General features: G+C 35.3%; 2 long non-coding RNA genes across 2 annotated transcripts; both read left to right on the forward strand.

Moving 5' to 3' along the window:
• The first annotated feature begins 12,167 nt into the window (after positions 1 to 12,167).
• Positions 12,168 to 29,090, forward strand: LOC115415454 (uncharacterized). Its single transcript, XR_003934817.1, has 3 exons — positions 12,168 to 12,180; positions 23,376 to 23,378; positions 28,881 to 29,090. It is a non-coding gene; the product is annotated as an uncharacterized LOC115415454 (long non-coding RNA).
• Positions 29,091 to 40,411: 11,321 nt separating this feature from the next.
• On the forward strand, positions 40,412 to 40,929 carry LOC115415271 (uncharacterized). The gene is made up of 3 exons (XR_003934787.1): positions 40,412 to 40,504; positions 40,644 to 40,746; positions 40,861 to 40,929. It is a non-coding gene; the product is annotated as an uncharacterized LOC115415271 (long non-coding RNA).
• Positions 40,930 to 72,089: the final 31,160 nt, after the last annotated feature.

Below are 72,089 nucleotides of genomic sequence, written 5' to 3' on the forward strand. Positions count from 1 at the left end.
ATTCTTTTATTTTTCCTGCATTTCCCCATATTTCTGCACAATAGGTTAACCCTATAAGGCCAAATGGATCATATTTGATACATGAGTTTTGAAGCCCTCTACATGATCAGTATATTTTTGTTTCTTGAAAAACCTGATGTATACAATTAGATACATGTAATACATAGATAATCCACCGGGGGGAGGAATTTGTTCACCAGAGGCCTTTCCAGTGACACTACAAGATTGTCATTGATGAGGAAGGAGGTAAACTTTGGTAATTTTGTAAAAGAATTACCAATTTGTTAGACAGGTTTGTGTCATATTTTGTTTGTTCAAAAATAATATTTGAACATTGACACCTGATGTATCAAATATGATACAAAACTGGAACTCATGCATGGAAATTGATATTTAAAAAAAAAAAAAAAAAGGGTTGTTTAGAAGGACCAATAAAAGCTCCAGTTTCAAAGAACTGGAATTTTCTGTCAATGATTTAATGGTTCAGGCTTTACAGGGTTAAGAAGGGCATAACCAAAGAACAATATATCATGTATCAGCTGATTTTGTTTTATACAGTACAGATTTTGACACTTTACTTTCATATTCCTAACATATGTGTAAATATGTGACTGAAAATATGGACAGAACTACATGTATCTATGTACCTGAAATAGGAATAAAGCAAGAACATCACACTACTAAAGGAAACGACCAGGATCGGCCGACCTGGAGCCGACCCATCTCTAAAGACTAAATTATTCTAAATCACGATGAAGAAAAATGGACTTCATTATAGCCCAGAAAAGCCAAGTGGGTTAGAAAGCACCTATCTGTCAGTCTGTTAACTCCAAATGACAGCGACTCCTACATATGAGCTACTGCCCCTCGCAGTTCGAACACACCCCTCTCTTTATCATAAAAGATGAGGGGAACTGCAGGAAGACGGAGCGCAGGATGAATAAGGACAGGAACAGAGAGCAGCTGAAACAAAGAAGTCAAATATATTTTTAGTAGACCTCACTAATGTTTTAAAAGCTATTCTTTGCTTTATGGGTTAAAATTCTACATTATACTAAGCTTTCAGTTAGAATTTAGCAACTGTCTGGACCGGTCTAACCCTTTAACCCCTGACGTGTCGTGGTGAGCGTCGTGGATGTAGGATTTCTTTTAAAAATTCATAAAAATTCAACTGTTTGTTCAATAAGAAAAATTTCAAAACATGCTGATAGAATACACCTTGCTCTTTCCATAAACATCTGAGCATGCTCAGTGCCACCTGTGCAGTGGGGGGGCAAAACACAACGCAATGAATGAGACCAAGTCGCTATAAAAATAGTCGCTTTTTTTTTTTTTTTAGCACCATTATCCTTGTTTTTTGTTTTACTGTTGTTTGCAGTGATGTCTGGATTTTTCTTTATTTTTTTTTTTTTTTTTTACTGTTTTTACTGAGTTTTGACCTGGTACCAAAAAGCAGCTGAACTGATTAATAAAAAAAAGAACCCCAAAACAAAAACTACTGTACTGAACTGAACATTCTGAGTGATTTCGGAGTGTTCAGTAGGAGTCATGTTAAGAAACTACACCTTTAATACCAGCTGGTATTATTTGTGCTGTCGTTTATGGTATTTTGTTTATGTTTTTCTTCCTCATATCTCTCCATTTAATATAAGTCTTATTTATTTTATTTCATTGTATTTCTTCCCTTGTATTTATTTTTTCTCTCTGTCTCAGTTCTCAGTCTGGTTCTAGTTATTGTTACCATTATATTATAACCATGGTTGTTAATGTTTCTGATTAATTCAGAAAAACAGCGCCAATTTTTTTTTTTTACTTATTTTTCTCGTAATGATGAGATAATAATCTTGTTAATTCAGAAAACAGAGCCAAATTAATTTTTTGTGTGTGAATGGCAATACGCTTCTGTAAAAAAAATCTTGAATTGAGCAAAAAAAATCTGCCAATGACACAAGTGAAATTATCTTTGTAAGATTTCTTGAAATAAGATTTTCAAGATCTATTGTCTAAAAAATAAGTTCTTATATCTCACTGAAAAGTTACTCATTAGGTGATTATGTCTTATTTTAAATGTGATGAGATATTTTGACTAGAAATGACAAAAAACACACTTGGTAGGATTTTGATTTTTGCCAGTGTATATCAGTACTTTCCACCATTATTTCACCAGAATCCATGTGTAGACCAATTATCGCACATTATCTAAGACAAAATAAAACCCATCTTAGTCTGTACCACACGCTTCTGTCATTATCAACATCATTCATCTTCTATATGATTTGTGCATGAGTGTGGAGTAATAATTGGTCAGTTGGTCCAAATTATTCAGAGGTTTTCACTCCATACATGGATGGAATCACAGGAAGTTTGGTCGGTTTTGATCTAAGTCCAAACCAAAGTTATAATAGTTATGGATTTTTCATTATAGTTTAGTTTATTTAGTTTGACTTTTTTTTTCTCAAATCATTTAGTTTTAATTGTTTTTAGAGCAGGTTTGCTAGTTTTTATTAGTTTTGTTTTTTCTAAATGCTAGTTTTAGTTTAGTTTAGTTTTTTCCATTATCTTTTCTCTTCTTCACTGTCATATTCAAATAATCCCAACAGGACTCTGCTGCTTTCTCACAATTTAATTTTCAAGGTTTCCAGTTACAGTTTGGATGAGAAGACGACTCTAAACGACAAGTGACGAGAAGTGTCGGACCGTGAAGTGCCGTATGGTGCAAACAGCTAAAATTGCTCAAGCGAAATAAATCGATTTCATATCAATCTGACATTGACAAAGACGAAAACAAAGGGAATTTTATCCAGAACTTTAATAAGTTTTAGTTAGTTTTGTGGGCACACAATACAGTTTCAGTTAGTTATCGTTTTTCTTTTAATTATAGTTTTTATTTATTTCAGTTAACAAAAATGATTTTTCAATTCTAGTTTTCGTCATTTCATTAGTTTCCGATAATAACCTTGGTCCGAACCAACTCTTTTGGTTGGACTGAAGACCAGAGGGAGGTTTCATTACACTGTGAAAAAAAAAAAAAAAACGCCATAAAAAAATGGTATTATTCCAGCAGCAGGGGTGCCAAAAAAATACTGTTAAATAACGGAAAAATACCATCTCATAAAATACGGTAATTTTCCATAATTACAATATAGTTTTTTTGCCCTAACTGTACATGAGATTTGTCTCTTTTTTTTTTTTTTTTTACTTTTTGACTTTTTAATGTTTAATAAAGAGTATTTACATGTATTAAAACTATCAAATTACCTACATATATATCTATATATATTATATAATATACACACACACACACACACATATATATATATATATATATATATATATATATATATATATGTATATATATAATATATATAATATATAGATATAGATATAGATATATAGATATATATATAGTATATATATAGATAGATATATAGATATATATAGATATAGACTATAGATATAGATATAGATATAGGGTGGGGAAGCAAAATTTACAATGAACATTAGTTGTTTTTTCTCAGCAGGCACTACATCAGTTGTTTTGAAACCAAACATATATTGATGTCATAATCATACCTAACACTATTATCCATACCTTTTCAGAAACTTTTGCCCATATGAGTAATCAGGAAAGCAAACGTCAAAGAGTGTGTGATTTGCTGAATGCACTCGTCACACCAAAGGAGATTTCAAAAGTAGTTGGAGTGTCCATAAAGACTGTTTATAATGGAAAGAAGAGAATGACTATGAGCAAAACTATTACGAGAAAGTCTGGAAGATACTATTAAAGAAGAATGGGAGAAGTTGTCACCCCAGTATTTGAGGAACACATGCGCAAGTTTCAGGAAGCGTGTGAAGGCAGTTATTGAGAAGGAAGGAGGACACATAGAATAAAAACATTTTCTATTTTGTAAATTTTCTTGTGGCAAATAAATTCTCATGACTTTCAATAAACTAATTGGTCATACACTGTCTTTCAATCCCTGCCTCAAAATATTGTAAATTTTACTTCCCCACCCTGTATATATAAAATAATTTTCAATGACACTAACTCATACAATCTATTGATAAAAACTGTATTTGGACAGTTTATCAGTGCTTATACATGTTATACATTCACAAAAATACATTTATTCAACATTTTTGTTGTGAAACCTTGTGAAATTACACAAGATATTTGTCACTTAACAAACAAGTCTTGTTAAACTTACAGAACAAATACTTCTTTTACGGTTGATTGTCAGCGATTTTATCTCATTCATTTTTTTTTTTCTTTTTTACAGTATTAAACTTTAAATTAACAGTTTAATCTCATAAATAGAAAAGAAATATTTATGAAATTACCAAACATTTTCAAATGTATTTTAACTGCATTTGTCTGTGAAAAAAGAAAACATTTCTTTTTAAAAAATGTAATTTGTAGTTATTCACTGTTAGTTTTTTCGTGTTATTTTACATTTGACGTGTAAAATCACAGTCTTTTTTTGTCATGTCATTGATATTTTCCCTGTTGTCTTAAAAATACAGGAAAAATCTGTAAAATAAACAGTGAAAATTCTGATAAATTACAGATTTTTTTACAGTGCAGTTTCTAACTCAAAGTCCTGTTCATTGGAGGTAGATGTGAACATGCTGTTATTTGAGGTTATTACTCACTGATGAAAACAAAGTTCGGAATATTATATTACACTGGAAATAGATCCTGCTAAATCATACACACCGGACCTTCAGAGAGTATTCATATTTTCAGTGTATTGTTCATGACTTATCTCTGCTGCTCCAATAATTGGTTATTAAAAAAATTGGTAACTGCAGGATAAGGTTTTATTGCTTATCCAACCAAAAAAGCCCCGCGTTATTGTCGTTACCAGAGTGCACGAGGCGTCATATATGCCTTTCATAGTTTCTGGGAGGTTTACAGCAACGTTACTAGAAGGAGGGTTCATCCTTTTTATGACAGACATCAAAATTTCATCCAACCCTCCGCTGATGGCTAATTAAAGAACAACATGACGTTTTTAACACCTCATAATTTCCTTCTTTACACTTTTGGTAGTCATTCGGAATATGCCATCAAAACAGCCCTACCAATTAGTTTTTAATTGCAGCTGAGAGGATCAATGCGAGACTATACGCACAGTAAGCTTCCTCCCTTTTAATGTTAATAAGACTGCTGTTCTTGATATATGTGTCAGGGAGAGCTGCCAGCTCTCTGCAAAGTCACTTTAATGATTCTCTTAGGTGGCAGCCACAGCAGAAAACCAAACCACAGCAAAATCAGTTTATACCCACAAGGTCACACAGCGAGGAACCTGACTGTTCTTTATTGATAAATATTGCCTTCATTCCTTGGCTGCTTCTCCCTCACTCACTTATGATTCCATTTTCTTTCCCTCACCCTATTTTTTCCTGTTTCTTTCAGGCTGTGTGAAAGGCTCGGCTTAGAGGTGCGTGGGGGCAGTTGATGTCTGACCGACGTGGCTTTTGTTGCGCCGAGGGAGACAAAGATGCAAACCCACACAGTTACGTTGTGAACCAGGAGAGTGTGTAATTTCTATCACTCACTGCTCTTTTTTTTTTTTTTTTCTCCCTTCGCTCCTCAATCCATCCCTTGCCCTGTGCCCCTCCCACACACGCTAGGAAATGTATCCTCAAAGCGTCACCGCCCACAAAAGCTAAGAGATCACAGTCTTCCCGTGAAAAATACTCCCCCGTAGGATGACTCCAATTCCTTCACTTCCATGTGGATGTACAGGGTGGGGAAGTAAAATTACAATATTTGAGGTAGGATTGAAGACAGTGTATGACCAATTAGTTTATTTGAAAGTCATGAGAATTTATTTGCCACAAGAAAATTGACATAATAGAAATGTTTTTTATTCTATGTGTCCTCCTTCTTTCTCAATAACTGCCTTCACACGCTTCCCGAAACTTGCGCAAGTGTTCCTCAAATATTCGGGGTGACAACTTCTCCCATTCTTCTTTAACCCTTTCATGCATAGTGGTCACTACAGTGGACAGTTATTCTACAGCAGTTCTCTTGTATATTCATGGGTTTTGCTGTTCTTTTCGTTTTTTTTTTTTTTTACCTCCGCCAAGGAGGTTATGTTTTTGCCAAGGTTTGTTTGTTTGTTTGTTTGTTTGTCTGTCCGTTAGTGTGCAACATAACTCAAAAAGTTATGGACAGATTTTGATGAAATTTTCAGGGTTTGTTGGAAATGGGATAAGGAAGAAATGATTAAATTTTGGTGGTGATCAGGGGTGGGGGGGGCCCACGGGGGGGGGGGCGCTGACCAGAAAATTTCATCAAAATCTGTCCATAACTTTTTGAGTTATGTTGCAAACTAACAGACAGACAAAAGACAGACAGACAAACAAACCCTGGCAAAAACATAACCTCCTTGGCGTGGGGGGGCCCAGGGGGGGGGGGGGGGGGGGGGGGGCTGATCAGCCTTGGCGGAGGTCTGCGCTCTCCGAGTGCTTCTAGTTTTGTTTTGTTTTTTACACATATCATTATTAAAGTTTTAAGACACTACATATCTTTCTGACATGAATTGGTAACATTATGTAGATCTCTCCTAAGCATAAACCCCCAGAATCACAAGCCCTCCCCATAGTTTTCACACAATTTATCACTAAATTCATGTTTGTGTGCGTCAAAAATTAACTGTGTGGCGTCCAGCTGAGTGGAAATTTTTGCAACTTCATGAAAAATAGGTTCATAAGATTTTTTTTTTTTCATTGTTATTTTTTTTATGTATTTTTTTTTTATTTTTTTTTATTATTTTTATTTTATTTATTTATTTTTATTTGTTTTTCAGAAGAAAATTGTCCAATCGCATTATTTTTTTCGTGCCTAAAGAGGAATAAAAACATTCAGGAAAAAAATTTTGATTAAGGTTCTCATAATTCGTGCATGAAAGGGTTAATAGTATCTTTAAGAAAGTCGACATTGCTGTGTGATGTTCTATCGGTAGCATGTTCTAAAACGCCCCAAATAGCAGAATCCAGAGGGTTTAGATCTGGGCTAGAAGGCGGCCATAAACATGATTCCCAAAAATTGCTAAAGTTGGATTTGTTGCTGTTGTCAACAAGTGTTTTGGTGTTCTTGTGTAAGATTTTAATTTCAAATCATATTTTACTGCATTTTCTAACGGTCTTGTTGTCTACCTCAAGTTCAATTGCCATTTTTTCTCATGGATTTGGTTGGATCTTTTAGGATTTTGGATTTGAGAGCTTTAATAAAAGCTTTGGTATGTTTTTTGTTGCTTCCTCCACTTCCAGACTTTCTCGTAATAGTTTGCTCATAGTCATTCTCTTCTTTCCATTATAAACAGTCTTTATGGACACTCCAACTATTTTTGAAATCTCCTTTGTGTGACGAGTGCATTCAGCAAATCACACACTCCTTTTGACGTTTGCTTTCCTGATTATCATATGGGCAAAAGTTTCTGCAAAGGTATGGATAATAGTGTTAGGTATGATTATGACATCAGTATATGTTTTGGTTTCAAAACACTGACGTAGTGCCTGCTGAGAAAAAAACAAACTAAATGTTCATTGTAAATTTTGCTTCCCCACCCTGTACATGCAACTGGTTGAATCTGATTCATTCCATTCGTACGATGCGTTTCATGTTACTGTCACTGCAAATCCCAACGCTCCAAGCGTTGTGGTATGCAAATGATTCGCCATTTAAACGCCACATGCGCTCACAGATACACATGCCGTACACATGTACATGCTTTATAGAACCAGATATGAGAGGTAGTGTCACCAGCGGTCCTTCGACAGGCCCGTGGCGGTTCCCTTTCAAAGACCCGTCTAGAGGGACGTCGCTGTAGTGCCACAATAGCGTCTGAGACAAAGAGACATCGGTTTGAACAAAAGAGCTTCCAACAGTAAAAAGAATGTATGTCGGTGCTTGGAAAAATTTGGGGATTACAATCACATGTTATCTATGATTCATGAAGGGTGTTGATAAATTTATGGAAGTCTGATGGAGCTGATTTTTTTCTCCAGCCGCAACAGCAGATGTGCGTAATGCAAAGCAGTCTTTCCGATTTCTCTTTGTGCAATAATTCTGCATCCTCGCTGCGTTGGTATCACAGAATGCACTACATCGTAATTTAAAGTAATAGAAAAATCAACACATTCCAATGGAATATAACAGCGGTTCCCAAACAGTTTCAGCATAAACACTCAAAATTGTGTTTGCATGGGTTCTCTCCAAGTACTCCAACTTCCTCCCACCATCCAAAGACAAACACTGATAGGTTGAACGGGTCAACCTAAAATTACCCATGGGTGATTTGGTTGTTTGTCTCTGTATGGTGGTGTTTTTCAACTGTGGGGTCACCTGGAATTTAAATGAGGTTGTCTGAAATTTCTAGTAATTGATAAAAATAAAAAACTTATTAATAAAAAATATATAGTGAGTTTAGAGAGACAATGACAATATAACAAAGATATGATAAACTCTGAAGCTGAAACTGAAGCACTGTGGTACTGTTTATCTTTCAAATGTTCACGTTGTGGTTGATTTAAGATGCTGCAGCTCTTTCATTTCTAGTCAAAATATCTCATCACACTTAAAAAAAGACATAATCACCTAAAGAGTAACTTTTCAGTGAGATATAAGAACTTATTTTTTAGACAATAGGTCTTGAAAATCTTATTTCAAGAAATCTTACCAAGATAATTTTCACTTGTTCCATTGGCAGATTTTTTTTTGCTTGAATTACCAAAAAAAAAAAAAAAATCTTGAATTAAGCAAAAAAAAATCTTGAATTAAGCAAAAAAAACAAACAAAACAAAAAAACAAAACAAAACTTGAATTAAGCAAAAAAAAAAAAAAAAAAATCATGAATTAAGCTAAAAAAAAAAAAAAAAATCTTCAATTAAGCAAAAATAAAAAAACTTACTAATAAAAAATGTATAGTGAGTTGACAGAGGACAATCCCTATCCATAAAAGACCTGACAAACTCTGAAGCTGAAACTGAAGCACTGTGGTTCTGTTTATCTTTCAAATGTTCACTGTGGTCAGTTTCAGATGCTGCAGCTCTTTCATAATTCATAGTTGTAGTTCTTGTTTGTTCAGTATGAATTATCAGCCTTGTAAACACAGGCTGGACCGACTGTACATATCCTGACCAAGGAAAATAAAATCCTCACTTTTTGCGGTAATCTACACCTCAAATTATAATATAATAATATACAAACAATGTCAACTCTAAACTTTTCTCTATGTTTTAGTGTGAAAAAAGTAAAATGACATTATGAAAATGTTTACATCTACAAACTATCCTTTCAAACAATGTGAATAACATGAAGAAACTGAAAAAAAGTGTAATTTTAACAATATTCTGCTTCAGTTTATCATTTACTTATGTACATTATAACTTGCAGATCACAGTGGATCTACAGATACACAAAATATTTAATAACAGGCAGAATCTTGTTAAATTGTACTTACTTCTCTTAAGACATTTCCAGGTTGTTCATATTTGTTCAGGTTATTCACATTTTTTGCAAAATTATACTTTGTTTTAGTGTAAATACATGAAAATATTTACATTTACAAAGAAACATTTGGAGTTGTGAGCATTTACATGTGATTATGATAGTATTTTACTGAATCCTGGCCACTTCAGATTGAATTGTTCTGAATGTGGAACCTGAACTAAAAGGATTGCTAATATCTTAGTGTAATTTTTGCATTTCACAAATTCATCCCAAGGGCCGGACTGGACCCTTTGGCGGGCCGGATTTGGCCCCCGGGCCACATGTTTGACACCTGTGGTCTACAGGAAACCAATGGTGGACACATGAGATATGGAGTTATGATTTTTTTCAACTGGCCCCCACCGTCTCCACATGAACGTCCCTGAATACCAGACGCCACCATCATGTTCTAACGGACATTAATCTGTACCACACTGATCAACAGAATAAACTGTGTGTGATTTAATATATTGTGCAAACGCCTATTGCTATTAAAAAGTTAAAGTGTCACATGGTGCGTTTATATTTTTGCTCAGTGTACATTATATAGCCTAAATGTCATCTAAAATTAACGTTTATTTGCAACATAGTATAGCAAACTATTACATGATCAAAAACATTAACCCTTTCATGCATAGGTCACTACAGTGGACAGTTCTTCTCCAGCTGTTCTCTTGTATATTAATGGGTTTTGTTGTTTTAGTTCCATATCAGCCAACACAATGATGCTTATGCACCATCCCATACACTGACATTCATACAATTACTGTAACTTTGCTGTTCTTGATAAAACTGGTCTGCAGTAACATGTTTGAGTGTCAATCAATTGTTATTTGTTAGACAAAAAGAGTTTTTTTTGCATATTATCTCCATGAAGTGAGTAATTACTAGCCTTAGAATATGTTAAAATGAGAGAAGACATCAGATTTGCAGCATTAAAAATGTTTTTATTGCATTGTTTTCATATCACTTTCTGATATTGGGTTTTAAACATGTTTCTTTACTTCAAAAATTAAAAACATGAACATTTTTTCTAATTCCACAGAAAAAATAACTCAATTACATTATTCTTTTCATGCCTAAGGAGGAATTAAAAACACTCAGGAAAAAAAATCTTGACTAAGGTTCTCATAATTCATGCATGAAAGGGTTAATTTTAGCAAAACAAAAGTCTCTGTCTAGATAGCTACAATTCATTTGTGAGTCTCAAAGTGACATGACCACTTTTAGCCCATTCTATATCAGACAATTTCAAAGCAATCATCCTATCAGATTGTGTCACACATACAGAAGAATCTTCTCAGATATTTTTTTTTCAATCTTTAACATGCACAAACAAGATGATATGACACTAATGGCATGTAACGTTCTACAACAGGGGTGTCAAACTCATTTTCATTCAGGGGCCGCATTTAGCCAAATCTGATTTGAAGTGGGCCAGACCAGTGAAATAATAACACAATAATATATAAATAATGTCAACTCCAAACGTTCTTCTATGTTTTAGAGCATAAAAAGTAAAATTATGTGATGAAAATGTTTACATCTACCAACTATCCTTCAAAACAATGTGAATAACTTGAACAAACTGAAATTTCTGAAGAAAATTAAGTGTAATTTTAACAATATTATGTCTCAGTTTATCATTCAAACATGTAAAATTATACCGCACAGATCACAGTGGATCATTAAATAACAGGCAGAATATTGTTAAAATTACACTTCAGACATTTCAAAATGTTTATATTTGTTGAGGTTATTCGTGTTTTTGTGAAATGTTATTTTGTTTTAGTGTAAATACAGTAAAATGACATGAAAATTTTAACATTTACAAAGAGAAAATTTTGGAGTTGTGAGTATTTATGGGTTATTATGATAGTATTTTACTGATCCGACCACTTGAGATTAAACTGATCTGTATGAGGGAATCTGAACTAAAATGATTAATATCTTCAGTGTAATTTTTGCATTTCACAAATTCATCCCAGGGGCCAGACTGGACCCTTTGGCAGGGCCGGATTTGGCCCCTGGGCCGCATGTTTGACACCTGTGGTCTAGAATATGTATTAATATGTTTCTTGTGCAGCTGTGTGTGAAAACTTGCTGAAGATGATTTATGGTGAAAAATCAAACTGAATGAATATGTTTGCAGAAACAAATTAGGGAGCCATGGACTAAATAGAGGTGAGATGTTTAGTTTCTTTTTTAATCTTTCAGAAGTAGTATGTCTAGTCTTGTTAGTCTCACGTCTCTCATTGGCTGTTGTGACCCTGTACAGATGTAATTATTCAGATTTTAACTCAAGCATCAAACATGTTCAGTCATGAATACGAGAAGACTGAACTTGGCCCAAAACCTGCAATATTATCTTTTAGTGCAGTGAAAGCATAGACATAGTTTATATTTTTAGAAGGGAAAACCAAAACACTGTTATATTTGGCTGCCTGACACCAAATACATCAGTGAATATAATCTAAATACTGTATATCTTACATTTAAACTAACTGTATTTTTTCTGTTTCCCATCACGGGCCCAAAAATGTAACACTGTGCAGACATGCATGTAACATTGTGTATACAGTGGAAGTCAGAGGGCTGCAGACCCTGAAGCTACATCTGCTGGGCCTGGCACCAGACAGGGGAGTGGACAGCTGATTTAGAACCAACAGCTGCTCAAAGTTTGCCTGCACTGATTCAAGGCTTTTCCACGGCAGGGAAGTGACACAAAAATGACACAAAATATTGTGTGCATGCAAAATATTGGTGAACCATACTCCCTTTCACTCAGATGGGGCAGTGGGGGCCATCACCTGGACCATCTGATATACAGTGGTACTTTGACTTACTAGTAGTGATGTGACGTTCACAGACGAATCAAATCTTTTGAACGACTCTTTGAAATGAACGATGGGAACCGAGTCTTTGTAAAGAGCCGTTCGTTTTTGTTTTTTTTGTTTTGTTTTTTTTTTAAAGAGGGAGTGTCCGATTACCTGTCAATTTAGCGTCACTGGGGAGGCATAGGGCAGGAGGAGAATGTTCGAGCAGAAAAATAAAGAGTGCTTGCGTACTGCGCATGTCTCATGGCAAGAAGTTAGCAAAAAAACAACCGTTTGAAGCGTGAGGTGAGCATACTCAAGGAGGTGGAGCTGGAAGACTGGTCGAAAACGGAGAAAAGTTTGAGAGTGAGTGAGTAATGAGCCAAAGAAAAAGGAGTAGTAGTTGGATGCACGTTTCAGAAAGAAAAGATGGGCATGCAACTTGAGAATTACACTTATAGTTCAGGTATTTAAGTAACTGCAGTGATTAATCACTGTTGTTTTGAGCAATATTTTCCGTATGTTTACACACATTTATTGTTCTTGTTTTGAGGAGAATAAAATGTTATTTCATAAGAAAATGTTTTATTTTCTTCTTCATTTTTAAGCTACAGACTGGTCCACATAATGTACCGTGATGTTTTTTTGTCAAATTCCAGCATTTGTCTAATGTCACCTCTCGTGTCATGTATTTAGCCCACACATTTTAACTAGGGATGCACCGATACCACTTTTTTCCAGACCGAGTACGAGTACTTACATTTGAGTACTTGCCAATACCGAGTACCGATACGAGTACTTAATAATCCCATTCCAGTTCTTAGTTCCTTTTGTAAATGTGCTTTATTGTCATTGTCATTAGTCTGACTGGAAAAAAAGTGCTACTACTGACATTTAATGTGTTGGAATGAGCATTTCTTAATTAATCCACCAGGGGGCGCCGCTCTTAATTAACCAAACTGGACAAATACCACAAAGAAGAGTAAAGTTTTTTGAGAAGAAGAAGAAAGTCAGTAATAACAAACATGGAGATGACAGAGGTAACACTAATGTGATACTAATATTGCAGCGTTTTCACTGGTAAGGTTTAAAAGCTTGGCTTCAGCAGGAAGAGAAAAGAGAAATGAGTGATAAGTTTGGTTTTCACTTCCGCTGGCGGCGGTCTGCACCGCTCCGTACTCCCTGTGGTATTCTCCATCTGGGTACGCATCTGCCAGCACCTGGAAAACGGATGGAATGTACGCAGAGGACGGACAGAACGCTCCGTCCGTATCTGTCTGTGTCTGTAACGTTACTTGCAGTCAGCGTTACTTTAATTACCGTCATTTATTTTGAAAAATCTCCACACTCTTCACACTCCACACACATTATTCCTCCTCCTCGTACCTGCTGCACTGAACTGTGAATGTCACACAGCTGTAAGTGGTATCGGTGCATTTGTATCGGATATTTTTTACGAGTATGAATACGAGTACACACACTGAGCATCAGAGCCGATGCCCAATACTCGTATCGGAATCGGTGCATCCCTAACTTTAACTAACTATTCTTTTTTACGGTAAGATAATATTTACTGACGTGCCAATTAAACACCTTTAAAATGTAATGTCAATCATCACATGTAGCCTATTTAGCCATTAAAACATTGGTGTTTCAAAATAATGCAAAAAACATAAAAGAGCCAGTCTTTTGAACAACTCTTTTCAATGAACGGCTCCTGATTGAACGGCTCCCTTCAAAGAGCCAAAAGTCCCATCACTACTTACTAGTGCACCAACTTACGAGTTTTCCGAGTTACAAGCCACTACATGTCAGATAGATGCGGCAGTGTGACGTGTGACTTCAGTTCTGTGTCAGTTGAGTGCGGTGGTGCTGTGGAATTCTACACTCTGAACCTTGTCCCAGTGGCTGATTTATATCAATTAAGGGTGTTTATTGGCAAGAATCTGGTGATACAATACAAATCACAATACTAGGATCGCAATACGATATATCATGATACTGTTAAAAGGGGAATTTTTTGTTTGTTTCTTTTAATTAAATGATTATTTCCTTGAAGAACTGAATTACACCAGAAATATGCACAAATACTAAACACATTTTTATTTGATCACAGCAGGATCTAATGTTATATCAAAAAATTTTCCTGTGTTAAAACTTAAATTATGTCACAGGTGTCAAACATGCGGCCAAATCTGGACCGCCAAAGGTTCCATTCCGGCCCGTGGGATGAAAGTGCAAAAATTAACCTGAACAGTCAAGGTTGTCAAAATCATTTTGGTTCAGGTTCCACATACAGACCAATGTGATCTACAGTAAAAATAGCAACACAATAAACCCATAAATAATGACAACTACAAATGTTCTTTGTGGAAAATTATGTAGAAAAAATGTAAGTGAAAAAAATAACATTACACTGTGAAAATATTAACATTTACAAAACTATTCTTTCACAATAAAATACAAATAAATACATAAATAAAAACAAAGATGAACCTGAAATGGGCAATTTTAACAATATTCTTCCTGTTAATAAATGTTTTGTGCATTTATGGATCCACTGTGATCTGTAGTTTTGTTAATAATAACAGATGTAATATTGTAGAAATTGTTCAAATTTTAGTTCCAAACTCCAAAATTTTAACAATATTCTGCCTGTTACCAAATGTTTATGTGACATTGTGTGTAATGTACATGTATAAATAATAAGACGAGGCATAATATTGTTAAAATTGCACTGATTTTTCAAATGAAATTCCTGTTTTTTCAGGTTATTCACATCTTTTTGTAAAATGTAAGTATTTCATAATTTAATTGGGGTTTTTTTGTACTAAAACAAAAAGAAAAACTTGGATTTGTCATTATTTATAGGTTATTAAGTCATTATTTTACTGGTCTGGCCCGCTTGAGATCAAATTGGGCTGAATATGGCCCCTGAACCAAAATGAGTTTGACAGCCCTGAAATCCTGTTCAAATGTTCATATTCTATTAGTTCATAACTAACCTCATAACATTATTTTTGTGCAATCCCAACAAAGGAACTAATACTATTTAATAAAAGACTGTTAAATAATAATAAATAAAATATAAACAAAAAAGAAAAACAAAAATGAACCTCCACAATATCTGCATTTGAATAAATACCTAAAAATATCGATACAGTACTTTTTAATATCGATACAGTATTGTGAAATGAAATATCGCAATATATTGCAGACCCGATATTTTCTTCCACCCCTAATATCAATGTCAGATTTACCTACCAGCGCCATGCAGCCCCGACCACCCCACATTTGAAAATCTTTAGGGGAAAGAAAGAAACAAAAACAGTTTAACTGGGCATTGAACCTAAGATTTCTGCAGTTCAGTACATTACTGAGTGAGCTAAAGGTCTACTGTATCTGAATGTGACCTATTTGCCACATGATTTTCTTGGTACTTTTCTGGACGCAAGTTACCAGTCTAGACATGATATAAGGAGGGTGCTGATTGGCTCTGTGGTAACAGACAAACCAATATTTTGTGCCATAGTACTGTGTCAGTAACCACTTCGTTTTCTTTTTCATTCTGAACTAAATGTTTGTAGGAATCTGCAGGTCTGACCCCATCATTGTTGGTGTGGTTACCACAAATGATTGGTTTATAGATTTATTTGTGCAGTGAAACAATTCAACTTCAAACAATTGACCTTGTAAAAAAAATAAAACTGTACTTTTTCTCAGTAACATGTTTGCAGCCTGTGTGAAAGCAGTCATGACTTCAACCGCTGTTGGAAAAATATTGACTGACTTGATAGCACAAAAATGAAAGTCCCCAGTGTGTTAAAGCCGTACACAGTGTGACAGTGTATTGTATCTTGGACAACCAACCAATCAATTTTTTTTTTTTTTAAATGCACCTTGATACACTTACTCTTTGCACAGAGTACTTGCTTCATTTTATTGTGCCTATTCATTTTTCCTTGCTCAGTGTACAGTTTATTTCCTTTATTGTGTTTTAGTTTAGCTTAAGGGAACTCGTAAAGTAAGAATTTCACTGCTCAGTACTGCTGTGTATATGACGATAAACTCCTTCAATCTTGAACTGGCTAAATGTAAAAAAAAAAACAAAAAAAAACCAACTTATAAACAGGGTGTGATTTGTGTGTGTGGGGGGGGGGGATCAACCCCCCCCTCTGGTTTTTAAATCCCTACTTCTGCTCAATGAATTTCATCCTCTGGGGGGACAACCAACCAACAGAAATAACAGGCAGGCTGTGACAGTTTTCTTACACGTATATCCTACATTACTGGCACTAACGTTTACCTGAACCCAACTGTCGGCAGACTCAGAATGCACTGGGGTGCCATAAAAGGGGGGGTAAATGTGACAAATTCATGGGGCTCAGCATTTGTGGGGGGCCCACAGAGCAGTGGAGGGGGTCCAGTGGATACAGGTTAGAAGGTGGGAAAATTTTGTGTAAGATCTGCTGTATACGAAAAGAACCCAGGATTTGGACATTGAAAATATGTAAAGGTTCACATTCATTTCACCACAGGTGTCAAACATGTGGCCCGGGGGCCAAATCTGGCCCGCCAAAGGGTCCATTCCGGCCCATGGGATGAAGATGCAAAAATTAACCTGAACAGTCAAGGTTGTCAAAATCGTTTTGGTTCAGGTTCCACATACAGACCAATGTGATCTCCAGTAAAAATAACAACACAATAACCCATAAATAATGACAACTACAAATGTTCGTTATGAAAAATTATGTGGAAAAAATTTAAGTGAAAAAAATAACATTACACTGTGAAAATATTAACATTTACAAAACTATTCTTTCACAATAAAATACAAATAAATACATAAATAAAAACAAAGATGAACCTGAAATGGGCAATTTTAACAATATTCTTCCTGTTAATAAATGTTTTGTGCATTTATGGATCCACTGTGATCTGTAGTTTTGTTAATAATAACAGATGTAATATTGTAGAAATTGTTCAAATTTTAGTTCCAAACTCCAAAATTTTAACAATATTCTGCCTGTTACCAAATGTTTATGTGACATTGTGTGTAATGTACATGTATAAATAATAAGACGAGGCATAATATTGTTAAAATTGCACTGATTTTTCAAATGAAATTCCTGTTTTTTTCAGGTTATTCACATCTTTTTGTAAAATGTAAGTATTTCATAATTTAATTGGGGTTTTTTTGTACTAAAACAAAAAGAAAAACTTGGATTTGTCATTATTTATAGGTTATTAAGTCATTATTTTACTGGTCTGGCCCGCTTGAGATCAAATTGGGCTGAATATGGCCCCTGAACCAAAATGAGTTTGACAGCCCTGAAATCCTGTTCAAATGTTCATATTCTATTAGTTCATAACTAACCTCATAACATTATTTTTGTGCAATCCCAACAAAGGAACTAATACTATTTAATAAAAGACTGTTAAATAATAATAAATAAAATATAAACAAAAAAGAAAAACAAAAATGAACCTCCACAATATCTGCATTTGAATAAATACCTAAAAATATCGATACAGTACTTTTTAATATCGATACAGTATTGTGAAATGAAATATCGCAATATATTGCAGACCCGATATTTTCTTCCACCCCTAATATCAATGTCAGATTTACCTACCAGCGCCATGCAGCCCCGACCACCCCACATTTGAAAATCTTTAGGGGAAAGAAAGAAACAAAAACAGTTTAACTGGGCATTGAACCTAAGATTTCTGCAGTTCAGTACATTACTGAGTGAGCTAAAGGTCTACTGTATCTGAATGTGACCTATTTGCCACATGATTTTCTTGGTACTTTTCTGGACGCAAGTTACCAGTCTAGACATGATATAAGGAGGGTGCTGATTGGCTCTGTGGTAACAGACAAACCAATATTTTGTGCCATAGTACTGTGTCAGTAACCACTTCGTTTTCTTTTCATTCTGAACTAAATGTTTGTAGGAATCTGCAGGTCTGACCCCATCATTGTTGGTGTGGTTACCACAAATGATTGGTTTATAGATTTATTTGTGCAGTGAAACAATTCAACTTCAAACAATTGACCTTGTAAAAAAAATAAAACTGTACTTTTTCTCAGTAACATGTTTGCAGCCTGTGTGAAAGCAGTCATGACTTCAACCGCTGTTGGAAAAATATTGACTGACTTGATAGCACAAAAATGAAAGTCCCCAGTGTGTTAAAGCCGTACACAGTGTGACAGTGTATTGTATCTTGGACAACCAACCAATCAATTTTTTTTTTTTTAAATGCACCTTGATACACTTACTCTTTGCACAGAGTACTTGCTTCATTTTATTGTGCCTATTCATTTTTCCTTGCTCAGTGTACAGTTTATTTCCTTTATTGTGTTTTAGTTTAGCTTAAGGGAACTCGTAAAGTAAGAATTTCACTGCTCAGTACTGCTGTGTATATGACGATAAACTCCTTCAATCTTGAACTGGCTAAATGTAAAAAAAAAACAAAAAAAAAACAACTTATAAACAGGGTGTGATTTGTGTGTGGGGGGGGGGATCAACCCCCCCCCTCTGGTTTTTAAATCCCTACTTCTGCTCAATGAATTTCATCCTCTGGGGGGACAACCAACCAACAGAAATAACAGGCAGGCTGTGACAGTTTTCTTACACGTATATCCTACATTACTGGCACTAACGTTTACCTGAACCCAACTGTCGGCAGACTCAGAATGCACTGGGGTGCCATAAAAGGGGGGGTAAATGTGACAAATTCACGGGGCTCAGCATTTGTGGGGGGCCCACAGAGCAGTGGAGGGGGTCCAGTGGATACAGGTTAGAAGGTGGGAAAATTTTGTGTAAGATCTGCTGTATACGAAAAGAACCCAGGATTTGGACATTGAAAATATGTAAAGGTTCACATTCATTTCACCACAGGTGTCAAACATGTGGCCCGGGGGCCAAATCTGGCCCGCCAAAGGGTCCATTCCGGCCCATGGGATGAAGATGCAAAAATTAACCTGAACAGTCAAGGTTGTCAAAATCGTTTTGGTTCAGGTTCCACATACAGACCAATGTGATCTCCAGTAAAAATAACAACACAATAACCCATAAATAATGACAACTACAAATGTTCGTTATGAAAAATTATGTGGAAAAAATTTAAGTGAAAAAAATAACATTACACTGTGAAAATATTAACATTTACAAAACTATTCTTTCACAATAAATATATAAATAAAAACAAAAAGGAATAACTTGAAATGTGCAATTTGAACAATATTCTTCCTGTTATTAAATGTTTTGTGCATTTATGGATCCACTGTGATCTGTAGTTGTGTTAATAATAAGAGATTGAATATTGTAGAAATTGTTCACATTTTAGTTCCAAACTCCAAAATTTTAACAATATTCTGCCTGTTACCAAATGATAATGTAACATTGTGTGTAATGTACAAGTATAAATAATAAGTTGAGGCATAATATTGTTAAAATTGCACTAATTTTTCAAATGAAATTTCTGTTTTTCAGGTTATTCACATCTTTTTTGTAAAATGTAAATATTTTCATAATTTAACTGGGGGGGTTGTACCAAAACAAAAAGAAAAACTTGGATTTGTCATTATTTATAAGTTATTAAGTCATTATTTTACTGGTCTGGCCCACTTAAGATCAAATTGGGCTAAATATGGCCCCTGAACCAAAATGAGTTTGACAGCCCTGAATGATGTTTTACAGACATTACAGTTTAAGATCCTGTTCAAATGTTCATATTCTATTAGTTCATAACTAACCTCATAACATTATTTTTGTGCAATCCCAACAAAGGAACTAATACTATTTAATAAAAGACTGTTAAATAATAATAAATAAAACATAAAAAAAAAAAAGAAAAACAAAAATGAACCACCACAATATCTGCATTTGAATAAATACCTAAAAATATCGATACAGTACTTTTTAATATTGATACAGTATTGTGAAATGAAATATCGCAATATATTGCAGACCCGATATTTTCTTCCACCCCTGACATCAATGTCAGATTTACCTACCAGTGCCATGCACCCCCGGCCACCCCGGGCCAGGGGTGCATAATTTAATTGGGTTTTTTTGTACCAAAACAAAAAGAAAAACTTGGATTTGTCATTATTTATAAGTTATTAAGTCATTATTTTACTGGTCTGGCCCGCTTGAGATCAAATTGGGCAAAATATGGAACTGGACCAAAATGAGTTTGACACCCCTGAATTTCACATTAGTTATGGACTACACCATCCCTCCTCTCTGTTTTTTGGACAAATCGTACCCTGCCTATAAATACTTACTAATAAATACTTTGAAATACATGGTGATATATTAGGTGATGTTCAAGCTAGAAAGTCATATCCATACAAATCATACACACTGAAATGTTTCTATTAATAATTTAACAGTGAAAAAAAAAAATTATCCAGCACCCTAATAATTTTTTACACCTCATGTCAGTCGCAGCCCCCACCTCACATACAAACAAGTGGGCCTCCCTGCTTACAACCACCATAAAGCTTTGTCTTCATGTGGCAGATATGCTTGTAACAATCAATACTTGATGTGTTTTTGTGGAGTTGCTATCTTGACAGCTGAGTGCTGTCATGACTGTAAATATTCCCCGAGGAAATGAGCTACAGTGCACGCTGTGTGTTTCAAATGTGAAAACCAACAGACTCCATTCATCTCTTAAATGTGCTTCTCTTAAACTACAGTACATATAACAATCAATATGAAATGTACATAAATGTATTGATTACACGTACAGAGAATACACTAAAGGAAAAAAAAAGTCAGCGTGTAATGGCCTTTCCTGGCAGCCATTTCACATGACTTATGCTGTTATCTAGCCGCTACGCTCACACTAGAATCAAAACACATGTTAGCAGCCTGAATCAATGTTACATCATTTAGAGCAGGGATTCTCAACTGGTGGGTCGTAACACAAAAGTGGGTCGTAAACCTGTTTTCAGTGGGTCACAAGCGTTCGTCTGAGTAAAAAATAATGTTAAGAAACCAATCCTGTGCTTTCCGCATCCACTTCAAAATACTCCTAATCACTTTTAAAGCCCTGCACAACCTCACCCCCAGTTCCATTTCTGACCTCCTAGTTCCCTACTCACCCTCACGACCACTCCGTTCATCAAACCATAACCTCCTATCCATCCCCCGCTCCAACATCTCAACAAAAGGCGACCGTGCTTTTGCAATTCTGGCCCCAACCCTCTGGAATAGTCTTCCCCATCACATCAGATCATCAGATTCTCTAGACCAGGGGTCTCAAACTTGCGGCCCGGGGGCCAAATGCAGCCCGCCAAAGGTTCCAATGCGGCCCATTGGATGAATTTGCAAAGTGTAAAACTTCCATAGTCAAGTCTGTGGAACTCATTTTAGTTCAGGTTCCACATACAGACCAATATGATCTACAGTAAAACAATAACAGCATAATAACCTACAGAAAATAATGACTCCATATTTTCCTCTCAGTTTGATGTGAAAAAAATAATATTACATCATGACTATGAATAATGACAACTTCAAATTTTTGTTTTTGTTTTAGTGTAAAAAATAACATTAAATTATGAAAATATTTACATTTACAAACTATCATTTAACAATAAAATGTGAATAATCTGAAATTTTTAAAGAAAATTAAGCACAATTTTAACAGTTTTCTGCCTGTTATTAAGTGTTCAGTGTCTTTTTAGATCTGATCCATAATGCACATATAAGATTAAGTTGAGGCATAATATTGTTAAAATTGCACTTATTTTTTTCTAAGAAATTTTTGTTTTTTTTTAGGTTATTCACATCTTTTTTGTTTGGATAGTTTACAAAAGTAAGTATTTTCATAATTTAATGTTTTGTTTTGTTTTTGTTTTTTTTTTTGCACTAAAACAAAGACAAAAATTTGGAATTGTTATAATTTATAGATTATGTTATTACTTTACTGGTGCGGCCCACTTGAGATCAAATTGGGCTGAATGTGGCCCCTGAAAGAAAATGAGTTTGAGACCCCTGCTCTAGACACCTTCAAGTGACTCTTAAAAACTCACTTTTATAAACAAGCATTTCATTAAATCTCTTCTGTTTATGCCCCAGTGAATTCATGTTACTGACTTGACTTCTTCCCTGGAGTCTCTGTGCTTTATCACCTCACAGGTTTTCCCAGGATCATCACAGGTTTTCCTAAGATCATCTCTGGACCTGCTGCTGTGGTCCTGCCTCTCTCCACCTTCATCGTCATCCTTCACTTATCCATATACTAACGATAGTGTTCATGATACTGTTCTATAGATGTTCTAGTTCAGTTATCTGTGCATGTGTCTCCCCCTACCTCCCCCCTCCCCCCCTCTCCATCAGTCTCTCTCTATCTATCTCTATCGCGCTCTCTTTTCTCCTCCTTTACTTTCTCGCTTTAACCCCAACTGGCCAAGGCAGACGGCCATCCTTCAGGAGTCTGGGTCTGCTCGAGGTTTCTGCTGTTAAAGGGAAGTTTTTCCTCGCAACTGTCACCAATCATAAGTGTTTGCTCCTGGAGGATTCTGTTGGGTTTCTGTAAATTGGCTTAAAATTTGATTTGATTTGATCTTTCTCTTCTTTGTGAAGCACTTTGTAACATGTTGTTTAAAAGTGCTATATAAAAAAAGCTTTACTTACTTACTTTATTTTTTTAAATTTTTTTCACTCCCCAACAGTAGGTGGCGGTAATGCCCTGTAATGTTAATTAACACCAGATATTTCACAGCATAAAAGAAGACCCAAAAGTTTCTGTTCATTTCATGGAGAAACTCAGATATGACAACGACTACAACCAAGGTTATTGTCATTAACTAAAACTAACAAAATGACGAAAACTAGAATTGAAAAAACATTTTCGTTAACTGAAATAAATAAAAACTATAATTAAAAGAAAAAACTATAACTAAGAGAAACTGTATTGTGTGCTTACAAAACTAACAAAAACGTATAAAAATTATGGAAGAAATTCCCTTCATTTTCGTCTTTGTCACTGTCGGATTGATATGAAATCGATTTATTTCGCTCTAGCAATTTTAGCTGGTTTCACCATAAGACACTTCACGGTCCGTCACTTCTCGTCACTTGTTTAGAGTTGTCTTCTGGTCACCACTCTGCCTGGAGACTAAAGTTTGGAGAATTCAGAGTCCTGTCTGGGATTTATTTGAATACGACAGCGAAGATAAGAAAAGTTACGACAAAACTAAAATTAATACTAAAACTAAACTAAAACTACGCATTTAGAAAAAAATGAAAACTAATAAAAACTAGCAAACCTGCTCTAAAAACGAATTAAAACTAACTGAATTAGAGAAAAAAAGTCAAAATTAAATAAAACTAAACTATAATGAAAAATCCAAAACTATTATAACCTTGACTACAGCAGATGTGACTTTACTACTTTATTAAGGACAAAAGCCAGTGTGTTTCATTCTTGAATAAGTGACTGAATGTACTTTTAATTTTTAATAAAGATCCAAACATCCATCTACTGATCTAAACTGTTTAATACCTGTTGATCTACTAATCCTATCAATACATTGATGTAAAATGCAGTTTGTCATCTTTTCATGGTCATCAGATATGACCCATTTGGACGTTCAGAGGCTCCGTAGTTACCATGGAAACACTGTCATCTTCCACAACATTGATTCACCAGTAAAACCCATGGAGCTGGATCAGTGACAGTGGATGGAAACACTTGTTTTTATATTCAGTTAATGATAGCTTTTACAAAACAAGTGCCTTTTTCTTCAGTTTTTTTCTGTTTTGATACAATGACCTTTGAATTTACTCTGAGCTTTTATCAACATCTACATGATCAGTGAATTAAACACAGGAAAGTGGATGATTTTCACCGACAAAAATGCAAACTGCAGAGGATAATACTAAAGTAAATGGTGACAAATCACTTATGAAAGGTTAAATAAAGAGAAAAAATCATTTAGAAACTACCACAAAAGTCACGCTGGGTCTTTATGGGTTAAATGAGTGCACAGTTTTGGTTTTGTTTCAAATGTACCCAATTTAGTCTTAAAAGGAACATTTCCATATTTAGCATCACCACCTGCTGGTCAGTTTGGTTTGTCATTAACCCTATAACGCCGAATGTATCGTATTTGATACATGTTTTTGAAGCCCTCTTCATGATCAGTGTGATATTTTTTTCTTGAAAAATGTGACATATACAATTAGCTACATGCAATACACAGATAATCCACCAGGGGGAGGAATTCGTTCACCAGAGGCCTTTCCAGTGACACTACAAGATTATCATTAATGAGGACGGAGGCAGAACTTCGCTAATTTTGAAAAGGAATTACCAATTTGTCAGACATGTTTGTGTTATATTACGTTTTTGTTTGTTCAAAAATAATAATATTTGAGCATTGAGACCCGATGTATCAAATATGATACAAAATTGAAACTCATACATGGAAATTGATATTTGAAAAACTTTTTGGGGGGTTTTTCAGAAGGACCAATAAAGGCTCCAGTTTCAAAGAACTGAAATTTTCTGTCAATGATTAAATAGCTCAGGCTTTACAGGGTTAAACTTGTCTTTTGTGTTTTCATACTGTGATATTCTGTATTATCTCAGGTTCAACACTCACCATCTTTTTATTGAACACATTTGCAAAGTTTAACTGTTATTGGTTTGGGTTGTGTCTTGTCACTGAGGGGTGATAGTGGGTCCTGAATCCAGACCAGCTGAGAACCACTGATTTAGTGTATTGGATACAATGCAGAAAAAATAAACTGAAAGACCTGTTTTAGCTTATGATTTTTATTTATGTTGTGTTGCTCCATATTCCAAAAAAACATGACAAAACACGAAAAAAGTAAAAACACAAATCTCAACAGTCATTAAGCTAATATGTTTATTTTTATTTGCTGATAAAAACTAGACTTCTTTTCCCCGTTGTGTGAAGCCCCAGTGATATTATCTGATATGATTCCCACTGGAATATGCAAACACAGGCTGTGCTTGAAGAGGCTCGCTAATGCTGCTGACACCTCTGTCTATGTTTGCCTGTGTGTGTGTTTTTGCACAAAAGAAGTGTGTCACTACAGACAGCAGTCGGTGTCCATGGGAATAAGGATGAAGTAGGTGGATTAACATGTTTGGACAGGGAGACTGATTGTTTAAACAGTGTCACAGAGTGAAAGACTGGCTGACTGAAGAACAACATTGACTCTTATGTAGAGTGAGGAGGATCGCCTTGAGCTCTAGTCTCACCAGTGTGTGTGTGTGTGTGTGTGTGTGTGTGTGTGTGTGTGTATTTGTGTGTGGTTGTACGTCAGTATGCACATGTCAAGAGTTATCGGAGTATGTGTGCAGTCTGAAAAGTGGACAACATGACACTTCTTCTCTGAAAATGTTTTAGTGTGGACGTCCAGTTGCATCAATATGTTAAATCTGCTCGCAGCGCTCACAACAACATATAAATGAAACATGACGCCACTCAGCAGTATTTCCAATAGAGGGTTTCATTTGTAGACTGCTGTTGTTGCATCTTATGATGCAAGTAGCATGCATAATACAGTATTTACTACATGTTCGGTTAGAATTTGTAAATTACGGCAATGTTTCACAGCCAGGGGTGCATGTATCCCATAGGGTACATCTGCATTTGGTAAGGGGTCAGTCAGAATCAGAATACTTTATTAATCCCAGGGGGAAATTATTGGGTGTTACAGTTGGTTCATTCAAGTATGATAAAGAGTAGCAGGAAAACAATTATCCATACATCAGAAAAAGAAATAAAATAGGTATATACAGCTCTAAATATACAAATATATACCATTAGCCTCATGTCATAGTTCCCTAACTTACAATTCAGGTGTTCCTTTTCTAACAGGGGTCTGGGATACAAAACAATAAAGACAAATGTCTTAATCTGGTTTTATATTGTGATAAAAATCATTGCATTGATTAGTTTGGTTTAAATTGTTATCTTTGCTTCCAAAATTCCTCAGAGATGGTTTTTACTTAATTTCTCTCAACATTGATTGTTTTTTTCAATCCATGACAATGATTTTAAATGTTCTACCTTTAAATTTCTAAAATATTTTTTGTGCTCTGATTAAATAATAATTTTCTACCACAACTAACCATCTACTTTTTCACATGTCACATTGTAAGAAAATAGTAAGAAAATCTCCCATTAAACTTTAAGGAAATATTGATGTTTATAAACTATATGGACAAAAATATTGGGACACATCGTGTCTACAGCTGTAAGATGTCCTGTTCATGCTGATTTGAGACATAAACATCAATATTAATAATGAATATAATATTTATCACAATATAAAACTATATTATGACATTTGTCATTATTGTTTTGTATCCCAGTCCTGTATTCCATATGTATATATATATATATATATATATATATATATATATATATACATATATTTATGGTAAATGGACTGCACTCCTGCACTTCTGCACTTATATAGTACGTTCTACACGTTCATGGTGCCCAAAATGCTTTAGAAAGCCTCACATTCACACACACACTGTGGGCAGCTGCCAGGTGCAATTTAGGGTTTTACCCAAGGACACTTCAACAACCCAGGATTCAAACCACCAACCCTTTAGTCAATGGATGACCTGCTCTACCAACTGAGCCACAGCCGCCACAGACACAACGGAAAATAAGTGTATAAAAATATAGGTGTGTGTAAATATGCGTGTAAATCTGTATGCATTTGGTAAGAAGGAACAAACAACAAAATGTTTTTTTCCTTTCAAACTGATGCAACGCTGATCTTCAGTAAATGTTCGGTAAATGGGTTCTCCTCTTCTGGTACTCTAGCTTCTTCCCACCGTGCAAAGACATGCACCTTAATAATATAATCCCCCATAGGTAATTCAAGTAGCCTGAGAAGAAGCAAGAACTCTACCTACCCATGTCTTTTCAAGATTTAGGAAATCTACCCCATGGTGTGGACTGTTAGGTGTTTCCACACAGGTACAGAGGGTTAAATATGTGACTGACAGCTGGAATTAGTGATGGATTCAGATGGATCAGATTCAGTCCGATGTGACTCAAGACTGCGGCTTGAAAAATGTCCTCTTTTTTTTTTTTTTTTCTTTACAGAAGCACTGGAAGGAGGAAAGAGAGCTGAAAAGGGAAGGTGTGCGTGTTCAAATCGTGATGTTTTATTTTTTGTTTTTTTTCCTCTGGTTGTTCTCCTGCAGCTTTAAATTACAGTATCCTCTCTGGTAAACGTGCAATAACTGGCTGATGTCGACATGAGTCAGTTTAAACCCTTTTTAATGCCACATGTTGGATGTAAGAAAAAGTTATGAAAAATGGAATTAGGTAGCATGCAGAGAAACTGAATGTGCTAAGCTGAAAATACCATAGCAAGTACTGGGAACACCAAAAGAGTTAAGCTAATAGATGGTTCAAAGTGTAAGAAAAATAAATTCAAAAAATCAAATTGTAGGCCTGTGAGAAAAAGTCACTTTGACATTATTATTAGTATTAAAAATATTTTGGTTTTGGTGGATAAAGGTTGAAAAAGGTTAAACTAGAAGGTTTCATAAGGGGAAAGCTAACATAACATAGCATATAATAGTTATCATCCACTCTCATGCAGTACATTCATGGATATATAGATATTCTGAGAATGGATACAGTGTTGCCACTTAGAACAGTCTCCAATCCAAAAGTGACAATATTATTTTTTTTAAAAATCCCCTGAAGCCAAAAAGTATTTTTCCCATGATGAAAGAGATGCCTGTATCTCCTACGATGACACCCACAACTGGAAAAAGATACAAAAAAAAGGTCATAATGATCAGTTTTTATGACATTGAGGCATTTATGTGTTAAATTGTCCCAAATATCCACAAAAAGATCTGTTTTAAAATCTGTCATGTTGATGTAGTGTATAGTCTGAGCACCCGCTGACCCCAGAAGGAAGGCCTGGAAAGGAGCAACATGCAAAGCACTGGTCCATCTGTGCAACAGGTCACATGACATATGACCAAGTTGGAAGCCAATGAACTGCTTTCTGTTCTAAAGAATGGCTGCCATTTTTAAAACCAGGGATCAGTTTCCACTTAATGCATCCATGAGTAAACCAGGTAACATATTGTAAACATAAGTGTTTTAACTAAACTTATAACCACATAATTATAATTACACAGTGATATTTTTGCACTTATTATGTATATTTATTTAATTATCATATTGATAATATATTGTCTAGCATATATTGTACAAATTGCTGTTCTAATTTTGTGTCTTAATAAAGTGTATATTTGTATATTCAGAGCTATATATATGTTTGTATAAGTAGAGGTTTTTCTTTTTCTGTCGTATTGATAATTCCTTCCCTGCTGCTTTTTATTATACTTGAATGGAGTGACTGTAACACCCAATAATTTCCCCCTGAGATTAGTAAAGGATTCTGATTCTGATTAAGTATATCTGTGGTATGTACATCACATCACAGGGCTAAAGGGAAGCAAAGGATGGAAGGGATGAGCTGAACAACCGGAACCCAAACCCAAACCCAGACCAGCATTAACAGTATTCAGGCCCTCCTTATACTGGGGACAAAAAAAGAACACCTCAAAATGTCACGTTTCCTCAGATGTCACCATGCCACAGATGTCACAAATCATGCGGGAATGGTTCTGGATAATATCCCATAGCTCTGTGTGGTTCTCAAAGAGGAGTGGAAGAACATTCCACAGGCCACAACTGACAATACTGTCAACTTGATGAGAAGATGATGTGTTGCTCTATAGCAGGGGTGTCAAACTCATTTTAGTTCAGGGGTCACATTCAGCTAAATTTGATCTGAAGTGGGCCGGACCACTAAAACTATAATATAATAATGTAGAAATAATGTCAACTCTAAACTTTTCTCTATGTTTTAGAGTGAAAAAAGTAAAATCACATTATGAAAATGTTTGCATCCACAAACTGTCCTTTCAAACAATTTGAATAATATGAACAAACTGAAAAAAAGTGTAATTTTAACAATCTTACACTTTAGTTTATCATTACTTATGTACATTACAACTTACAGATCACAGTGGATCTACAGATACACAAAATATTTAATAACAGGCAGAATCTTGTTAAAATTGTACTTACTTCTCTTAAGACATTTCAGGTTGTTCATATTTGTTCAGGTTATTCACATTTTTTGCAAAATTATACTTTGTTTTAGTGTAAATACATGAAAATATTTACATTTAGACAGAGAAACATTTGGAGTTGTGAGCATTTATATGTTATTATGATAGTCTTTGACTGGTCCTGCCCACTTCAGATTGAATTGTTCTGAATGTGGAACCTGAACTAAAAGGATTGCTAATATCTTGGTTTAATTTTTGCATTTCACAAATTCATCCCAAGGGCCGGACTGGACCCTTTAGAGGGCCGGATTTGGCCCCTGGGCCACATGTTTGACACATGTGGTCTACAGGAAACCAATGGTGGACACATGAGATATGGAGTTGGGATTTCTTTCAGCTGGCCCCCACTGTGTTCACATGAACGTCCCTGAATACCAGACGCCACCATCATGTTCTAACGGACAGTAATCTGTACCACACTGATCAACAGAATTAACTGTGTGTGATTTAATATATTGTGCAAACACCTATTGCTATTAAAAAGTTAAAGTGTCACATGGTGTGTTTGTATTTTTGCTCAGTGTACATCACATCACAGGACTAAAGGGAAGCAAAGGATGGAAGGGATGAGCTGAACAACTGGAACCCAAACCCAAACCCAGACCCACATACATCTGTTAATGTACATTAGCTGTTTCCAAAAGCACACACTGCTGTCTAACCTTTGAGGCTGTTTTTGGACTCTTAAAAAGTGCTGAGTTATGCATTTCACAATACTTTAAAAACCAGCTGGAAATTTTGTAAAAAGAAAAAAATAATGATAATAAAAAATTAAATCATAGCAAATGATGATAAATTACAGTAAGAGCTTTGGGACCAGAGTTATTTGGCCAACATGGATATCGCTGAAAAGTACAATGTTCAGGCTGTACCTTAAGCCGTGCCAAGCTCACTCCTTTGACCTCATTTGCAAAGCTTAACTCTGTTTGGCCGTGCACATGCAGCCGACAGCAGGAGGTCCACTCCTGGCACCGGAGGCCACGGGACCAGATGGAGAACTAGATAATTATAGTTCTGTTCAGTGGGACCACTGACCACTTCAAGTCCGCTTTGGCCTCACTACTTTTTTAAAAATTGATTTTAAATCTTACATAGCCGTGTCGTATGCTAAATATGACAGAAAAAATCATATCGAAGACCAGAGCCAGTGTAAAGCGAGGGGGAATTTTCCCTTTTTTCTATTTGTTTTCTCATCTGATTAAAACCTGACTACTCTGTCAAAGGTTTTTATCCGACAGCAATGCACGATGAGCTGTAGCGGCCTCAGTCTGTGCAGGCCTTGGCTTGGAGCGACCACATATGTCTGGAACATCAGCGGATGAGTACTTCCAGCCAGTCTTCTCAGATGTTGGAAACAATCTCTGTCCTAATTGGGGGGATGCGGTTCTCCATCATTTTTTAATCATAACTTATTGCCATTTCCTCTGAATCATATTTGCGGCCAAATTTAGTCAGTCCGCCGATGAGATATTGTTTAGCGGTCCAAATGGAGAGTCCTGGGCAGTGTATGTGTGTGTTATTTTGTGTGTCCGGCTGTAGTCATGACTTAATTTGTATCTATTATAACAGCTCTTTCTAAGCCACAACCGAATGGCAAGGATACAAATTTCTTCAAAGCCCATTAAGCACAACGTAATGAGTGTTGATGCATTTTTAAGAGACACCCTTGGCGGAAACACAGCACTGCCTTTCTCATAAGTCCAATTTAATCTTTTTTCCATTATAAATTATGGTACAGAGCTAGAGGTGTGTGTGTGTGTGTGTGTGTGTGTGTGTGTGTGTGTGTGTGTGTGTGTGAGGAGAGAGGACCAAACACACAGGGGTTCTACTGCTGGGTGTTGCATGGAGTTGGTTCAGTTTAGGTTTTCCAGTGAAATGTGTTCTAAAAGGGGGAGGACAGAAGGAGAGAGTGGAGGGGGGAGAAAAGGGGAGAAGAAAGTGGTGAAGACCCCCACAGGAGAACACCAACAGTATCACTAACAGCAACCATGGTGATAAACTACAATGGAAACAACGACCAAAACAAGAACCAAACAAACCGGGCATGGATCACCTCTCTTTATGTAGCTTTGGCTATTACTCCAAGCATTTTCAAGCACTTAAACTAAAATTCAAGCACTTTTCAGACCTTGAAAACACAACATTGAAATTCGCACACTTTCAAGAATTTCAAGCCCCTGTATGAACCCTGTATCTAACGACAGACTGAAATATACTAAAAAAAAAAAATAAAATGTGGCTGGAAAATAAACCAGTTGTTGCTGCTATTTTTTGTATTTGAGGTTCATGCTTATTTGGTCTTAGATTGGACTAACCAGCTCTGCAAAAGTGTCTCCGGATTCCCCAGAAATCAAGGTTGGCAGCTCAAACACATTCAGCTTCAGACTCTCACATTCGACTGCCTTCACATGCAGTCACACCAATACTTCTGATTTTTTACACCAAAGCAAAAAAAGGAGAAAAAAAAAAGAAAACTGATTTAGGTGATCTGCTGGAGGAATTATGAATCCTATTACGGTCACGTCAAGACCCACCCTTCTCTGTCTCTGATTGGCTGGACTATGCGCAGTGTGTTATGCTCTCTTTGGAGAAGTTTCAGGGGTGCTTCAGAGCGTGAGTGTTGTGATGGATGGATGGATGGATGGATGGATGGATGGATGGATGGATGGATGGATGGATGGATGGATGGATGGATGGATGGATGGATGGATGGATGGATGGATGGATGGATGGATGGATATATTGTATGTATGTATGTATGTATGTATGTATGTATGGATGGATGTATGGATGGATGGATGGATGTACTTTATTTACCCCAAACTGGGAAATTACAGTGTAGCAGCAGCATGACCCACATTCAGTTATAATATAATATAATATAATATAATATAATATAATATAATATAATATAATATAATATCACAGCAAACATGAGTAAAGACAAATATAACATTAGAGTAAACATTATACACTGTACACTATACATTTAAAGTATAGTAGAATCAGGATAATAAATGTAATGCGCTGAAATAGAACTGTAAGGATAGATAGATAGATAGATAGATAGATAGATAGATAGATAGATAGATAGATAGATAGATAGATAGATAGATAGATAGATAGATAGATAGATAGATAGATAGATAGATAGATAGATAGATAGATAGATAGATAGATAGATAGAGAGATGGATGGATGGATGGATGGATGGATGGATGGATGGATGGATGGATGGATGTACTTTATTTACCCCAAACTGGGAAATTACAGTGTAGCAGCAGCATGACCCACATTCGGTAATAATATAATATAATATAATATAATATAATATAATATAATATAATATAATATAATACAATACAATATAATATAATATAATATCACAGCAAACATGAGTAAAGACAAATATACACTGTACACTATAAATTTAAAGTATAGTAGAATCAGGATAATAAATGTAATGCGCTGAAATAGAACTCTAAGGATAGATAGATAGATAGATAGATAGATAGATAGATAGATAGATAGATAGATAGATAGATAGATAGATAGATAGATAGATAGATAGATAGATAGATAGATAGATAGATAGATAGATAGATAGATAGATAGATAGATAGATAGATAGATAGAAATCGTGAATAACAATGCTTTTTTTCCATCAAGTGAATTAAATTTTTGGATGTCTCTGGACATGAAATTTAATGCGTTTTAATGCCATTTAAGGCCTTCCTTTTCACAAAATCTATTTAATGACTTTTAATGCTTTTTAATGACCTGCAGAAACCCTGTTACCACACTTCCTTTGACAGGTGGAGAACCCCTATTGGTGGAATACTTGTATATGCTCACATGGTACATTTGAATCTTGTTTGTCCCCCTGATGAAGGCCAGCACGCTGAAACATGATGGGGCTCTGAGGTCTATTAATACATGCTGTAATTAACAGTTTCATGCATAGTGGTCACAACAGTGGACAGTTACTCTACAGCTTTAATGTTGTATATTCATAGGTTTTGTTTTTTAGTTCCATATCAACCAACACAGTGGACACTTATGCATCATCCCATAAACTGTAATTCATACCATTATTGTAACTTTGCTGTTCTTGATTGGTTCTTGAGTGGAAATCAATTGTTAATATTTATTTTTTGCATATTATCTCCATGAAGTGAGTAATAACTAGTATTAGAATATGTTAAAATGTGAGAAAACATCAGATTAGCTGCATTAAACATGGTTTCATTTCACTGTTTTCATAACACTTTATGATATTGGGTTTTAAATACATGTTTCTTTGCTTCAAGAATAAAATTCATGGTGTAGCTGAGTGGACATTTTTGTAACTCCATGAAAAACAGGTTGATTTAAAAAAAAAAAAAAAAAAAAAAAAAAAATCAATCACATTGTTTTTTTTTTTTTCATGCCTAAAGAGGAATAAAAACACCCAGGAAAAAAAATCTTGATTAAGGTTCTAATAATTCATGCATGAAAGGGTTAATAAAGGCATTTTAAAAATTATAAGAGAATGCCTTGGTTTTTGTATTTTTTGTGCATTGACTGTCTCTTCACCAAAGAGCACCTCTTTTACCATTTTTCATAACTGCCTAGAGGTCCATCAAGCGTTCCTCTTTACCGTTTGTTCAAAATGTACAAGTGTGGTGGGCATTTCTGATCAGCCACAGAAAAATGCATCTTCAAAGACCAACACGCTGACTTACATTTAGAGACGACTGCATTTTCTTGTCCTCCATCCATCTTTATCTGCTTTTTTCGCTGAAAAGAAAAAGAACAAGAAAGCTGTAGATGAAATCACATTGTACTTGAGCTTTGACAATATCAAAAAAATATGAACTCCAACTGACCACATGACCTGGACCTCTAGTGGGTCCCTGGCCCTATCATCAGGTCCTGACTGGACATGACACCTGTGACATCAGGTCTGCATCTGGACTGGTCCTGTTCATGCGGTTTCTCTCCCCAGGTCTGTACCAGAAATTCTGAACAAAATTGACAAATGAGCAACAATATAGATGAATTAAATTATTATTATTATTATTATTATTATTATTATTATTATTATTATTATTATTATTATTATTATTAAATTATCAGCAAAAATACACAGAAATGACAAAGATAGTCAATAAAATGAACAGCAATTTCCAAATGAATCAGTTAAATGTGTCACCTGTCTGACTGCAGGGGTTCCACAGCTGCAGACCTGGTCTGTCCTGGGTCAGCAACAAAGTTGAAGATTAAATCACATTGTACTTGAGCTTTGACAATATTAAAAACTATTAAATCCAACTGAACATATGGTTCATGTCATCAGGTCCTGATCTGTGTCTGGTCTGCATCTGGACTAGTCCTGTTCCTGGGGTCTCCCTCCTCTGATCTGGTCCAAAAATTATGAACAAATGACCCCAAAAATATAGACAATCATTAACAAAAATACACAATAATGGGAAAAATAATGTTACCCGTCTATAAACTCGATTTATTCATTATTACTTAGATGTATCGGCAGTCTATATATATAGTGTGTGTGTGTGTGTGTGTGTGTGTGTGTGTGTGTGTGTGTTTACTATATAATTACATATACAGGGTGGGGAAGCAAAATTTACAATGAACATTTAGTTGTTTTTTCTCAGCAGGCACTACGTCAATTGTTTTGAAACCAAACATATATTGATGTCATAATCATACCTAACACTATTATCCATACCTTTTCAGAAACTTTTGCTCATATGAGTAATCAGGAAAGCAAACGTCAAACAGTGTGTGATTTGCTGAATGCACTCGTCACACCAAAGGAGATTTCAAAAATAGTTGGAGTGTCCATAAAGACTGTTTATAATGGAAAGAAGAGAATGACTATGAGCAAAACTATTACGAGAAAGTCTGGAAGATACTATTAAAGAAGAATGGGAGAAGTTGTCACCTGAATATTTGAGGAACACTTGCGCAAGTTTCAGGAAGCGTGTGAAGGCAGTTATTGAGAAAGAAGGAGGACACATAGAATAAAAACATTTTCTATTATGGAAATTTTCTTGTGGCAAATAAATTCTCATGACTTTCAATAAACTAATTGGTCATACACTGTCTTTCAATCCCTGCCTCAAAATATTGTAAATTTTGCTTCCCCACCCTGTATAGTGGACTCGATGTTTACTACACACTTTCCAAAAAATAACATTCATCTATAAAATGATAGTACAAACATAATAGTACAAATTATATAGTTTATATATTGTGTATAAATGCATAAATTGTGATGATGATGTTATGATGACAGAATTAGATTAAGAAGACACTTAAGAACACTTAAGCTGAGTAGTACACATGTGTATGTGATGAAATCCCTTGTGATTTGTTAAACCAATAGATCTCTCCAGTCTCACATCTCTGAACATCAGACTGTAACATGTGCTATAAACATGGAATATTCTATGACTGAACACTATGTCCAGGCTGCCCGTGGCTCTGTTGTATTGAAAAGTTTTATTCCCTTCTACAGGTGGAGTCACACTTATATGCATTCTATACACATAACACAGTGAAGCCTCTTGATATAAATGAAGAACTGAACCTGTCATGTTACCTTTTATCGGTCACATGTAAAGAAATCCTGTATATGTGGATAAATTTGGACTTTCAATTCCCACAGAGAAAGGGTCAAGTTCTTCTTTGGTGTTTATATGATATTAACCATTTGTATGTTGTGGATGAAAAGACATAGATTTGATAGATGTTGTTTCTCTTGAATGAATCAAATCTGTGGTTTTGTTTTAATCAATGTATTACATATCTGATGATAGCATACATGGTCAGTGGTGATTAAACAATAAAATGTAGTAACAGTTTAGCGAGCTGTTTCTGAAGCATGTTGTTGTGGTCTAATGGAGGAAGGTAACTACTAAACCTTTTAGCGGCCTGATCACAATCAAAGTGTCCAAGTATATTTGCATCAGTTATTAATCAGTATTGCAAAAAGATCCCCCCAAAACCATTCCCAAAATGTTTCTGTGGCCATCTTATCACTAGATCATGCAATCCTCCAAATTTGAAGAAACTCGGATAAAAACTGATAAAATGGTGACCCAATGAGCGTGAAAACGTACACAATTTTATTGTTATAAGAGAGCAAAATTATTGTACATAATGTTTTGTAACACAATAATTAATTCCTACTCAACTCCTGTGTCTTTTGTATTACAAAATACACACATCACATTGCATTTCATTTATTAATCATTTTTGTTGAACAGCTGTTTGATTATCAATTCTTATTTTCAGTATTTAGACAATCAACCCTTTTGTTATGAAAACCCTTCTTTTACAGCCCTTTCATTGTAATAATAGAATGGGAACCTGTTATTCAAGTATTATTATGACTAAATATGCACAGCTAAACAGATTTTGGTCTGCTCCCTGGCTGCAGAAAATTTGGTAACAATGTGGCAAACGGATGTTTACGTCGAACCGCATGTTTTCAATGGCGCGTTGTTCACCAAAATTCATGTAGTGTCCGTACACCAATATACTTCCATCAATAATATGGCGTATATGCCTTATAGATATATTGTTATAACTTGTTCACAAATGTTTCTTTACTCCTGTACCAGGAAGACTTAGTTACAGATCTAACAGAGATGCGACCATGTGGTAAGCCAGATTTCCATTCCAGTCTTGTAGAGTCCGTACACCAAGTAGTGTCCGTACACCATATCAAAATATGTGGGTCTAATTTTTTTGTTTCTGTCAATATATGGAATTTTTCAGCATGCATGCTTTGGACATGACATCCATGCAATAAACAACTCATGATTATCCTGAGTGCTGAAACATTTGTATGTCTTTGTAGGCATTAAATATGGAGGCTATTAGGCTGGAGTGTCCGTACACCCAATAATTTCTGATTTGACAGGGGTACAAGCCTGCGAAATTTTTAGTAGACACCATAATACAAAAATATTTTGGACTTTAAAAGAGAAATATCAGACAAATAAATGATTTTTTGATAGAGCATTATTATTTTGTATCTATATGTGCACCCTTTCTGGTACCCTTGATTGTGATCAGGCCGTTAATAACTAAAGTACTTCACTTCAGCAGTAAAATGAATCCAAAACATTCAATATAATAGTATAATAGTCAATTACTGACCATTTTAAAGGCACAACTGGGAATAAAATCTACTGTATCTAACAAGTTTGTAACTGGATATTTGTCTGTGTCCCATTATTTCAGTATCTTTCATAAATCATTTGACCCGTCGGGCTCCAGTATGGAAGTGAATAGAGTCTATTCATTTCCATATTCGTTTCCATATCAATTATTAATTATTAACCCTTTCATGCATGAATTATGACAACCTTAGTCAAGATTTTTTCTTTCTTCTTGTTTTCATTCCTCCTTAGGAATGAAAAAAAATTGTGATCGAGTTTTTTTTTTTTTTTTTTTTTTTTTCATGGAGTTACAAAAATGTCCATGCATTTAATTTTTGAAGTAAAGAAAAATATCAGAAGGTGAGATGAGGTGAGGTGAGATGAAAACCATAAAATACAAACATTTTAATCCTGCTAATCTGATGTTTCTCACATTTTAACATATTCTAATGCTAGTTATTACTCACTTCATGGAGATAACATGCAAAAAAAAAAAAAAAACTTTTTGTCTTACAAATAATTAATTTAAACTAAAACATGTTAGTGCAGATCAGGTTTATCAAGAACAGCAAAGTTACAGTAATGGCATGAATGTCAGTGTGGTGCATACACGTCCATTGTGTTGTCTGATATGGAAACAAAACAACTAAACCCATGAATATACAAGAGAACAGCTGTAGAAGAACTTTCCAGTGTAGTGACCACTATGCATGAAAGGGTTAATTATTGTCAAATAAAACTTAACATTTTGTGTGTGTATGTGTTTGGTAATTAGACACATCCAGGGTGTCCAAAAACAGAAAAGTTGATATAAGACACTTCAAAGTGCAAGTTACTCAAAGGAATGCGTTACATTCATCCTGTAACACCTTCAGTGGTTCCCAATAAAGCAACATATCCACTTCAAGATCCTCCTCAATGACAAAGCTCTCAATAATCTTTTTTTAAGTGTCTGAGTTTTATTGTAAGTGCTGATAAATAAAATTTTATTATTATTATTATTAGTAGTAGTAGTAGTATAACTGTAGAGCCTCAACAATGCAGAGATTTTTAAAAAGTTTATATTTAATGCCAAAGAGATACACTTTTGATTATTTTTTAGTTATTATTTGTGTGTTGAACTGTTTAAAAAACACCAAAAATAAAAGTTTTAGGGAAAAAATACAATAAAACCTGGGATTGCAAATGTGATTTTTATACATCCATAATCATAATAATTGTGGAACTGAGGTTTTTTCTCAGACTATAATTGTACCTTCCAAATCAATGATTGTTGCACCCCAAATTTTCCCACTGTTCATGTCATGCATCAATATCTTTTTTTCAGGTGCCAGAGAAGAGGAAGGAGCTACAAGAGGAGAGGCCTGAGGAGAGGAGGCTGGAGGAGGAGAGGGTGGAAGAGATAGAGAAAGTAGAGGAGGAGGAGATAGAGGTAGATTGTGGAGGGAGATGGAGTGGGCAGAGGGTGGAGTAGATGGAGGAGCAGGAGTTGGCATACCCTGGGGAAATAGGGGATGGGGGAATGTGGAGGTGGTGAATGCATGGATAGAGGCAATAATTTTGGAGGCAATAGAGGGGTTAGAGGAGGAGGTAGAGGTGTTGAATCTAGAGGAGATTGAGGAGGACGGGCTGGAGGAGGGGTTTGAGGTTATAGAGGGGGAGGAGCTTGAGGAGGAAAGGTTAGAGGAGGAAGAGATAGAGGAAGAGGAGATGAAGGAAGTAGAGGAGGAGGAGATAGAGGAGGCGGAGATGGAGGAAGAGATGGAGGAGGTAGAGGAGGAGGAGATAGAGGAAGAGGAGATGGGGAGGTAGAGGAGGAGGAGATAGAGGAGGAGGACATAGAGGAGGAGGACATAGAGGAAGAGGAGATTGAGGAAGTAGAGGAGGAGGAAATAGAGGCAGAGGAGGAAAGCCCCCTTCCCTCCTTCGACTGTCCAGTGGCCCACCAACCCCACTGTCCCCTTGCCCGTCCGACCTGGAGGAGCAGATTCCTGCGCTCCGACACCACCTGTTGGTGTTTGCCTGACTGTCCGGTCTGTGAACGCGGTTTCACACCTGTCCACTGTGTGTTTCAGTGTCCGGTAGGCTGTCCAGAGCAGACGTATCGTGAAGTGGTGGAGTTTCGGCGTTGGCCAGGACCATCGGGGACGTTGCCCCCCCCCAGACCATCGCGGACACGCAGATTCCAGCATCTCATTTCCTCTGTCTTTTCCTTCTTCTGCTGTTGTAGGAAGTGTTGACTGTTGTCTTTGTCTATGTTCCCCTTAATTTTATGTTGTGCAGATGTCTCATGTTTCAGGATCCAGATGTTGCCAGTGAAGACCCCCTGTATCCAGCCCACCCAGGACAGACTGCCGGCCCACCCAGGACAGACCAGGTCTGCAGCGGTGGAACCCCTGCAGTCAGACAGGTGACACATTTAATTGATTCATATGAAAATTGCTGTTCATTTTATTGAGTTTCTTTATCATTTTTGTGTGCTTTTGTTGATCATTTTCTCTATATTTTTGGCTCATTTGTTAATTTCGTTCATAATATTTGTTACAGACCAGGGGAGAGAAACCACATGAAAAGGACCAGTCCAGATGCAGACCTGGTGTCACAGGTGTCATGTCCAGTCAGGACCTGACAATAGGGCTCGGGACCCACAATGGGTCCAGGTCATGTATTCATTTGGATTTCATATTTTTTAATACTGTCAAAGCTCATGTACAAGGGGATTTCACCTACAACTGTGTTATTCTTTTTCTTTTCAGCACCTGCGACCTGGACCCACATAAAGTGGAAAATGAATGGAGGACGAGGAAATGCAGTCGTGTCTAAATGTAAGTCAACATGTTGGTCTTTGAAGATGCATTTTTCTGTGTCTGATCAGAAACATCCACCACAGTTGTACATTTGTCTTGTTGTGTGTCAGTGTGTGTCACAGTGGATAACCTGGGTCTTATTTTGACTGTGTTTCAGGAAAGACAACAGCGATGCAGATCCTCTGTGAAGGAGGAGGCCTGTGTGATGGAGCCGTTCATCCAACAGTGGTCGTTCTCCATCAGACCCAGTAGATCCAGAGGTAGGTGTAAATCCACTTTCTGTCTCCTCAGGACCCACGCTGACAAAAACACACTATAAAATCAGCTCTTCTACATCCACACAGTATTTAACGATTCTGTCTTGATGTTTCTAGATGTGTGTGTTGATGACATCAGAGGAGACATCAGCAGTGGACATGTGAGGGGGAGCAGAGACCCCAGACCAGACCCTCCCACAAGATGTGTCTTATGTTTCAGAATCCACATGTTGCCAGTGAAGACCCCCTGTATCCAGCCCACCCAGGACAGACCACTGGCCCACCCAGGACACACCAGGTCTGCATCTGTGGAACCCCTGCAGTCAGACAGGTGACACATTTCACTGATTCATATGAAAATTGCTGTTCATTTTATTGAGTTTCTTTATCATTTTTATGTGCTATGCTCTTTTTGGCTCTTTTGTTCAATAATATTTGTTACAGACCAGGGGAGAGAAACCACATGAACAGGACTAGTCCAGCTGCAGACCTGGTGTCACAGGTGTCATGTCCAGTCAGGACCTGACAATAGGGCTCGGGACCCACAATGGGTCCAGGTCATGTATTCATTTGGATTTTATAATTTGTAATACTGTCAAAGCTCATGTACAATGTGATTTCATCTACAACTTTCTTGTTTTTTTTCTTTTCAGGGCCAGACCATCAGCCAACACAGGACACAGCAGGTCTGCAGCGGTGGAACCCCTGCAGTCAGACAGGTGACACATTTAATTGATTCTTATGGAAATTGCTGTTCATTGTATTGATTTACTTATTGTTGATAATTTTCTCCATATTTTGGCTCATTTGTTCATAATTTTTGTTACAGACCAGGGGAGAGAGAGACCACATGAACAGGACCAGTCCAGCTGCAGACCTGGTGTCACAGGTGTCATGTCCAGTCAGGACCTGACAACAGGGCTCGGGACCCACAACGGGTCCAGGTCATGTATTCATTTGGATTTCATATTTTTTAATACTGTCAAAGCTCATGTACAAGGGGATTTCACCTACAACTGTCTTATTCTTTTTCTTTTCAGCACCTGCGACCTGGACCCACATAAAGTGGAAAATGAATGGAGGACGAGGAAATGCAGTCGTGTCTAAATGTAAGTCAACGTGTTGGTCTTTGAAGATGCATTTTTCTGTGTCTGATCAGAAACATCCACCACAGTTGTACATTTGTCTTGTTGTGTGTCAGTGTGTGTCACAGTGGATAACCTGGGTCTTATTTTGACTGTTTCAGGAAAGACAACAGCGACGCAGATCCTCTGTGAAGGAGGAGGCCTGTGTGATGGAGCTGTTCATCCATCGGTAGTCGTTCTCCATCAGACCCAGTAGATCCAGAGGAAGGTTTAAATCCACTTCCTGTGTCCTCAGGACCCACGCTGACAAAAACACACTATAAAATCAACTCTTCTACATCCACACAGTGTTTAACGATTCTGTCTTGATGTTTCTAGATCTGGGTGTTGATGACATCAGCGGTGGACATGTGAGGGGGAGCAGAGACCCCAGACCCCAGACCAGACCCTCCCACAAAAAGCTGAAAAGACCCCACTGTGGACAAACATTTAACCTGAGACTGTAACTATAATAAACTGCATGAACTTCATATTTTTCTTCTGTTTTTGTAAAAGAACCAAGACGGAGGTTCCGTTGGTTTTATAGAGACATTAACAGTCAAGGGTGTCAAAATTCTACATACAGGCCAATGTGATCTCAAGTAAAATAACAGCATAATAACCTATAAATAATGACAACTACAAATTTTCTTCATGGTTTAATATGAAAAAAATATAATTAAACTATGAAAATATTTACATGAACAAACTATCCTTTCACATTAAAATACAAATACATAAATAAAAGTAAATACAACCTGAAATGTGCAATTTTAACAATATTCTGCCTGTTCCTAAATGTTTTTGTTTTGTTTTTTTATGTGGACTGATGGGGAGATCAAATTATTTCATTCTCTTTTAATTGGAGTTCCTCAGCTAATCAAATCAGTCAATACAGGGATGTCTAGTAGTTTTTCTTGAACACACATAAGTTTGATTGCACTTTTACTTATTTCAAATACATATTACAACTTCTAAATGAGGAAAACTTTCATTATATAATTCCAACTATGGTTTGTTTGTGGTTTGCATGGGATACACAGGTGTATTCTCAAGTACAACAACTATGTATCCTCAGCCAACCTCAGTCCTTAATGTGCATTGTTTTTTGTTTTTTGTTGGGTTTTTTTTTTCATCCTAAACCCACCACCACCACTCCTCTTTGGAGGACAGCTTTATTTTTAATTACAGCTCATATCTAAGTAACAATCTCCAACTTCATATTCACATATTCATCCATTCCTTGCTTGTATACATATTCATAGAGGGAGGTTTCATATGGACAAAAGTGTACAGAGACTGGACGAGACAAGACAGTGGGACAGAACAGACATAAGACAAAAGCAGATACTGATCCCATATTCATCATTATACACTGGTATGTGTGTGTGTGTGTGTGCGTGTGCGTGTGTGTGTGTGTGTGTGTGTGTGTGTGTGTGTGTGTGCTGATGAGACAAAGGACAAAAAGCTGATACTGATGGCCTCAACCCTGTAAAACTGACCCATCAAAAACTAGCCACAAAATCAAACTTTTTTGGAATTGACATGTTTATTAGACCTTTTACCAAAATCCAAGAAAAACATTTTGCCATATCATTTTGTTTATGATATATTTTTGTATCACATTTGATACATTGGACATTTTTATAAAGCACCTTATATACCAGCAGTATCAAATTTAATACACACATTTTTAACACAATTTAACTGTACAAGAAAGAACCAATTATCTAGTAACTATGCATTGTTTCAGTAATTGTTTAATGAAAATGAATACAATATTAATGCTTGTTTGTTTTGTTTATTTATTTTGGTCGTGAAACAGCAGTCAGTACAGTACAGGGTTCATCAATGGAACACCAGTGCAATAGCAATACAGGAAAAAAATAATATAAAAACCCCTGAAAAGAAACAAAAAAATAAAAATAAAAAAAATCTATCTTGGTCTTGCAACCAAAAAGGGAATAGGCTGAAGCTAAAAGCTTATTTGGCGTACCATTTGAGTTATTATCAACATTTATTAGCCTACATTAAGCAATCCTTTTTAAATTAATAGTAAAAGAAAAACAATAATAGGTTCTCATGGAGAATGAAAATTTTATGAAGAAATAGAAATACAAAAACAAGAAAGAATACAATGTACTTATACATACACACACACACACACACACACACACACAATTCCACAAATGTCCACCTTTCACAGAAATACAGTTTTGTTTGCTCTTTGTTCTTGCCCTTGTCTTTTTTAAACACATCTGTGTTCCTAAGTTCATAAATACTCTCTTGAGTTTTGAACAGCTTCTGAGAGCAACTAGGCAAGGCTTAATGTAACTTTTTAAAAATTACCAAAGACTTTCCTGCAAAAAGTGTATGGATAGCGATCGCAACGATAGTGGCCATACTGAAAAAGGTACACACACAAAAAAAACCCTTCCACTGGCTGCAGTGGGATGAAAACACGTATCAGGTCATATACAACAGCTTTATCAGGCAAGTATTGATTGTGTTGATAAGATAGAGGTCTCAGAACCTGGCGTAGCAAATATGATACAAATGGTTTTATAGAGTTAATAACCACAGTGTATTTCCAACAAGTACCAGACACCGCCTCCATAATGTCATGAATCCCATTTGACTGACTGGTTAATTAATTGATTTACCTTAAATGTGACACTATGCATAAACCCGCATTTACCATTTCGACATCGGCAAATTATTAGTGAATTCATTTAAGGACATTAGTGTAATTACAGTCATCAGATGAGCCCACTGACAAGAGGACTGGCAGCCACTTCACAGCGTTTTACTTTGCGTGAAAAAGCACTTCCAACCTGCTTATCCTCTTAAGTAAAATGCAAAACAAACATGTGGAGTGTTGCCAAATAAGCGATGGTGAAGTATGTGTGTGTGTGTGTGTGCAGCATCCTCCACGAGGCAGGAAACAACAGGGTTTGTGGAAAATGCTCTTCTAATTGGATAAGTATTATCACTTCTGCCGTGGCTTGTGCAAGACTGGAGTTACCCATTGTTTTATTGGCTTCCACTGGGCTGTTTATTTGGTTTATTTGCAGGATATGACAAATCTGGAATACGTGGCCACAGTCGTTAGAGGAAATGGAAAGTTGTGGGTTGCACATGTAGCGTCCATATTTTGGACACATGTGGGAGGATTCCCCAGCAGCAGAATGAACTAAAGGCAATTTCATACCAGAGCAAGAGAGAGGATACGAACAGTGACTTTACACGAGAGCGAGCCCTAAAGCTAATTCATGCAAATTAAGCAGTGTGAATTCATAAGTCACACCTGGGTAATTTTCCAAGCGCGATGCCTCTACGCTAATTAGGTGTCTTTGTAAAGAGGAAAAGGCTCACATGAGGAGATCTGACAGAAGTGTCCAAACAGGTTTACCTCAGAGTCCATTTCCAAGCCTTTGATTTGATGCAAAGACAATTAAACAGTGAGAAAGACAATGACAGTAAAGTCATAATTCTATCATATAATAGTTTAGAAGGGTCTTGTTACAAAATCAAAATGTACAGCATGTAAATGGAACAGTTCTATTAATATTGAGGGTGTTTTCTAGAGCTGCAGCCAGGGCATAAAATTAACACCTGCCAAGCGCCAATGGCGGGTGAAAAAATAATTTGGCATCTAAAACAAAAACACTCACCCGCCAGTAGGGATGCACCGATCCGATACCAGTATCAGGCATTGGCTCTAATACCCAGTGTGTGTCAAGGTTATTATCGTTAATGAAAACTAATGAAATGACGAAAACTAGAATTGTAAAAACATTTTCGTTAACTGAAATAAATAAAAACTATAATTAAAAGAAAAAAATGGTAACTAACTGAAACTGTATTGTTTGCTTGCAAAACTAATTAAAACGTATACAAATTATGGATAAAATTCCCTTCGTTTTCATCTTTGTCAATGTTGAATTGATATGAAATCAATTTATTTCCCTTAAGCAATTTTAGCTAGCCGCACTATATGATATTTAACAGTCCGTCACTTCTCGTCACTCGTGGTTTAGAGTCGTCTTCTCGTCCCCACTCTACCTGGAAACATGGAGACTAATGTATGGGATTTATTTGAATTCGACAGCAAAAAAGATAAAAGATATAAAAAAAAACCTAAAACTAAGTATTTAGAACATAACAAAAACTAATAAAAACTAGCAAACCTGCGCTAAAAATGAATTAAAACTAACTGAATTAGAGAAAAAATGTCAAAACTCAATAAAAGTAAACTATAATGAAAAATCCAAAACTATTATAACCTTGGTGTGTGTACTCGTACTCCTAAAAGTAATCCGATACAAATGCACCGATACCACATACGGGCGTGTGACATTCACAGTTCAGTGCAGCAGGTACGAGGAGGAGGAATAATGTGTGTGGAGTATGAAGAGTGTGGAGATTTTTCAAAATACAGTAAATGACGGTGATAAAAGTAACGCTGACTGCAAGTGATGTTAAAGACACAAACAGATACAGACGGAGCGCTCTGTCCGTCCTCTGCGTACATTCCATTCATTTTCCAGGTGCTGGCGGATGCGTACCCAGACAGAGAATACCAGCGGGAACCGTGGAGGTAGAGGATCTGTTCAAAGAGCCACTGTGAGTTAGAGAAAAACTACTGACAGATTTATGACAACTACCCAGGGCTGGGCTAGTTTCCATTCTACTTATAATACTTATAATACTACGGAGGTACGGGGTGTGTATATATATATATATATATATATATATATATATATATATATATATATATATATATATACACACACACATATATATATATATGTATATATATATATATATATATATATATATATATATATATATATATATATATATATATATATATATATATATATGTATATATATATATATATATATATACCACCACCACCCCCTTCCATTTTTTTCTGGACCCACCACTGATCTATATATTTTTACTAGTTTTATCATATCTTATCATAACTTTATTACTATTAATATTATCTTCTATTTTGACCTACACTATATTGCCAAAAGTATTGGCTCACCCATCCAAATAATCAGAATCAGGTGTTCCAATCACTTCCATGACCACAGGTGTAGAAAATCCAGCACCTAGGCATGCAGACTGCTTTTACAAACATTTGTGACAGAATGGGTCGCTCTCAGGAGCTCAGTGAATTCCAGCGTGGAACTGTGATAGGATGCCACCTGTGCAATAAATCCAGTCCTGAAATTTTCTGGCTCCTAAATATTCCACAGTCAACTGTCAGCTGTATTAGAAGAAAGTGGAAGTGTTTGGGAATGACAGCAACTCAGCCACGAAGTGGTAGGCCACGTAAACTGACAGAGCGGGGTCAGCAGATGCTGAGGCGCAGAGTGCAAAGAGGTGGCCAACTTTCTGCAGAGTCAATGGCTACAGACCTCCAAACTTCATGTGGCCTTCAGATTAGCTCCAGAACAGTGCGCAGAGAGCTTCATGGAATGGGTTTCCATGGCTGAGCAGCTGCATCCAAGCCATACATCACCAAGTGCAATGCAAAGCGCCGATGCAGTGGTGTAAAGCACACCACCACTGGACTCTAGAGCAATGGAGGCGCCTTCTCTGGAGTGACCAATCGCGCTTCTCCATCTGCCAATCTGATGGACGGGTCTGGGTTTGGCGGTCGCCAGGAGAACGATACTTGTCGGACCGCATTGTGCCAAGTAGTAGTTTGGTGTAGGGGGGATTATGGTGTGGGGTTGTTTGTCAGGAGCTGGGCTTGGCCCCTTAGTTCCAGTGAAAGGAACTGGGAATGCTTCTGCATACCAAGACATTTTGGACAATTCCATGCTCCCAACTTTGTGGGAACAGTTTGGAGCTGGCCCCTTCCTCTTCCAACATGACTGTGCACCAGTGCACAAAGCAAGGTCCATAAAGACATGGATGACAGAGTCTGGTGTGGATGAACTGGACTGGCCTGCACAGAGTCCTGACCTCAACCCCATAGAACACCTTTGGGATGAATTAGAGCGGAGACTGAGAGCCAGGCCTTCTGTCCAACATCAGTGTGTGACCTCACAAATGCGCTTCTGGAAGAATGGTCCAAAATTCCCATGAACACACTCCTAAACCTTGTGGACAGCCTTCCCAGAAGAGTTGAAGCTGTTATAGCTGCAAAGGGTGGACCCACGTCATACTGAACCCCATAGACTAGGAATGGGATGGACCTGAAATTCATATGCGAGTCAAGGCAGGTGAGCAAATACTTTTGGCAATATAGTGTATATCCTTATACAGCACTTGGCATTGTTGTAACTATGTGATATAAATGAACTTGAGCTTGACCTTGACCTTAGCCTGGTCAACTTTTTGCTTTGGTTCCAAAAGTGTTCTCATTAGTGAGGTTAAATTGTATTCATTTTACAAGCGTATGATAAGAAAAATGCAGTTTTATGTAATTTGAAGCATTTATGTTAGTTTTTCTTTGCTTTGCCCCCTTGAACCCCCAATGGGACTTTGCCCCTGGGCCCCACCATTCTCCTGCACACCCCCACAACCCCCCCCTTCCATTTTTTTCTGGATCCACCACTGGAATCAAATAAGAACAGTATGCAGCTGAGTGAATTCATCAAGGTATCAGTTATTCTGAGTTAGCACGGTGAACATGTGAAGCCTGTCTTATAGGTTGTATTAATTCATGACTCATTTCCATCCTTCAGACTATAACTGTACTCTGCGTTCCTGAGGTATTTATACCTTGTAGGAACTTAAGGAATGAATCTACTTTGATAAGATACAAAGAATAAATCTCCATCTGTTAACATATGTGCATGATTCCAGCTGCCATGATCTTTACCCTCCACTACATTAAGCACGGAAAGAAGAAATTCTCCGCTGTATCAAAGCGTAACAAATGTATTTTTTTTCTAGACTGTGAACATTTTAACACGGACGTAGAACAGATGGTCTTCATAAATACAGTTATGCACAAAACTTTTTAAAAAACATCATTAAATAACTAAACAGCTAATGCTATTAACCCCTCACCCCTAATCAGTGATGGAAATCTGTTGTAAGTAATTTATATTAGAAACACAAAATATAACAGATGGCCTACAACCATCTGTTTTGTTTTTAATATATGTTTTTGTCTAATATGTCAGATCACAGTCTTTTAAATCTAATTTTCAGGTGGAATAATTACAACGAACAATCCAACAAAGCTAATTTTCAATTCAGTTTATGAGTTTTAATGGATTTGGCGTGCTATTTGCTGTATAATCTAGTGGATAAAAAGTGTGCAAACTGTATAATGTGGCAAAAATGAATCACTGCGTCTCTTTCTACTACCTCTGTCTGACTATAGGAGTTGAAGCCTTTTTTTTTTTTTTCGGTTGGTTTATTTTTATTTCGAATATCAACATGTGAGTGGGATGAAGTGCAACTTATATACTCATCCCCTTACCCTATCTTTTTCCCATGCAACCTCCACAAAGTAACTCTAAAAATATTACACATATCAAAAATAAACTCTGTCCAAGCCTCCAGACAAAACGTATATTTTACATGTCTACATATAATCTACAATAGGACAATAATTACATAAATACAATACACTGTACTCCCCATGTACAACATATTAACCTATCATATCATATTTCATAGCAGCATTCTTAAAGCTCTCCATTACTCCACATATTATATCTTACACTATATACATTGTATGTCATAAAACATTATTCATAATACATAATACTATACATATTAAATACATCATATAATAATACATTATTAATACATTATACAATGTTGTAACATAAAATAATTATATATACATTATATAAGTAATGTACATTATAATACATTATTCATAATCACATAAAATTATACACATTATATACATTATATAATAATACATTATTAATACATTATACAATGTTGTAACATTATAAAGTAATTATGTATACATTATATAAGTAATGCACATTATAATACATTATTCATAATCACATAGTAGTATACATATTATATACATTAAATAATAATACATTATTAATACGTTATACAATGTAACAACATTATAAAATAATTATTTATACATTATATAAGTAATGCACATTATAATACATTATTTGTAATCACATGAAATTATGCACATTATATACATTATATAATAATACATTATTAATACATTATACAATGTTGTAAGAACATTATAAAATAATTATGTATACATTATATAAGTAATGCACATTATAATACATTATTAATAATCACATAATAGTATACGTACATATTATATACATAATATAATAATACATTATTAATACATTATACAATGTAACAACATTATAAAATAATTATGTATACATTATATAAGTAAGGCACATTATAATACATTATTCATAATCATATAACATCATAGCATATTTCATGCTCTGCGCCCACAGCATCTCATTTGTCGTTAACAAAACCTGTCTGCTAAACTGTAAATGATGGTAAATGTGGAAGGACATAATACAGTCAGAACACTGAAGGAGGTTTATAAAGAAGAGCGACAAATAAGGACATGAAGACGCTTTTTAACCACTAATAGACCTAAACTGCTTCTACCCACAAAAAGAATCTACTGATCTAAAATCTTTAGATCTTTGTGTAACTCATACACAAATGGACAAAAGTATTGGGACACGTTGAATTCAGGTGTTTCTTTTCTAACAGGGGTCTGGGATACATAACAATAATGACAAATGTTATAATGTAATTTTACATTGTGATAAATATCATTGCATTGGTTAGTTTGGTTTAAATTATCTTTCCTTCCAAAATGCATTAGAGATGGTTTTCACTTAATTTCCCTCAACACTAATTTTTTTTTGGTTTGTTTTCTATCCATGACTATGATTTTAAATGTTCTACCCCTAAATTTCTAAAATAGTTTTCATGCTTTGACTGTAAATAATAATTTTCTGCCACAACTAACCATTTACTGTCTTCTTTTCTAACAGGGGTCTGGGATATAAAAGAATAATGACAAACATCATAATATAGTTTTAGATTGTGATAAATATCGTTGCATTGGTTAGTTTGGTTTAAATTACCTTTGCTTCCAAAATGTCTCAGAGATGGTTTTTACTTAACCCTTTCATACATGAATTATTAGAACCGTAATCAAGATTTTCTTCTTGAGTGGTTTTATTCCTCTTTGAAAAAAAACAATGCGATTTAATTTTTTTTTATGAAGCTATATTTCATGGACGTGCAAAAATGTGTGCAAAGCTGGACACCATGACATGACATCACCAAGCAGATTGGCAATAGAGCATGAGGAAAAAAATAATGTTGCCCTAACTTGACGAAATAAGTTCAAGCAGCATCTTTTTTTAGTTCTCTTGAGTAATATTTTGAAGTCCTCATTCAGTCAACAAATTGCAAGTTGTATCAGTTATGTATTCCATGTTGAGTCAACTTGATTCACAGTTGTAGGAACTTGATAAAATAAATTCAACCAACATCTCTTAAAGTTATCTCAAGTAATATTTTCAAGTTCAACTTACTTGATACAAGGAGTTGAGTCAACAGATTGCATGTTGCATCAACTTGTGTTTTAAAGTGTAATAAACTTGACACTACAAGTCAACTGAAATTAACTCAGCCAAAGCAACAAGATGACTTCATTTGATTAAATTCAGTCAACTTATCTTTTTTTTTTTTTTTTTTTTTTTTTTTTTTTTACAGGGCATGCGTTTAATTTTTGAAGCAAAGAAACATGTATTTACTGATATATTGTGTAAAAACTATGAAATACTAACATTTTAATGCAGCTAATCTGATGTTTTCTCACATTTTAACATATTCTAATACTAGTCATTACTCACTTCATGGAGATAATATACAAAAAAAAAAACTTTCTGTTGTTAATTACAGTCTAGTAACAATAACAAGTAATTGATTTACACTTAAACACGTTAGATCAGGTTTATCAAGAACAGCAAAGTTATAGTAATGTTATCAATGTCAATGTATGGGATGATGCATAAGAGCCCAATGTGTCAACTCATATGAAACTAAAACAACAAAACCCATGAATATAAAAGAGAACAGCTGTAGAATAACTGTCCACTGGAGTGACCACTATGAATGAAATGTTTAACCCTGAAATTTCAACTCTCCAATTTTTGCTGTGTAGGTTGAAAAACACTGTGCTATGAGGCTAACAACATAATACATCTTAATTAATACTTTCATTATATTTCCTCAACACATTGGTTTTGATTATTTTTTAAACTATATTATCTGATTTCTTTTTTTGTTTTGGGTTCATTTCTCAGATTGTTCCATAAGTTGAGACACAACCTTCCACCACCTTCATCCTGATGGTTTTGTGTGAATCAGTGTTTCTCAAACTGTGGGGCGTGTCCCCTAGGGGGGGCACAAAGGCTTGCTGGGGGGGTCATGGGATCACTTCTGTTTTTTTTTTTTTTCAGGTTACAACATGTAGCAGGTGGAACTACAGTTTTAGCGTTGGAGCACCCTGGACTCATTTTATGTTGATAAATAAAACAAGTGAATCTAGCATCACAGAATTTTCGTTTTTTTAATTTTATATTCATATAGATTTATGGCTTGTGACAAAAAACTGCAGGATGTATTGTGGAGAACTTTTAACCCAAAGTCCATGAGGGTACAGTCTAAACAAAAATGCGTTTAAGAAGTAGTGCCCAGACATGGGAACGAAAATTATTTTCTAGCCACTTTTCATGGTTCACCTTATGGCCTATTAGGGACATAAAACAAACAAATCTACTGCCATGGTGATCTGTCACTAGACTAGACATAGAGTTTAGGTTTGGACAATGGACAAGGATTTGACTGGAAAAGAAAAATGTGCAATGTTTGTGTTTTTGCACAGTTTGTACAGTTTGCACTTTAATGTTCTGAGATGTGCAATGTAAATGGGCTCATTGCAACCACTGATATTGTTAAAATGTTCATCTTTGTTACCCAAAATGTGTTCGTTGTTCTAAAAAAAGGAACTTTATTGTCATAGCTGTAAGATACAGGGTGGGGAAGCAAAATTTACAATATTTTGAGGCAGGGATTGAAAGACAGTGTATGACCAATTATTTTATTGAAAGTCATGAGAATTTATTTGCCACAAGAAAATTGACATAATAGAAAATGTTTTTATTCTATGTGTCCTCCTTCTTTCTCAATAACTGCCTTCACACACTTCCTGAAACTTGCGCAAGTGTTCCTCAAATATTGGGGTGACAACTTCTCCCATTCTTCTTTAATAGTATCTTCCAGACTTTCTCGTAATAGTTTTGCTCATAGTCATTCTCTTCTTTCCATTATAAACAGTCTTTATGGACACTCCAACTATTTTTGAAATCTCCTTTGGTGTGACGAGTGCATTCAGCAAATCACACACTCTTTGACGTTTGCTTTCCTGATTACTCATATGGGCAAAAGTTTCTGAAAAGGTATGGATAATAGTGTTAGGTACACTCTAAAAAATGATTCATGGGGTTAGTAAGTAAAGCTTAAAATCAAGAGCTTTCTCTGCTTAAAAAAATTAAGTTTGTTACATGTACACATTTAAATCAGATGATAAGTTATTTTATTAAGTTGGTCTAAATGAAAAACAAGGAAAACACTCTTAACTTAATAACATATTGATTTTGAACAGATATTTCTGCCTTTAACTTAACAAAGAAATATAGTAAGTTAGTACAGCTTAAAAATCTTGTAAGCTTCCTCTAAAAGCTGAGTACAAAGCTGACGAGCCTGGACATGTTTTGCTGACAGACCACGCCCACCACAAGAAAAGGAGGGAAGCACAGAAAAAAAAAGGAGAAACATGATTTTGCACAGAACTTTACCAAACTTTAAGGCTTGATAGAATTTAGCTTTGTTTCTGCAACAGTAGTTTTAATTATTCAAGGACTGAATAATACACATTTTGCTCCTTTCTAATTTAAAACCGTAGTATAGATTGTTGTGTCTTTGCTGCATTGCATTGTGGGTATTGGGTATATTGTTGAAAACGTGTTCTTTTATGTGCAGGGGTTCAGCAGGGATGTGATGATGGTGTTAATTTTGAGTTAATGTGTGCATGCTAATGTTTATTGGCCTTTTTGTGTTTTTTTTTTTTTTTTTTTTTTTTATAGAACTGCACCATGAGTCAGAGCCATAGGCCAAACAGTGCCTTTCCTGTTTATTGTCAGCTGCAATTGCTTAATGTAACTCCTCACTGCTTAACAAATATAAATTAATATCTGCAAGAACATGAGAACAATAGTACTGTGTACATTTGAGATGTTAACATGCAGACACATTTAGTAAGTTAGTTGTGCAGAGAATTAAATGGGTCAGTCATATAACTGGAATTTCCATGTGGAATTTCTTCTGATGTACAGAAATAACTTAGACCAACTCAAAAAATTAAAGAAACTACTTGTATGAACACTTTTGAGTAGAATAAAAGTAAAACAATAAGTCAATATAACTAAATGGAGTAGTTTTTACACAATTAAAATTAAGTTGGTTCGACTTAATTAAGCTCATAGAGTAAAAAGCAAACCATGTTGTTTGTACTAAAGTAATAGAGTTGACTTAACTAGAGAAGTCTTGTGGCATTTAAGCAATTTGCCAAGTTGAAATAACTTAAAAAGATTAATGGAAATTGTTACCTCAATTTTTTTACGTTGAGCCTATTAATCATTTTTTAGAGTGTATGATTATGACATCAATATATGTTTGGTTTCAAAACAATTGACGTAGTGTCTGCTGAGAAAAAAAAACTAAATGTTCATTGTAAATTTTGCTTCCCCACCCTGTAATTGCTCATTTCCTATTTTTATTTGGAAAAATATTGTCTCAGGGTGCAGTCTTGTTGAGTTTATTTGTATTGTTCACACAAAAATCTAAGTTACTTTTAACTTGTGCAAAAAATAGTTGAAGGAAAAGCAAAAAGTGCTGTTACAGTACTGATGTTTCTTTCAATAAAAGTTGTAATTGCACCACTGTTATAATGTTGTTGGGGATGAGGGGGGCCTGGAGATTTTTTGTCCTCCAAAGGGGGGCCCGACAGAAAAAGATTGAGAACCACTGGTGTAAATGAAGCCGACAAACGTGTGCTTGTTCAGGCTCATCTGGAGACAGCGACCTTTTTTTTTTTTTTTCTCTTTTTTAATGAAGAGACAATGTGGACACAAGGAGACAGCTCTCATCTGTGTGGAGGTAATAAGTTTTAAGTGGAAAAAGAAGTGCTGAGTAATGCCAGGCGGAGCGGCACGGCAACCCCGGCTAAGGTTACGCCGATTTGAGAGACAGACATCCGAGCGAGCACAAAGTGGACATCAGGGCCAGACAATCTGCGGCCATTGCAGATGGTTACTCTTCCACTCTGATTCCATCTCTGTTTAATACGGCCCATTCATTTGACCGTTTCTCGTTCTAATTTTTTATTTTTTTTTTTCTCATTTTCTCTCAGCCCTCCCTCCTTCAGTGTCATTTTTACTTACTCCCCCACTTTCCCTCCTGCGCTCTCTCATCTCTTTCTGTTTCTCTGTCTGGCTCACGGCCAGCTAAGATCATCAACATCCAATAAAAGATAATTTCTATCTCAGAAAAGGGCCAGATGAGGACCCGAGGTTCGGCATGCTGCTTTTAGAAGCTAATTAAATGGAATCTGTCGCAGCTACAAAACCCTTCTTTATTCAGATCTTCCCTCAAATGAACACTATATCTGAACTCCACACGCTTTTTACATGAATATTACACTTTCTGTGATTAGATATTAACCCTTTCATGCATGAATTATGAGAACCTTAATCAAGATTTATTTTCTGAGTGTTTTTATTCCTCTTTAGGCATGAAAAAACAAACAAACAATGCGATTGAAAATTTTTTTATGAACCTATTTTTCATGGAGTTCCAAAAATGTCCACTCAGCTTGATAACATGTATTTACTGATATATTATGTGAAAACAATGACATAAATCTGCTAATCTGCTGTTTTCTCATATTTTAACATACTCTAATAGTCACTACTCACTTCATTGAGATAATACGCAAAAAAAAAAAAGTTAAAAAAAAAAAAAAAAAAACAGATGTTGATTGTAGTTTAATAACAACAGTAAGCAATGTTACTGCAGATCATGTTTATCATGAACAGAAAAGTTACAATAATGGTATGAATTGCAGTGTTTGGGATGGTGCATAACTGCTACTCTGCATCAGCTAATAATGATTTTACTAAAACTACCTGCAAATATCTAAATAACAATGAATTCATTGTCTGTCTTTTTTTTTTTTTTTCATTTAACTCTTTAACCCCTGAGACCTTATTTCAGGTAAAGGTGCAACTGTGAATGTGTGTCTGTTTCAGTGTCATAAAAGCTGCTGTGAGTTTGTGCTTGTGTTCCTTTTCTTCAGTGGTTTTGTTTTACTGTGTGTTTTAGGATCAAAACAGGGTGGAATAACAGAAAAAGACAAAGAGAGGAATTGAAGTTTGACGGATTTTTACAAAATACGGCGCTCAGAATGTACACTAATCAGAATCAGAATAAGCTTTATTGGCCAAGTGTGAACACATGCAAGGAATTTGGCTTCAGTTTTTCTTTGGTCAAGACATAAAATTTCACAACATGAGATTTAGGATGTTGAACATGAATTGTGAACTTGAACACACAGAACAACAACACCTGGCACCTGGTTGAACTTCAAAAGGCAGTTACATGGTCAAAAGTCCGTAAAACACAAGAAAAAAAAAAAAAAGGAAAATCACCACAACACTGCAAAGAACAGTACAAACCAAAAAAACCACAAGGAAAACAGTGTAAAAAAAAAAAAAAAAAAAAAAAAAAAAAGCCCAGACCGTCTATTTTTATCGCAAATCAGTTTCATTCACTGCTCCGTGTTTTGCCCCCCATGTGCACTGAGCATGCTCAGATGTCTATGGAAAGTACAAGGTCTATTCTTTCAACATGTTTTTAACCCTTTCATGCATGAATTATGAGAATATTAATCAAGATTTTTTTCTTTATTCCTCTTTGGGCATTAAAAAAACAATGTGATTAAATTTTTTATTTTTTTATGAAGCCATTTTTCATGGAGTTGCAAAAATATCCACCAAGGTGGACACCATGTGTTTAATTTTTGAAGCAAAGAAACATGTATTTACTGATATACTGTGTGAAAACTATGAAATAAAAACATTAAATGCTGCTCATTTGATGTTTTCTCACATTTTAACATACACTACAATCAAGAAGTTATGGATATTTTTAATTTTTGGACTATTTTTTTTTTCCGTTGGGATTCTTGCACAATGCTTTTTACTTTTTTGTGTGTGAACTGAAACACATTTTTTATAATGACCAAACATAGTTTTATTTACAAATGGTAAAAATGACCAAAAAAATGACAAAAAAACACAAGAAATATGCTTAACTTTTTGTTTGTAGTGTACTCAAATACTCGTCATTACTCACTTCATGGACATAATATGCCAAAAAAAAACAAAAAAACAACTTGTTAATTGCAGTCTAATAACAATAACAAGGAATTGATTTACACTCGAACATGTTCGATTGGGTTTAACAAGTACAGCAAAGTTACAGTAATGTTTTCAATGGCAGTGTATGGGATGGTGCATAATAATGTGTTGGCTGATATGAAACTAAAACAACAAAACCATGAATATACAAGAGAACAGCTGGAGAATAGCTGTCCACTGGAGTGACCACTATGCATGAAAGGGTTAAAGACTTTTAACTTTAATCAACAATTCCATGTTCTGTGCTTTTATACCGTATGTGTCCAAATATAGCACTGGGTAAAGGAAATGAATGTCGAGCTACCCCTTTAAAAACAGCGTAACCTCTTGCAGAAGCAATTTCATCATCTAAAAAAACGGAACAACAAGGATGTCATGACAAAAACAAGCTGAACAGCACGAGGAAGTCTGTCTTTTATTTTCTGCGTGGATTAAACCTATTCTAATAGAAGGAAACAGTTGACATTGCAATGGAACAGGTGTGGGCAGTTTGACAGATAAAAATAGAGAAACAAAGGAATAATAATTTTGAGTGAATTGGTTTGAATTGTGAGCAGGTGCAAAAAAAAAATATTTTAGGAAAGTAGGAATGATTGGAATTTGGCATAAAACTGAAGAAGTTTAGAGATACTAAACATTCACGGTGTAGTTATTTTTCTCTGCACATATCACAGAACAAGCAAAAAAAATCCATCACCGAGGATTTTAGAAAACTGATGAACCAATGTTCTGTTTTCGTAACCCTTTAACCCAGGGGTGTCAAACATGCGGCCCGGGGACCAAAACTGGCCCGCCAATGGGTCCAGTCCGGCCCACGGGATGAATTAGTGAAACACAAAGATTACACTGAAGATATTAACCCTTTCATGCATGAATTATGAGAACCTTAGTCAAGATTTTTTCTTGAGTGTTTTTTTCTTCCTTAGGCATGAAAAAAACAACGCGATTGACTTTTTTTTTCATGGAGTTACTAAAATGTCCACTCAGCTACACCATGGATTTAATTTTTGAAGCAAAGAAACATGTCTTTAAAACCCAATATCAGAAAGTGATATGAAAACATTTTTAATGCTGCTAATCTGATGTTTTCTCACATTTTAACATATTTTAATACTAGTTATTACTCACTTCATGGAGAAAAAAAAAAAACATATACCATAACAGTAAATTGTTGAATTTAAAATCCAGACAACTTGTTCATTTACAGATAATTGAGAGGTTTTTAAAAGATAAATCAAATGTTTTTATGTGTGGTATATTATTTTATTGCATCAAATATTAATTGACATACAAGTTTTTAACATGAAATGATGTGATAAACTAATAACAGAACTTTCCTGCAATTTTAAGCCCTATTATTTGTTTTATAACAATGTTCATCCATTTTTATAGGTAATTTGATTGTTTAAATACATGTAAATATTCTTTATTTAACATTAAAAAGTAAAAAAATACGAAAAATCTCAGGTAAATTTAGAGCAACAAACAGTATTTTAATTATGGAAAAGTACCATATGTTTATGAGATGGTTATTTTTTTGTTATTTAACAGTATTTTTTTGGCACCCCTGCTGCCAGAATAATACTGTTTTTTTTTTTTTTTACAGTGTATTATTCATCACAATGCACTAACATAACAGTGCACAATGCATCTCAACTGTGCAGAAAAACAAAACTAATACAATCCAACAAAAAAGAAAACATAGACTCCCCTATTATTGCACAATATACAATCACAATGTCAGCCTGTGCAATTATAGAACCACAAAAAGCTGGAATGCAGACACTGAATGCAACCCACACATGAAGTAGACATATCGAGAAGGAGGGTCTAAGGACGGGGGATGCCCTGGACACTACTCATTTTCTTGCTGTTCATTTGACTGTTGTTTACTCTAACTGACTCTGTAAAGCCCTTTGAGATAACCTTGTTGTGATATTGGGCTATACAAATAAAGTTGAATTGAATTGAATTGAATATCGTTAGCCTCATAGCATAATTGACACATTATTGTGATAAATATTATTGCATTCCATTGGTTAGTTTGGTCCAAATTGTTCGCTTTGCTTCCAAAATGCCTCAGAGATGGTTTTCACTTAATTTCTCTCAACATTGATTTATTATTATTATTATTTTTTTTTTTAATCCATGACTGATTTTAAATCTACCTCTAAATTTCTAAAATATGTTTTGTTTTCTGACTAAATAATAGTTTTCGAACACAACTTAACCATCTACTTTCTTCACATCTCACTTAGGAAGAAAAATCTCCCATTAAACCTTTAGGAAACATTGATGTTCAGAAACTATATGGACAAAAATATTGGGACACATGTCTACTGATATGACATACAAACATCAATATTAATTATCAATATGATTTTTATCGCAAGATAAAACTATATTATAATATTTGTCATTATTGTTTTGTTTCCCAGACCCCTGTTAGAAAAGATAAATTGGGATAAATATCATTGCATTGGTTAGTTTGGTTTAAGTTATCTTTCCTTCCAAAATGCCTCAGAGATGGTTTTTACTTAAATTCTCTCAACATCGATTTTTTTGGGTTTCTTTTTTATCCATGAATATGATTTTAAATGTTCTAAAATATTTTTCATGCTCTGACTGTAAATAATAATTTCTACCCCAACTAACCATTTACTTTCTTCTTTTCTAACAGGGGTCTGAGATACAAAACAATAATAACAAATGTCATAATATAGTTTTATATTACGATAAATATCATTGCATTGGTTAGTTTGGTTTAAATTATCTTTGCTTCCAAAATGCCTCAGAGATAATTTTTACTTAATTTCAACATTTTTTTTTTTTTCAATCTAGGACTATGATTTTAAATGTTCTACCTCTACATTCCTAAAATATTTTTCATGCTCTGACTGTAAATAATAATTTTCTTCCACAACTAACCATCTACTTTGTTCTTAGAAAGAAAAATCTCCCATTAAACTTTAAGGAAATGTTGATGTTTATAAACTATATGGACAAAAATTTTGGGACACATCATGTCTACAGCTGTAAGATGTCCTGTTCATGCTGATTTAACATATAAAGATCAATATTAATAATCAATATGATATTTGTCATGATGTAAAACTATATTATAACATTTGTCATTGTTGTTTTGTATCCCAGACCAAGGTTATTATCGTTAACGAAAACTAACGAAATGACGAAAACTAGAATTGTAAAAACATTTTCGTTAACTGAAATAAATAAAAACTACAATTAAAAGAAAAAATGATAACTAATTGAAACTGTATTGTGTGCTTACAAAACTAACTAAAACGGATAAAAATTATGGATGAAATTCCCTTCGCTTTCGTCTTTGTCAATGTCAGATTGATATGAAATCGATTTATTTCCCTCAAACAATTTTATCTGCTGGCACCATATGACAGTTAATGGTCCGTCACTTTTCATTACTTGTGGTTTAGAGTCATCTTCTGGTTCCCACTCTACCTGGAAAAATGGAGACTAAAGTTGGGAGAAAGCAGCAGAGTCCTGTCTGGAATTTATGAGAAAACAACAGTGAAGAAGAGAAAAGATATAAAGAAACTAAATTTAAACTAAAACTAAGCAATTAGAAAATAATGAAGACTAATAAAAACTAGCAAACCTGCTCTAAAAACAAATTAAAATGAACTGAATTAGCGAAAAAAAAGCCAAAACTAAATAAAAATAAAATATAATGAAAAATCCAAAACTATTAAAACCTTGTCCCAGACCCCTGTTGGAAAGAAAACACCTGAATTCAATTTGTCCCAATACTTTTGTCTATTTGTGTATGAGTTAGGTAATTATGCTATGAGACTAACAATATAGTATGTACAAAGCAAAGAATAACTTACTGCCGGGCAATATTCAACAAATGTTTAGTGAAAGAGAGGGAGGCTATGATTTAAGGGGAAAGTTAAATTTAAAGATTCATAAAGTACGCACTACGTTAAAAAGTTTCCGTATCACCATCTGTGGAGTAAAATTGTGGAACAAATTGTGTGTGGAGATAAAACAAATATCTAACATAATTCAGTTTAAAAAAAAAGATATAAAAAAATGATTCTTGAGAGGTACAGTATTAAATAAAGACAATAAGAACTGTTTATGGATGATGTTGTACTGATAAATATGCTGTAATTATTGAAGAAAATGGTTGAATTGTTGAGTCTGCTTGTATGACTGGACTGCCAAGATCATATTGTTGGGTGTAATTCAGTTACTGCATTATCTATTTGTCGTGGTTTGATGTTAAAATTAGGAAAACATTATTGTTTGACTCTTGTATCATTGTTCATACTTCTTCCTACTCCTTTTCGACCATGCAAAATTCAGACTTGTATGTGCTGGGAGATAGATTCTGTCCATTTGAATGTTTTATTTTGTTTTTATTTTGTTGTTTTTTTTTTTTTTTTTGCATGTTCGAAATAAATAAATAAAACGAAAAAAAAAAAATGAAATGAAATGAATATACAAATAATGCTGTTTATGTACAGGGTGGGGAAGCAAAATTTACAATGAACATTTAGTTGTTTTTTCTCAGCAGGCACTACGTCAATTGTTTTGAAACCAACACTATTACCTAACACTATTATCCATACCTTTTCAGAAACTTTTGCCCATATGAGTAATCAGGAAAGCAAACGTCAAAGAGTGTGTGATTTGCTGAATGCACTCGTCACACCAAAGGAGATTTCAAAAATAGTTGGAGTGTCCATAAAGACTGTTTATAATGTAAAGAAGAGAATGACTATGAGCAAACTTTTACGAGAAAGTCTGGAAGATACTATTAAAGAAGAATGGGAGAAGTTGTCACCCGAATATTTGAGGAACACTTGCGCAAGTTTCAGGAAGCGTGTGAAGGCAGTTATTGAGAAAGAAGGAGGACACATGGAATAAAAACATTTTCTATTATGTCAATTTTCTTGTGGCAAATAAATTCTCATGACTTTCAATAAACTAATTGGTCATAAACTGTCTTTCAATCCCTGCCTCAAAATATTGTAAATTTTGCTTCCCCACCCTGTATATGTATATGTTGTTTTGTTGTGTAGTGTAACTTGGTTTTCTATTTTGACATAGTTTAGTTTAGTTTAGACCATAGAAGACTATTTTGAACAGAATAAATGAAGTCTTGGACTTAATTATATTTGCCTCTCAGATCCTGTCTGCTGCAGTCTGATACCACTGATATACTCACACACATCTTTTTTTTTTTTTTCTCCACCTTAGTCTGTTATGTTTGTAGATAGTAAATAAATACAACAAATTGTTAAAATACAAATACAGTCAATAGATAGAGAGACGGCAGCTAATGAGGTTTATAATTGGGTGAAGTCAAATTTGATGGAGAAGTTTGTCCGTTCATTAGCTGCTACTTTTTGTGAGGTAATTGTAATTAAATTTATCTTTATGGCACAATATCAGTGCGTCTGATTTCCCGTCGTGGTATTTTTCATTTCTTTTCCAGCTCCAGACTCCATAAATCTGAATGTTGGAACTTGCATGTGGTCTGGAAGCCAGCTAGCGCAACAGGACGCCATTAGTCCTTTTGTATGCTTTCTTTAGTGTAGTATCCCTGGCAACTGCAGTACCTGTGAGACACTGATTAAAGTTCTTTTCCTCACTGCCAAGCCTATGAGAGCTCACCATTAACAGGCCATAGGGCTGCATTGTCAGCACACTAATGAAGCCAGTGTATTCTTTTTAAGTGTCATTCTGGATTACAGCCATGATACGAGGGCGAGAGTGGATCTGTATAAGTGTCGTTGGCGAGACCTACCAGCGTGCGTCCTTCCCACCCCCCCACCCTGACACCGCGGGTACATGTGGGGCCTCGGCGCCTACGCTACCCGGGATCCCTGCCGTCGCCTCACTGGGCAACTGACACTGGAGTAATTTCATCTGACAGGTGACTTAACAAAGCTTTGGTCCGTGGCAGGCAGCAGACGAAAGGCTGGAGGATATATGTTGGGCCTGTCAGCTTTGTTTTCAGATGGGAGGTACGTGTCCTGTCAATATTTAGACTCGCAGGCAGATTGTGATAGCGTGAGATGTTAGAGCAAAGAGAACAAGGTACCGTGGAGTAAAAAAAAAAAAAAAAAACTTTGGAGAATTATTTAAACACTAACTGATGTTAGGTACAGGGGAAGCTTTATTATTTCTTTAACCCCTAAGTTAAGTTAAGTTAAGTTAAGAACCTCCACATTGCTAGCAAATTAAATACAGAAAAATACCTAATTTTCATGGGAAACACAAAAGAAAGGTTAAATAGGGGCGGCCATGGCTCAGTTGGTAGAGTGGGTCGTCCAATAACCGAAGGGTTGGCGGTTCGAATCACTCTCAGTTGGTAGAGTGGGTCGTCCAATAACCGAAGGGTTGGCGGTTCGAATCCCGCTCTGTCCTAGTCAGTCCGTTGTGTCCTTGGGCAAGACACTTCACCCTCCTTGCCTCCAGTGCCACCCACACTGGTGTATGAATGTTCGGTGGTGGTCGGAGGGGAGCCACGCTTCTGTCAGTCTGCCCCAGGGCAGCTGTGGCTACAGATGTAGTTTACCACCACCAGAGGGAGAATGTGCGCGCGAATGAATAATGGGTCAATAATGTAAAGCGCTTTGGGTGTCTAGAAAGGCGCTATATAAATCCAATCCATTATTATTATTAAATAGAGAGAAAAAATAATTTAGGAAGTGACATAAAAGCAGCACTGGGTCTTTATGGGTTAAGTTAAGTTAAGTTAAGTTAAGTTAACCCATAAAGACCCAAACAGACACTGGCAAACAAAACCATCTACTGCTGTAAAATGTTTAATACCTTCTACACCACTAATTCTACCAATACATGTAAATAATTGGTTTAAATACAGTTTTTCTTTTCATGGTCATTAGTTAAGTTAAATTAAGTTAAGTTAAGTTAAGTTAAGTTAAGTTAAGTTAAGTTAAGTTAAGTTAAGTTAAGTTAAGTTAAGAACCTCCACATTGTTAGCAAATTAAATACAGAAAAATACCTAATTTTCATGGGAAACACAAAAGAAAGGTTAAATAGAAAGAAAAAATAATTTAGGAAGTGACATAAGAGCAGCACTGGGTCTTTATGGGTTAAGTTAAGTTAAGTTAAGTTAAGTTAAGTTAAGTTAAGTTAAGTTAAGTTAACCCATAAAGACCCAAACAGCCACTGGCAAATAAAACCATCTACTGATGTCAAATGTTTAATAACTTCTACTCCACTAATTCTACCAATACATGTAAATAATTGGTTTAAATACAGTTTGTTTTCTTTTCATGGTCATCAGATAAGTTAAGTTAAGTTAAGTTAAGTTATGAACATCCACATTATCAGCAAATTAAATACAGGAAAACACCTAATTTTCATGGGGGAAAAAAAACACAAAACACAGAGGATAATATTATAATAAGTGGGGATAAATCACTTAAGAAACGTTAAATAGAGTGAAAAATTTATTTAGGAAGTGACATAAAGGTAGCACAGGGTCTTTATGGGTTAAGTTAAGTTAAGTTAAGTTAAGTTAAGTTAAGTTAAGTTAAGTTAACCTCCTGAGACCCAGGAAATGTCAGCAAAGTACAAGCTTTTTTTTTTTTTTTTTTTGATTAAATAAGTACCTATATTGGAAACATCATGATTCAACAGTTTTTTCAGATGCAGTTTTTAAAATTTTTATGGAATGTCCTTTGTGGTGGACAGTTTTCTTTTCTTTTTTTTCTTTTTTTTTTTGTATAAAGTTGTGAAACTCTTGTCCACAATTGTGGATAGAAAGCCCATAGATGGGTCTTAGGAGGTTAAGTGAAGTTAAGACCCAAACAGCCACTGGCAACCAAAAGCATCTACTGATGTAAAATGTTTAATAACTTCTACACCACTAATTCTACCAATACATGTAAATAATTGGTTAAAAAAACAGTTTGTCGTCTTTTCATGGTCATCAGATATGACCCATTTGGACGTTCAGAAGCTCCATCATCTTCTGCAACATTGATTCACCAGTAAAACCCATGAAGTTGGATCAATAACAGTGGATGTAGACATTGTTTTTACTGTCAGTTGTGGACATCTTTGCTGAAAAAGTCACTTTTTCTTCAGTTTTCTCTGTTTCTGATATAATAACCCTCAACTTTAATCTGAGCTTTTATGAACATCCACATTATCAGCAAATTAAATGCAGGAAAATATCTAATTTTCATGGAAAAAATGCAAAACACAGAGGATAATATTACAATAAATGGGGATAAATCACTTAAGAAAGGTTAAATAGAGAGAACAATTAATTTAGGAAGTGGCATAAAAGTAGCACTGGGTCTTTATTTGTTAAGTTAAGTTAAGTTAAGTTAAGTTAAGTTAAGTTAAGTTAAGTTAAGTTAAGTTAAGTTAAGTTAAGTTAAGACCCAAAACGCCACTGGCAAACAAAAGCATCTACTGATGTAAAATGTTTAATAACTTCAGCATCGCTAATCCTATTAATACATGTAAATAACTGGTGTAAAATGCAGTTTGTCATGTTTTCATGGTCATCACATAAGTTAAGTTAAGTTAAGTTAAGTTAAGTTAAGACTTTACTGATCCCACCATGAGGGAATTTCACTGTTGACAACAGAAAATACAAAATAAAGCACACGGAAGATAGGATAAAAAAATACTGAAACATGAAATATGAAGAAAAAAAAAAAAGAAAAATCTGCTATTTAAATAAATATTTATATCGATTTAGATTTCAATATTATATACATATTTAAAGTACAGTTGCACATGCACATGGTGTGGTATGGTGGTACTGAGAAGTGTGATATATTCTCAAACACAGACTATTTTTGGGGTGAGTTTAATTTTTCTCTACACATAACCTTTTTCCTTTGATTTATTATTATTCATTATTTTATTCTCTGTATTTCTCAGTAAAAATCAAATATTTTTTGTTATATTTAATTTAGGGATCATGTAGGTGTTCCCAGAATGTCAGAGTGAATTTAAAGGTTAATATATCAGAGCAGAGAAAATAAAAAAGTAACTTTTTGAGGAAAACATATCATAACTGAATGGAAAAAGAAGCATCTGCAAACACTGTCATTTAAACTCTGTGGGTTTTGTTGTTTAATAAATGTTGCAGAAGATGACGGTGTTTCCATGTTCACTACAGAGCCTCTGAACGTCCAAATAGGTCAGAAAGAAACGACATGTGACCTGAATGATTGAAAGATACTGATAGGATTAATGGATCAGAAGTTTGTTAAAAATATTGTTAGTCTCATAGCATAGTTGTTAGCCTAAGTCATACACTATGTGGACACAAGTATTGGGACACGCTGAATTTAGGTGTTTCTGTTTTTTAAAGGGGTCTGGGATACAAAACAATAACGACAAATGTCATAAAAACACACAGTGACTTGGATCTTGCTCAGTTGTGTGTATGAGCTCAGTAGTGTGATGGGTGTTAATGTGTACAGACTGATGTTAGGATGTGCTGACGTGTGTATAAGTGAGTATGTCTGTGATAATGATAGATGTGGTGTGTGCGGATTAAGATGTGTTTATTATGTTAATGTTATGATAATGTGAGATAGCCGGTCTACACATGAATTCTGGTGAAATAATGTGAAAAGTATTGTGTATAATGTAAATAATATGTGCATGGTTCACAGCAAAAACTGGAGAATTGAATCAACTCCCACAGAGTTGATTTTAACTCTTTTTCAGAGTTTATATAGGTCCACACTTTACAGAGTTAAATTAACATTTTCATTGGAGTTAATTATTTAACACTATGCCAGAGTTGCCTTTTTAACTCAGAAACCTGAGTTAACTTAACACTGACTGATTTAACTACCAACACTCACAAGAGTTCATAAATGGTAAATGGACTGAACTTATATAGCACATTTTCTACATCTTCATGGTGACCAAAGTGCTTTACAATTCCTCACATTCACACACACACTCATACAGTGACATCAGTGTCTTGCCCAAGGACACTTCGACACATAGATAGTCAGAGCCAGGATTTGAACCTCCGACCCTTTGGTCATTGGACGACCCGCTCTACCAACTGAGCCACAGCCGCCCTACATAATCTCACTGACCTGGGTTAAATTAACCCATATGGATTTATTATTTACACTGTCAGAGTTTCTCCTTTAACTCAAACAGAGTTAAATTAACACCATGAAAGAAACAAAAATAACACTCATTTTACTTAATTTTCACTCTGAAAGTAGTGTTAATTTTAATCATAAAAAAAGTGAATCCATTAAAAATGACTTAAAATTCAATGTGAACAGGATGATTCAAAGAAAGCTGATGCATTTTTTTAGAAAATGTATTGTTCGTCTTTTTTCTCTCTGACAGTGACAGTCTGATAGAAATTGCACAGGTTCACCTGGTTTGAAATGCAGGGGCCGGGCAAATTAACACTGGAGAGACGCAAAACAACACTTCTCCTGAGTTAATTTCCACAGGCTTGACTAACTCTTTTCATTAACTCCAACTCTGAGTTACATTTAACTCACAGTGAGTTAAAACTACACTTTGAGAGTGAAAATTGACTCTGAAATGTTTAACCCTGAAATTTCAACTCTCCAATTTTTGCTGTGTTGAAATATCTGGCTATTGTATAGAATTTTATAGTTGTTTATACTTTTACTGTTTTTTTTGTTTTGTTTTGTTTTGTTTTTTTATGGAACATCTTCTGTTTGATAACGGATGGAAACTAGCCTTTGGCAAAAATCTGGAGTCTTTACATTCATGTGAAAACATGTATGTTCATTAATGCTCACTGTCCCATTCAAATAGACTAGAAGCACTCGGAGAGCGCAGACCTCCGCCAAGGCTGATCAGTGGGCCCCCCCGTGGGCCCCCCCACCCCCGATCACCCCCAAAAGTTAATCATTTCTTCCTTATCCCATTTCCAACAAACCCTGAAAATTTCATCAAAATCTGTCCATAACTTTTTGAGTTATGTTGCACACTAACGGACAGACAAACAAAAAGACAGACAGACAAACAAACCCTGGCAAAAACATAACCTCCTTGGCGGAGGTAATAAACTGAAAGTGAAATAATATAGTTTAATATTGTGATAAATAACATTGCATTGGTGAGTTTGGTTTAAATTGTTATCTTTGCTTCCAAAATGCCTCAGAGGTGGTTTTTACTTAATTTTTCTCAACACTAATGTTTACATTTTTTTTATCCATTACAATGATTTTAAACGTTCTTCCCCTAAATAAATAAATAAATAAATAAATAAAAAAAATCATGCTCTGATGACATAATAATTTTCTACCACAATTAACCATTTACTTTCTTCACATCTAACTTCGAAAAAGAAAAATCTTCCATTAAACTTAAAAAGGAAATATTGATGTTTATAAACTATATGGACAAAAATATTGAGACACATCATGTCTACAGCTGTAAGATTTCCTGTCATATATATATATATATATATATATATATATATATATATATATATATATATATATATATATATATATATATATATATATATGTAAACATAAAAAGTAATAATCAATATGATTGTTATGACCTATAGGCTGGTCTATGTCTCTGTGGGTGTGTGTATGTGTCCGTGTGTATAACAAGGTTATTATCGTTAACGAAAACTAATGAAATGACGAAAACGAGAATTGAAAAAACATTTTAGTTAACTGAAATAAATAAAAACTATAGTTAAAAGAAAAAATGAAAACTAACGGAAACTGTATTGCGTGCTTACAAAACTAACTAAAATGTATAAAAATCATAGATACAATTCCCTTTGTTTTCATCTTTGTCAGTGTTGGATTGATATGAAATCGATTTATTTCGCTCGAGCAATTTTAGCTAGCGGCACCATACGACACTTCACAGTCCGTCACTTCTTGTCATATGTCATTTAGAGTTGTCTTCTGGTCCCCACTCTAGCTGGAAACATGGAGACTAAAGTTTGGAGAAAACAGCAGAGTCCTGTCTGGGATTTATTTGAATACGACAGAGAAGAAGATAAAAGATATAAAAAAAAAATAAAAATAAAGTAAAAATAAGCATTTAGAAAATAACAAAAACTAATAAAAACTAGCAAACCTGCTCTAAAACCTAATTAAAACTAACTGAATTAGAGAAAAAAAAAGTCAAAACTAAATAAAACTAAACTAGAATGAAAAATCCAAAACTATTAGAACCTTGGTGTATGAGTGGATGATGTTTTGCAGGTGTGAAGCCGACTCGTCCACGGATTGGACCAGCCAGCCGGAGGCGGACCTTATAGTCACAGGATCTGGGCCGGTCCATTGTCGCCTTTCCTCCACTCCAACCCCATGTGTCTTCACCTTTGTTTTGTTCATGAATGCAGCAGTAGGGGTGGGCTGCCGATTTGTTTGCCTTGTTTTCTCCTGTTTTCCATAAGTATGGAGGTCAGACGATGTATTTTGGCTTCTCTTTTTCTTGCAGGTCAGCCTTGGTTCCTTAGTTAGTGGAGTTATGTTTGTTATTTTGGCCGTGGCCCACCCTGAAGACCAGGCTGCCGTTCTGTTTGAGTTTGTATGACATGTCTTTATATCATTTTGTAAATAAATCATTTGTCTGTTAAAGTGCACAACCTACGTCCTGGGGGTTTCTCTGTGACTTGGGAGTGAGGGAAGGTGTCCTTTTGTTCATGTCACACCCTAGGGTCCCCAAGCCAGGGCGTAACAATGATATTTATCACAATATAAAACTATATTATGGCATTTCTTACCCCCGGTGTTATGTTTTCATCTGGGTTTGTTTGTTTATTTGTCTGTTAGCAAGATAACTCAAAAAGTTATGGAAGGAATTTGATGACATTTTCTGGAAATGTTGATACTGGCACAAGGAAGAAATTATTAAATTTTGGTGGTGGTGGTGTGGGGGGGCAAATTTTGATAAAATTTTCAGGAAATATTGATACTAGCACAAGAAACAAATGATTAAAATTTGGTGGTGGTGGGGGGCAATTTCATAGCATTTTTTTTTTTTTTCATAATATTTTTATTGGTATTTAAGTTTTAAAAATGCTTATGCATTTGGCAGACACTTTTTTCCAAAGCAACTTACAGGGGAAAACCAATTAAATCCCTCAATCAATCAAATTTTATTTATGTAGCGCCAGATCGTAACAAAAAAGTTATCTCATGACTCTTTATATATAGAGTTGGTCAAAACCAGACTCTAAGCCAATTTACAGAAACCCAACAGAATCCTCCAGGAGCAAACACTTGTGACTGGTGACAGTGGAAGGAAAAACTTCCCTTTAACAGCAGAAACCTGGAGCAGACCCAGGCTCCTGGAGGATGGCCGTCTGCCTTGACCAGTTGGGGTTAAAGAGAGAGAGTAAAGAAAGAGAGAGTGATAGAGACAGAGACTGGCGGAGAAGGGGGGAGTAGGGGGAGACACATGGAGGCAGCTGAGGACAGGTGAGTGATGATGATGAAGGCAGGAGAGAGGCAGGACCACCACAGCAGGTTCAGAGATAATCCTGGGAAAATCTGTGATAAGCCTGGGAAGAACTTTATTAAAATATTTAAAATGGAATGTCTGCCAGTGCTAGGACAGGAGGTGCTCCTGGAAGAGCTGGGTCTTCAGGAGCTTCTTGAAGATAAGCAGGGATGCCTCTATTCTCATAGTACTTGGTAGAGCGTTCCACCAATGTGGAACAACCCATGAAAAGATCCTGGATTGTCTTGTACAAGGTCTGGGGACCACCAGACAACGTTCCCCAGATGAGCGGAGTGGTCGTGGGGCAACATAAGCTTTTATCAGTGCACCTAGATAGGTAGGAGCAGACCCACTGAGAATTTTGTAGGCTAGGATTTGAATTTGATGCGGGCAGCTATGGGTAGCCAGTGTAACTCAATAAGTAACGGGGTGACATGTGCCCTTTTAGGCTGATTGAAGACCAGACGCATTGCTGCATTCTGGACCATCTGTAGTGGTTTGACAGTTTTACATAACAAAGTTTTACATAACAAACATGAATCAAAACAACATAAACACTCATACACACATCCATTCACACCATGTAGACTTGCACCAAATGATACATAAATAAATAAATATATATATGTATATATATATATATATATATATATATGTATATATATATATATATATATATATATATATATATATATATATATATATATATATATATATAAATAACATACATATATTCTTATGAAACTGTGTACATATATGTAGAAAAAAAAATAAAATAAAATAATAATAATAATAATAATAAGCCTGTCCCAGGGCAGCTGTGGCTACAAATGTAGTTTACCACCACCAGAGTGTGAATGTGAGAGCGAATGAATAATGGGTCAATAATGTAAAGCGCTTTGGGTGTCTAGAAAAGTGCTATATAATCCAATCCATTAATAATAAAAATATTAAAATACAGCAATTATGATAATAAAAACAAAAAAAACAAAATAATTAAATTAAACTGATAATTTGTATGACATGTCGCTATTTTCCAGATACCATAATGTTCATATAAGGTTCCCATAATTGTACAAATTCCTCTAGTTTTCCTTTGGTAATATAAGTCTGTCTTTCCAGTCCGATGCACTCTGATAGTTCTTTTATCCATTGTTTCATAGAAGGAGCCTCCATGCTCTTCCAGTT

Source organism: Sphaeramia orbicularis, chromosome 24 (genome assembly GCF_902148855.1).
Source record: "Sphaeramia orbicularis chromosome 24, fSphaOr1.1, whole genome shotgun sequence".
Classification (NCBI taxonomy): Eukaryota; Metazoa; Chordata; class Actinopteri; order Kurtiformes; family Apogonidae; genus Sphaeramia; species Sphaeramia orbicularis.